This window comes from Musca autumnalis, unplaced genomic scaffold (genome assembly GCF_047663935.1).
Source record: "Musca autumnalis isolate F117 unplaced genomic scaffold, ASM4766393v1 scaffold_3, whole genome shotgun sequence".
In the NCBI taxonomy this organism is placed as follows: domain Eukaryota; kingdom Metazoa; phylum Arthropoda; class Insecta; order Diptera; family Muscidae; genus Musca; species Musca autumnalis.
The window spans coordinates 245,740,317-245,801,264 of record NW_027411866.1 but is presented as its reverse complement, the minus strand read 5'-3'; the positions used below and the strand labels follow the sequence as shown (position 1 = coordinate 245,801,264).

At 35.4% G+C, this 60,948-nt stretch overlaps 3 protein-coding genes across 10 annotated transcripts; 1 reads left to right on the top strand and 2 right to left on the bottom strand.

Moving 5' to 3' along the window:
- Positions 1-562: 562 nt before the first annotated feature.
- On the bottom strand, positions 563-16,310 carry LOC141399234 (pyrimidine-specific ribonucleoside hydrolase RihA-like). Its single transcript, XM_073977606.1, has 6 exons — positions 16,221-16,310; positions 4,930-5,208; positions 4,699-4,869; positions 4,507-4,633; positions 1,150-1,292; positions 563-1,089 (listed from the first exon to the last, which is right to left on the bottom strand). Exons 2-6 carry the CDS (start codon positions 5,179-5,181, stop codon positions 733-735), a joined length of 1,050 nt encoding a protein of 349 aa, XP_073833707.1. The 5' UTR covers positions 5,182-5,208; positions 16,221-16,310; the 3' UTR covers positions 563-732.
- LOC141399233 (nucleoside hydrolase) lies at positions 16,095-44,615 on the top strand. 8 transcript variants are annotated; one of them, XM_073977603.1, is made up of 6 exons: positions 16,095-16,191; positions 38,727-39,131; positions 39,649-39,828; positions 39,891-40,017; positions 43,584-43,726; positions 43,798-44,615. In XM_073977603.1, the coding sequence occupies exons 2-6, from the start codon at positions 38,937-38,939 to the stop codon at positions 44,236-44,238; spliced, it is 1,086 nt and encodes a 361-aa protein (XP_073833704.1). In that variant the 5' UTR covers positions 16,095-16,191; positions 38,727-38,936; the 3' UTR covers positions 44,239-44,615. The 8 variants fall into 8 exon arrangements, with proteins under 8 accessions (XP_073833704.1, XP_073833703.1, XP_073833698.1 ...); XM_073977602.1 differs by lacking the exon at positions 16,095-16,191 and adding an exon at positions 28,277-28,457; XM_073977597.1 differs by lacking the exon at positions 16,095-16,191 and adding an exon at positions 28,277-28,552.
- LOC141399235 (nucleoside hydrolase-like) lies at positions 16,590-19,925 on the bottom strand. Its single transcript, XM_073977607.1, has 5 exons — positions 19,530-19,925; positions 19,199-19,366; positions 18,852-18,978; positions 18,640-18,782; positions 16,590-18,571 (listed from the first exon to the last, which is right to left on the bottom strand). Exons 1-5 carry the CDS (start codon positions 19,767-19,769, stop codon positions 18,206-18,208), a joined length of 1,044 nt encoding a protein of 347 aa, XP_073833708.1. The 5' UTR covers positions 19,770-19,925; the 3' UTR covers positions 16,590-18,205.
- Positions 44,616-60,948: the final 16,333 nt, after the last annotated feature.

Genomic DNA, 60,948 nt, shown 5'->3' with positions numbered 1-60,948 from the left:
GTTATCAATTTCGCGCCGCTAGATCAGTAGTTTCGACCGCCGTGGGTCGGTCGCGATAGTTGTCCGCTGTATGGTATGAAATTGTACTAACAAGTACAATATTCCACATTTACCATCCCTGATTGGAAAAAGTAGCAACATATGTATGTTGCGATACAAAAGTGTTATTTCTTTATAAACATTTAAATCTGAAACATGTTGTACTTATATCTTTAAGATACAACGCAACATACATTTTGTTGCAGATACTTTCTGGGATTTATTTAATGTTGCAGATAATTAAAGTGTGCCAACAAAATAAAGAAACATTGTTTCGATTTTAATTGTGTTGCCATTTACAGCACAGTGGCATGAGTGGATTTAAAAAATGGATTTTTCATGTGTTTAGCTTTCTTTAGCTTCAGTATAAAGACTAAAGGCCAAGTACCACCAAATTCAAATGCTACCTAATTCATTTGAATTAGGTAGTACTTGGCCTTTAATCTTTTACATGAAACTGAGCGTGAAAAAAGCGGCGTATTTCATTCTGTTCACACCTTAAGATATTTAAACCTCCACTACGTTTCTTTTCAAAATAAAGTTGTGTTACAAATCATTTTTATTGCTGTTTAAAAGCATAAACTCTAAATTGTAATTAAACTTATTTATTTTTGTTTTCATATAAAAAAGCATTTCGATATATTTTATTGCATCGTCCCTTACACATGTCTAATAGCCTCTGTGTGCAACGCTTCACACTTTCATAACTTCGATAATTTCATTGTCTGTATACAGACCACCGGTCCATGAAATGATATCTTTATAATGTTGTTTGTGGATTTCTAAAATTACACAAGTATTCTCCTTATTACGACGCAAATGATCCAAAACCATTTGACCACGGGTATGAGTACCAGTCAATTCGACTGTGGCATGATACAGACGGCTACGTGTGATGGCCAATTGGGGAAAACAATAGGCTGCCACCAACACCGCATCGCATACAATCCAGCGAACAAAACCTTTGGTAACTAATATGGCTTCTTCCACCGCATTCATTAAACGAATGGCCTTGGAATCGACTTTACCCAAGACATTCAAACGCCATTCCTGTGAAAGGTAAAGGAAGGGTTTAATAATAAGAAATGTTTTTTTTATTCTAAATGTTACCATTTCTAAATTCATATCACCATCGATACAGGTTTCCCAAGGCAATAGGGATATTGGTTTATCCACTGATTCCAAAACTATGTGAGCTGCCTCCGGATCCATCATAAAATTAAATTCAGCACTTTTTGTTATGTTGCCTTTGCCTTAAACGAATGGTAAAAAATAAATATATGGGGGTAGTTAGTATTGAAGATTATGATAATAGTTATGTGTGCTATCGACACCCTAGTCAAAGAGGTACTCCTCTTTTGTCACATACAACCAAATGAGTATCGAACGTAAACACTACGCTGACAAATTAAAGCACGTCTTTCCTAATAAAATACTTATTCCACAAGTTCCACGGTGAACGAAGACATCTTTAAGAGGATATTGCCACAACTCGCCAGACTTCACCATTATGCCACCTGGTCTGATAAATGACGTTTCCTGACAATCCGTCATGTCAAGCTGTTCAAGGACGTTGATAAGTCTTCCCTTGTAAGACTTCCATCGTAGATGCCGATTTCCCTTGCGTCGCCAGTACAGAAAGTTGTATACTTATTATACTTATACTTATACTTATACTTATACTTATACTTATACTTATACTTATACTTATACTTATACTTATACTTATACTTATACTTATACTTATACTTATACTTATACTTATACTTATACTTATACTTATACTTATACTTATACTTATACTTATACTTATACTTATACTTATACTTATACTTATACTTATACTTATACTTATACTTATACTTATACTTATACTTATACTTATACTTATACTTATACTTATACTTATACTTATACTTATACTTATACTTATACTTATACTTATACTTATACTTATACTTATACTTATACTTATACTTATACTTATACTTATACTTATACTTATACTTATACTTATACTTATACTTATACTTATACTTATACTTATACTTATACTTATACTTATACTTATACTTATACTTATACTTATACTTATACTTATACTTATACTTATACTTATACTTATACTTATACTTATACTTATACTTATACTTATACTTATACTTATACTTATACTTATACTTATACTTATACTTATACTTATACTTATACTTATACTTATACTTATACTTATACTTATACTTATACTTATACTTATACTTATACTTATACTTATACTTATACTTATACTTATACTTATACTTATACTTATACTTATACTTATACTTATACTTATACTTATACTTATACTTATACTTATACTTATACTTATACTTATACTTATACTTATACTTATACTTATACTTATACTTATACTTATACTTATACTTATACTTATACTTATACTTATACTTATACTTATACTTATACTTATACTTATACTTATACTTATACTTATACTTATACTTATACTTATACTTATACTTATACTTATACTTATACTTATACTTATACTTATACTTATACTTATACTTATACTTATACTTATACTTATACTTATACTTATACTTATACTTATACTTATACTTATACTTATACTTATACTTATACTTATACTTATACTTATACTTATACTTATACTTATACTTATACTTATACTTATACTTATACTTATACTTATACTTATACTTATACTTATACTTATACTTATACTTATACTTATACTTATACTTATACTTATACTTATACTTATACTTATACTTATACTTATACTTATACTTATACTTATACTTATACTTATACTTATACTTATACTTATACTTATACTTATACTTATACTTATACTTATACTTATACTTATACTTATACTTATACTTATACTTATACTTATACTTATACTTATACTTATACTTATACTTATACTTATACTTATACTTATACTTATACTTATACTTATACTTATACTTATACTTATACTTATACTTATACTTATACTTATACTTATACTTATACTTATACTTATACTTATACTTATACTTATACTTATACTTATACTTATACTTATACTTATACTTATACTTATACTTATACTTATACTTATACTTATACTTATACTTATACTTATACTTATACTTATACTTATACTTATACTTATACTTATACTTATACTTATACTTATACTTATACTTATACTTATACTTATACTTATACTTATACTTATACTTATACTTATACTTATACTTATACTTATACTTATACTTATACTTATACTTATACTTATACTTATACTTATACTTATACTTATACTTATACTTATACTTATACTTATACTTATACTTATACTTATACTTATACTTATACTTATACTTATACTTATACTTATACTTATACTTATACTTATACTTATACTTATACTTATACTTATACTTATACTTATACTTATACCCTTACCCAGTATATGCCTTGCATGTGGACCGCACGATCGTTTTTTAATCCGGGCTCTTCCACAAAAAGTCAAACATTTCGGCTCAAGTACAGATTTTGACCAGTTACGTACCACTCACGGTTCTTATTGCAACAGTATATTTTTTTTCTTGTCATAGGCTGGTGTATATCCCTGATAACTTTTTATACCCTCATCCTTTAGGCTAAAGAGGGTAAATATACCTTGATAAGACCAAAATAGTGCCTTGTTACGGCGGTGAGTAAGATAACCCTCTAAGGAAGAAGCGATTTGGTTTAAATGTTATATATCGTATTATTTCTGTCATACTCGGATTATGTCCAATATTCACTACATAGGACCACTCTTTCGGGTTCTTCCCAAACAAAGTTTGGAAAGAGTGCAGTTTAAGGATATTATGTATGCGACCCTAGTTACGACGGTACATATTTTTTTGGAAGCAAGCCCATACTTCATGAGAAATTAACCCAAAAACTAAAAAACACAGAAGTATTGTGTTTACTTCGTTTCTTTAAGTCCGAGGCTCGGGATATGTCTCTGTGGATACATCTGACTGATACTTTCTGACTTGTTTCTGAGGCCTTACCAAAAATTGTGTCAATGTTTTGTTATAGCCCCCATAATGGTATTTGCAGGTTTCACGTATTTTAAAGGTTGACATTTGGGGTTCTATAGGGGCTCAAAATATCACAATCAAAATTATTGGTCCACATTTATTCAAAATGTCCATAATCGCCAATTAAAAGGACCCAAAAGTTTAAAAAAGCCAAATATTTGTTGGCATGTTTATACTTCCACAAAATCTCTTCAAAAATAAAGGAAAAAATGATTTCGGTGTGTAGCCGTTATTCGATCAGTCCACAGATGACTCATATGAAAACTGTGACTTCAAGGGCAATTTCTAGGCTGAGGATATATCTCTGTTGGCTGAGCTGACTGATACTTGTTTACTTGTTTTAACTTACCTCTATAATTGCCACCCATTATCCAAATATTGCCAACTTTATCCAAAAAGTCTGAACCGTACATGTTAATGCACATGGCGAAATTGGTTAGGGGGCCTACCAGCAAAAAATCCACCATTTTAGGATGCTGAAAAATCGAACATATTCTCTTAATAAATAATCTAAATTCCACATATCAAACTCGTCACTTACCTGACACACAAAAGAATACATCATATTGACAGCATGCTCCTTGTGGGCTTTTGCATTTGTTACTTCCGGTAAATCGGGTATATCACCAAAACCATCTTGACCATGAAACAGACGTTCTCGGGTCCATGTACGTGGTAAAATTGGATTTGTACAGCCTTTGTAGACTGGAATCTAAATAAAATCAATTTTTATATTATCCATTTAAAATTATATTCTCACGTTGTCACTTACATCCAATCGATCAACACTTTCCAACACCCTTAGGGCATTTTTGGCACAATTATCTACGGTGGTATTTCCCTGCACACATGTAATACCCAATATTTTGTAAGGTCTACGACTTGAAATGCCTTCAACCTGTTGCCCGGCTACGGAAAGTTTGTGAAATAGCCTTTCACCTTTGATCAGCATTAGCAGACCCCAGGCATCATCGTTGCCAATGTCACAATCATAGACCACATAGCCACCAGTTGTTGCTGACATGGTTATTTAGATGGAGTACTTAGGGTTCTGAAATGAAAATGGGGATTATTAGTTTGAAGAATTTGAAAATAGGTTCTGTTAAAACACCTAAGTATTTCACTAGCGCATCAAATATGAGCTAATTCCGCCATGGATGGGGGTGGTGGGGTGGATTCACACTTATCTATGAACTGTATGTCCAATTACATCATCGGTAATGCCATCCACGCCTCCCTGTTTGTAATTTGGATTTCTCTTAGATAATTTATCGGAAAAAAGAGACACTATTGTAGCCTATACACTAGATCGTTGCAGGGATGCTCATGGCGGTAATACAAAGCAGGTACTCGTACTGCATTGACAACACTTTGTTAATATCTTAAAATCTTCTTTTCCTTACAAACATAGCCCACTGGTATTAAGAGGAGACACCCTGTTGCAGTCCTCAGGGCGGCATTCCGGCAGGTTTAAATATTCTTCGACTTCTTAGTGCTTACATTTGCACAACATATATGAGGCAATAAGCGCCAAAACGGCCTAACCCACATGCCCAAAAAAAAAATTAAACTATTGCTTTATAAAAGACTAGCAAATGCCCGCTACTTCGTATGCGGAAAGGAAACGAAATATATATAAACAATATTTAATACCGGAATGGTGAATACTGCAGATTCTGTTGTACTAAGACCTATTTTTATTACCAATATTTTTTTCGATTGTAGTCAGATGGTCTGTTCCAGTACTGCAAGAATCTACTAATTTCTACTATTTTTTCCGATAACATAAGGGAAAAAATGCTATCGTAGTAAAAAATAGTAGCTTCTTGCAGGTTCTGGAACAGAGCATGTATTTACAAAAAAAAAAAAAAAATCTGCCGTATCGCATCCCTACACAACTACCATATTTTTTATTTCGAATTTCCAAAGCTACGTATCATATTGCAAATTTCAGATTTGACTCCTGGTTTTAACCCTTCACTAACACAGCATTCCCTTCCAGTACGAATTTCCAAACACTAAACTTTATCTCACCCTTTCGCCCAGAACCCGAATAGGTCCGTTAAATTTTCGGCATTCAAAATGGTCATAAAAATCCACGTTTTCGTATATCCCCGTATAACGGTACCTCTCGACTTAGTGTATTTTAAAAGAAGAACAATCTATATAGTCCAATTTTCTTTAAATTTGGACCTTGAATACTCAGAGGATATAAAAGTTTAATTTAAAAAATCTCCACTTCAATCCACGTTTATTAGAAGTGATATTTTGAAGATTTAGAGTATTTTTAAGATCTTCTGCACATTTTCCAACCGAAATTCGGAATTTGTGGCATGAAAAGTTAGAAAACTTCTTTACAAAAAATTGTAGTTAATGTGCACGGGTAAGTCAACCGTATATAACGGAAAATTTTTTGGAGGCATTTCAATTTAGGATTTTTTAATATCAGGGGGTAAATACCTTCTAGTTAACAAAATTGTCGCATTGGACCACGTTTTCAAATTTACATACCAAAGCGTCAGAACAAAAAACATTTTTTGAAAAGATACTTCACGTTTGACTACTTAATCTCAGTACATTATTTAGAATCTCCTTGGGGTTAACATCAAATCAATGGAACAATATTCAGTACAATTTTTCAAACTCAGAACTTTGTCTCAAATTTTGGATTGACCTTCATAACAAATATTTTTCCATTTCGTATTTTTTGTACAAATAGCGTATTTCCAAATTATATAATCCCTGCTTTGTTCCTACACCCAACACCAAATTTAGTACCTTAACTATTTAAAATGGTTTTGGTACCAACATGTTACCCAACTTTTCGTACACATAGGTAAACGTCCTTCCTACCTCTACTCTAAACACCAATTGCTACCCTAATACCGAATTTCAAAATTCCAGTTCTACCCTTTACAAAATCACAAATTGTACAAAATTCTATACCATATTGCAACTACCAAAAGGTACCAAATGTTGTACCATTTAGCACTTTTCGTACACGATTTTCCAAAATGTACTTTCATATCTCAGCTATATCCGTTCACCTAAACCCAAATTATAGCCAATGTAGTTTCATTTAGCACTTTTCCATAAGTACGAATTTCCAAAACTACGTCAATCCTACACTCCAACAATAATCTGTTCACGCAAATACAAATTTTAGCAAATTTCGTACCATTTAGTACTACTTCGTGCACATTAGTATGATTTTCCAAAGCTACCTCTATTTCTCAATTCTATATTCCAACAGTAATCTTAATTCCAAATTTCAGGATTCCAGCTCTTCAAATCCAAATCATACTAAACTCACTACCATTTAGGACTTTTCGACCTTTGGTACATCTTTCTTACTCTTCATCAGTGACCCCCATTCCAAATTTCAGGATTCCGGCCCTATTCGTTAACCCATACCCAAATTGTATTATATTTAGTACCATTTAGTATTTTTCGTATACTTTTAATTCGAATTTCCAAAAAACCTTCATTCCAAAGGTGATTTCAGGATTCCAGCTCTATTCGTTCACCCAAACCTAAATTGTACTAAATTTAGTACCATTTAGTACTTTTCGTGCACTTATAGTTCAAATTTCTAAAAACCTTTCTTTGTTACTCTCCATCAGTGACCCTCATTACAAATTTCAGGATTCCAGCTCAATCCGTTCACCCAAATCCAAATTGTTCTAAATTTAGTACCATTTAGAACTTTTCGTGCACTTATAGTTCGAATTTCCAAAAACCTTTCTTTGTTACTCTCCACCAGTGACCCTAATTTCAAATTTCAGGATTCTAGCTCCATCCGTTCACCCAAATCAAAATTGTACTAAATTTAGTACCATTTAGTACCCTTGTAATTCGAATTTCCAAAAACCTTTCTTTTTTACTCTCCATCAGTGACCTTCATTCCAAATTTCAGGATTCCAGCTCTGTTCGTTCACCCAAACCCAAATTGTACTAAATTTAGTACCATTTATTACTTTTCGTAACTTATAGTTCGAATTCCAAAAACCTTTTATTTTTACTCTTCATCAGTGATTCTCATTCCAAATTTCAAGGATTCCAGCTCTATCCGTTCACCCAAATCCAAATTGTACTAAATTTAGTACTTTTCGTGCACTTATAGTTCGAATTTCTAAAAACCTTTCTTTGTTACTCTCCATCAGTGACCCTCATTACAAATTTCAGGATTCAAGCTCAATCCGTTCACCCAAATCAAAATTGTACTAAATTTAGTACCATTTAGAACCTTTCGTGCAGTTTTAGTTCGAAATTCCAAAAACCTTTCTTTGTTACTCTTCACCAATGACCCTAATTTCAAATTTCAGGATTCCAGCTCTATCCGTTCACCCAAATCCAAATTGTACTAAATTTAGTACCATTTAGTACTGTTCGTACCCTTATAATTCGAATTTACAAAAACCTTTCATTGTTAATCTTCATCAGTGATCCTCATTCCAAATGTCTGTATTCCAGCTCAATCCCACCCAAATCAAAATTGTACTAAATTTAGTACCATTTAGTACTTTTCGTACCCTTGTAGTTCGAATTTCCATAAACCTTTCATTGTTACTCTTCATCAGTGACCCTAATTCCAAATATTTGTATTCCAGCTCTATCCGTTCATCCAAATCCAAATTGTACTGTATTTAGTACCATTTAGTACTTTTCGTATACTTTTAATTCGAATTTCCAAAAACCTTCCTTTTTTACTCTCCATCAGTGACCTTAATTCCAAATTTCATGATTCCAGCTCTATTCGTTCACCCAAACCCAAATTGTACTAAATTTAGTACCATTTATTACTTTTCGTACACTTATAGTTCGAGTTCCAAAAACCTTTCATTTTTACTCTTCATCAGTAATCCGCATTCCAAATTTCAGGATTCCATCCCTATCCGTTCACCCAAATCCAAATTGTACTAAATTTAGTACCTTTTAGTACTTTTCGTTCACTTATAGTTCGAATTTCTTAATACCTTTCTTTTTTACTCTCCATCAGTGACCCTCTTTCCAAATTTCAGGATTCCAGCCCTATCCGTTCACCCAAATCAAAATTGTACTAAATTTAGTACCATTTTGTACTTTTCGTACCCTTGTAGTTCGAATTTCCAAAAACCCTTTGGTACATCTTTCTAACTCTCCATCAGTGACCCTCATTCCAAATTTCAGAATTCTAGCTCTTACCGTTTGCATAATACAAAGGGTACCATATTTAGTACCTTTTAGTACTTTTCGTACACTTCTAGGTCGAATTTCCAAAAACCCAGCCTTATCTCACCCCTACACACCAACAGCAACCTACACCCAAAATTTCAACTTTCTAGCTTCAGCGGTTTCGTCTGGGCGTTGATGAATCAGTCAGTCAGTCAGTCACTCACCTCACTACTCTTTTATATATATAAATGTACAAGGTTTCTTTAAAGCACCCCAAGTGCTGTCTGCCAGCGACTTGAGAACCTTGTTCCATATTTTGTTCTTTTCGCAAATATGTAGCTGTGCACAAGCCACAAGGATGACTTTAACATGCTGTTCATCGCTATACCCAATATTTTGGAATGGTTAGCGGATGGAATCAGTGATGAAGAGTGTGACAGTGGATTTAGCTGCGGGTATTTCCATATTCCTAAGATGGAAGAACTGCACTATGTCAGCTAAGTAGATTGAGTACACTTGTCAAATACTCAACTCCGATTTCGTCCAATTGCTTAAGAATTACCATTGAGATTCCGTGTGGGTCCAACGGTTTGGATGTTTTTTGCACTTCTGCAACATCACTAATTATAGTGGCACCCCCTACTTTGTGTAATATCACTCTCTGAGTGCTGTATAAACTCTGGTTAAATCGATTCTTTAATTTGTAATCCTTCCTTTCCTGGATCTATTTACTTCTTCCGCTTATGCTCGTTTATCAGCCTGTTGGCTTCAAGAATAAGTTCCCTAAATTTGTGTTCGTACGACAAAGTTAATCACGCTCATTTTTTACTCCCGTTACCTTTGCTGGGAAATTTTGCTCTAATTGAGGGTATTCGAACATCAGGTATGTAGCGTGGGGATGCAATTGTGACGATGTCCCGAAAAATTATCTTATTTATCCGACGATCTGAAGGAATGTGAAGCCCTTTAAAGCTGTGATTGGTAAAATCTCTGAAGCTTTGGGCGTCAGTTTGCCCATAGTTTAGAAAAGTACGGCGGTCAGAGGTTATGAAGCCGTGTGGTTTGTTTGCAGAGACGATGATCGGAAGATGGTCTGAGCCAAGGAAAACAACGGGTTACCATGACACGTCATTTATCTGAACGGGTGACATCATTTTGGATTCTGAAACTACAATGTTCATAGATGAGAAAAACCAAAAAGAGCGCTTTTGAAATAAATCGCAATTCAAGTTGATATTTTTAGGGGTTTTTTAGGTTATCACGATTTTGCTTGGAAACTGCAAGTCCTATTGAAATGGGGCTAAAGAAAATGTTGTAGCTATGAAAATTCTCTACATGATTGACCTTAATGATAATTTCATAGGTTTTACCGTTATTGAGATATAGAAGTTCAAATTGGGACAATACAATACAACATAGTATGACTGCAATTTTCCGACTCAAAGTTATATATCTCGAAAATGGAACAACCTGGGAAAAATTACGAAAGCCAATCATGGAGGGAATTTGCACAGCTAAAAGATTCTCTCTAGTCCTTACTGTCCTTACTTACCGTTTTCAAGCAAATCGTGAAAACCTAGCAAAAAGGCTAAAAATGTGACCTGAACTTCCATATCTCAAAAATGGTAAGACCTAGGAACAAATCATAACGATCAATCCTCTAGAGAATTTTCACAGCTACAACATTTTCTTTAGCCTCATTTCGATGGGACTTGCGGTTTCCAAGCAAAATCGCGAAAACCTAAAAATGTGAATTTTGACCGCGATTTTTTAAAAATCCCTCCAGCGATTTTTTCTTGTTTTTGCATTTTTCTCACCTATGAACATTGCAGTTTTAAAATCCGCAAAAACTTCCCAGGTGTAAGCGGTTTCACTTTTACACACTTTTTTAAGGTAGCGATACAGTCAATGCATTGTCCCAATTTGAACTTCTATATCTCAATAACGGTAAAACCTATGAAATTATCATAAAAGTCAATCATGTAGAGAATTTTCATAGCTACAACATTTTCTTTAGTCCCATTTCGATAGGACTTGCGGTTTCCAAGCAATATCGTGAAAACCAGAAAACCCCTTAAAATGTCAACTTGATTCGAGATTAATTTAAAAAGTGATCCGACGATTTTTTTTGCTTTTTGATTTTTCTCATCTATGAACATTGTAGTTTCAGAATCCACAAAAACTTCCCAGGTGTAAGCACCTTCCATTTAAAGTTGCTTCAAGAGCACCGTGTAACTTTGAACGCTAATCTTATGTACTACCCAAATTAGTTGGTGCCGGTAAGCTTTTTTTCGATCTTTTGTGTCATTATATCGGAAAGTATGTATTTGCTCCGAAAAAATTGCACCTTCGTAACAGGAACTGCAAGAAAAAATATCAAAATATATCAAATGCAAAAAATATAAAAATAATCCGAGACTAGATTTTTCGTAATTTTGTGTGAGAGGTATCTTCGAATTTAAACTAAGTTTGGACAAAATATCGCGATATCCAAAATTTGAACTAAATCGGTTGATCCTTTTTCTTATGTCATTTTCATACCAGCATTTGAATCATGTTGTTCGCTCTCATAATTACGTACACGAATTAACCCGTTCATACGACATGATACACAAATCATAGCAACATGATTCATATTTTCATACTTTTTATTTGATGATTTTAAAGAAAGTTTCAGTCAAAAGACGAGTAGAATTAATTGATGTGAACTGAAGCAATATTTGTCTTTCTTTCGGATATCTATTTAATACTAAGTTATATTACTTTCATTCATGTTTTCTATTTTTCTCATAATTTTGGTGTTTTCAGTACATTTTTTTAAGTTTTATATTTTAAACATTAACGAGAGAGAGACCTGCGAAAATACCCATCAAAATAAATTGGATGTTGTTCTTTCTCGGGATGTTTTGATGCAATTCAAACGGAGTCGTGAAAAATGCATTCCATTCCTCACATTTTAACCGCATTTGGATGCAATCTAAAGAATCACATTCACATGTCACATTTTAACAACATCCAGATGCAGTTCAACGGAGTCGTGAAAAAGGCACTCCAATTCCTCACAATTTAACAGCATCCGGATGCAGCCCAAATGGAGTCGTGAAAAAGGCCTCCGTTCGCTACATTTTTAGCAGTTCCCTACAGATCCCTACAAGTACATAAATCAGTTTGTACATCTCTACAGGAAGCGGCATAAGATTTCCAAAAAAATAACATTTCCAAAATTTTGTTATAAAATAAAGTTATAAAATGAAGCAAAAACAGTTCAGCTTGGATTTAATGGAGAGCGGAGAAAACACACATGGTTGCGATTGAATTCCATGGAGAATTTTCATAATTTGTGTTAATGTAATAAAGTTCTTTATATTTTTGTTTTACACAAATAATAAATGCATTTTATTTGTTCTGGGATACTTTGCAATGGCTTGCACACATTCCGCAGAATGCCTATATCAAAACACGTGCTTTGGACTGCATCCCATTCTACCCCAAAGGTTAAAATGCAATGCCAAAGGGTCAGTTAAAATGCAGTGACAAAGGCTCTATTAAAATGCAGTGGAATGGAGTGCATCTTTCAGTAGTCACGCTCTTGTAAAAATCATGAGTGAAGATGCATAGTTTGATGCACTTCCAGATCACTTGTACATATGATTTAACTTTCTCTTTGGAGGCAAACTTTTTGCTGGGTAACTTTTTGGTATAAAGACTTTCTGGCAGGCATTTGTTTTTTGTTTCTAAATTTGTACGCGAATTTGAAACGATGGACAAGAAATGCAACTGCAATATAAGGGAAGACAAAATTTGCTATGATTTGAATGTATACTAGTCGTTAAACCGTTTAGTTTTCATTTATGTTTTGCATGTTTTTCTAAAAATGTTTGGGTTTTTAATAAATGTTTAATTTTTTATTTTTCCTGTCATAATTAATTTATTTGGATAAATTATCTTAATGCAAATTAATACCCTAGACAGACAGACGGCAGCGTTAATTTGCATTAACTGCCTTAATTCAAATTAATTCGTGCATTATCCACATTCTTAATGCACAAAATCAAACTGAATCTAATACCCTAGACAGACGGCAGAGTTAATTTGCATTAAAAATGTCCTAATTTGAATTAATTTTTCACCCTGAACGACGATAGTTTCTGCATTTATTAGTGTTGGGCAATCTCGTTCATTAAGCGGATCGATCTTTTTCATTCCGTTCACCAAAAAGATCCGGATCTTTCACTTCGTTCGTTGGCTCTTTTTCGTTCAACAATACATTTGACTGTGTTATTTTCTTTTGAAGTCGTTCGTTCTCCGCTGCATATGACTCCGTCGTTCTTTTCACCGAATCGTTCTTTTGAAAATGTTCGTTCACGAATGACACATTGTGTGCTAATGGGGGTGGTTTTGTTTTTGGATTTGATATGAAAGAACCAGATGAACGAATGATGCAAAAGAAAGATATGACCGAGATGTGTTGTTACTGAGCGAGAGTAGCTCTCTGAATCATTGTTTGTTTTGTGTGGAAATTTGTGCTGCTTGACTGCAAAACCAATGCATTCGTTTTTTTTGCTTGCTTGTGTGCTTGTGTGTATGCAAAGCTAATGGTGGTGGTTTTGTAAGCAGCAATGACTCGGTCATCGGGGATCTAAATGAACGATATAAAAGAATGAGCTGGATACGGATCCGTTCGTTCTTTTCACGGAATCGTTCCTTTGAACCGGTTCGTTCATGAACGACACAACTCTAGCATTTATGAAACAGCTGTTTGCGTTGTTTGTTTGTACCCAGCAGACCATTTCATAAAGCTTTACAAAAGTTCGCCAAAATATGCGATACAAATACACTTTCTACCATTGACCTTTTCACCACGATGTAGCAAAAATAAATTTAATTTATTCGCGATATTTTTGAGTCTTTTTAATATTATTTTTGACATTTTTTGTGAAAATAAAAATTATAAAAAGAGTTTTGTTAGAAGGCGTGAAAAACGATTAGCTGTTATTCTACTCGCGAAAGACCACTAATTATTGTGAAGAAACGCGAAAATTGCTGATTTGCTTTCCCTTTTTATTTTCTTAAACATGGAAGTTTGACAAAAGACGATTGATTTTCAACAGCATTGCCATATTGAAATTGCTAAATTCAGTTTAAATTTCCTTTGATTTTGTGCATTAAGAATGTGGATAATGTACGAATTAATTTGAATTAAGGCAGTTAATGCAAATTAACGCTGCCGTCTGTCTAGGGTATTACCAGAATAAATATTTTAAATATTTTTAGTTATTGCCATTTTAAACATTGATTGCATATCCAACTGACCATGGCACAATTACGCAGGTAGTGGCATCGTACAATTTTGAATATGTTATGTCAAAACTTTCTTTATGTTTTTGGGAAAATTACAATTACATTTATAAAGGGATTTGACTTTTCATATTCGATCAGCTGGTGTGATACCACTACCTGGTAGTTCTGCCATGCAACTGACTCAATTCACACTCAGTGAGAGAATTTAGGTGAGAGGATTTCTTTGTCTATACTTTTATTCACTGTTGGGTAAATGCTCGGCCTCATACACAAAAGTGAGTCTCTCGCAATTTGCCCTCCATTGCTTTTATTAGTCTATGCTATTTCAACTTGCTTGCAGGCTTGTTCTTTCTGGTAACGCTGTACCTTTCTTTCTACGTTATAAAGATACCTCCTGACTTGGTGATTTGCCAGGGATGAAAAATTCAGTACAATAGTCCTTTTTTCACTAGCATTTCACTACAAAAAGTACGGAAGTACCCCCGCGAGCAATTCAGTACCATTTCACATACTCTAGTCCCACATGTTGACAAATTTTACACTTTGCTTCCAAGATTGACATTTTTAAAAATCTGGATGTATGTATGTACCTTCATATTGGGAATTTACCGAATATGAACCTACATTGCTCATTTTTTCTTCGTGGATCCGAATCCAACCCCTGATATGCACCCAGTACCGACATATATTGCGTCGCACCGAAGTTTGAGTGTGGTGGATGCTGATGTGCAAACTCAGCGAAAATAAATTGGTCCTGGATTTTACTCAGTCCCGGCACGGACCAACAGAATTCGGAGTAGGCATTCGGGGATAAGCTGCCCCCAACACAGAAAGACTATAGAAATACAAACATGTGCACACTGAGGTGGCAGACGCTGGCCGGATGTTGTTTGTTAACGGGTCAATCCGGTACGAAAGAACCCGCTGCCGTTGGATTACTAATATGCACGTCGACCAGACTGGAAGGCTTGTTGGTCTAAAATCGTTAGCATTTTGTGACTATGTTTTCAAGCTTTGGGTACGAAGAACATTTACATGGCTTTAACTCACTGATACTTATATGCTGTTTATATTAGAGCTTTTTGCAGGGTTAACCTTCTTTATAAGGATTTGTTTGAAATATAAGCAATGGAATTGACATTTAAAACCCAGTCGGTTTGTTAAATCCGGTTATATATAAACGGGGTATTAGTTAAGGGATAGGCATCTACTATAGAAGTGAACTTTAAGTATATTTCTAAGTAAATTCAATTTATATTTTATCACTCTCTGTATGCAACACCCTTTTGCTTTGACAGACGTCACATTTCAACGTCACTTCTCCTACTTATGGTTGCCTCTCAACGACAATAACAAATGAAAACTTGAAGATACTTTTTCCACATTGTAAACATTCACACATTTGCGTGTTGAATAATGACTCTATTTTTTGCACTCTTATTAAATTAAATTTTATTTTCTGATAACTTCTACTATCAGTGTTTTATTAGATACAGACATTAGAGGTTTATGTTAACTTGTTATCAATTTCGAAACGTGTTTTAAATATTTACACTTATCTGAATAAATTACTATGGAGGTATGTAAATTGTGTTGCGGAATGAATACCTTCAAAACAGTTTCAACAATTCAATGTTTGGTATTCGCCAAGTAAATAAAACTATCTCTATACCCGGAGACTGACTAGGCGACACTAACTCTTGTTGTGCCGGTCGGCTGTTCAGTATATGCATGGTAACTTTGTCGGTGTGTGTTATTTCGATTATTTGCATTTTTGCCCTTTTTGTTGGAATTTTTACACAGAGAAAGAGCATAAATTTTGTGTCTATCTCTTTGGTGTTTCAATTTTACTATGTGCTGTTTTTTAACCCTAATGCTAACATTTATTAAAAATAGGGATAGGTCAGAAAACTACTTGACACGTACAGTATGCAAAGTTCATATTCGTACACCCATAAAAAAATAATAAAATCGTTATTAATTCCATATTTTATGTGCAAATATGAAATAATTGATAGGAATTACCATAACGAAGAAAGATTTTATAATAACAAAACAAATTTTTAATTTATTCCGTCATTTAGGTATAGATGGCGCCTGTGTGGGTGGCAAAGTTCGTATTCGTACACCTATAAGCACTATATATTTGGAGTTTTTAAGGATTTTCAAAGCAAAATTTCGCAATTTTTTGTTCTTTTCTTCTTTTGGAATGCCTCTGCTATAGAAATATGTAAAAATAACGGTAATTTTATTAAAAATGTTGCATGAATAAAAAGTCGGACGAATATTTGGAATACTTAAGAAAAATATGCTAGATATGATTAACTATTGCAATTTATTCCCAAATTTTGGATGAAAATAGCTAAAAGCAGTCCTTCTGTAACAATATTCGAGGTCTAATATGAAAATAAATGCTGTCAGCGTTTGGAAATGCAAAGAAATGCAATCCGTGCTTAGGTAAAGTAAACACATTTTTGGTTTTTACTTGGTAAAAATCGCAAGTTTCGTTTTATATTTGACATAAAATGTATTGAAGTTTTAGAATACGGATTCGGAAATCATTTTATGTCGAAAACTGTGAGAAATTATGAAGAAAATTTAAACTGTAGAAGTTGTCATACTGTCTGCGTACGACTAAAATTATACGCTTACTATGAACGAGGGTTATGGCTGCCAAAATTGCGAAAATAATGGTTTTTACTTCTTGAAAATTATATTTCTTTACCGGAGGATCCAAAATGAGTACAAAAATGTCAAAAGAATGAAGTAAATTGTCCAGGAAAGAACGTGGGGTAACCTTTTGAAAAAACGCATTATTTTCGGGGAAATTTTCTTCCTTAAAAATTTATTATTCATCGTAATTTCCGATATCTCTTGACATAAAATGATTTTCGAAACCCTATTCTAAAACTTCAATACATTTAATGTCAAATATAAAACGAAACTTGCGATTTTCACCAATAAAAACCCAAAAGTGTGTTTACTTTACCTAAGCCCGGATTACGTTTCTTTGCATTTCCAAACGCTGACAACATTTATTTTCATATTAGACCTCGAATATTGTTACAGAAAGACGGCTATTAGCTATTTTCGTCCAAAATTCTAGAATAAATTGCAATAGTTACTCATATCTAGCACATTTTTCTTAAGTATTTCAAATATTCGTCCGACTTTTTATTCATGCAACATTTTTAATAAAATTACCGTTATTTGTACATATTTCTATAGCAGAGGTATTCCAAAAGAAGAAAAGAACAAAAAATTGCGGAATTTTGCTTTGAAAATCCTTAAAAACTCCAAATATATAGTGCTTATAGGTGTACGAATACGAACTTTGCCACCCACACAGGCGCCATCTATACCTAAATGACGGAATAAATTAAAAATTTGTTTTGTTATTCTCAAATCTTTCTTCGTTATGGCAATTCCTATCAATTATTTCATATTGGCACATAAAATATGGAATTAATAACGATTTTATTCATTTTTAAGGTGTGTACGAATATGAACTTTGCATACTGTATGTATAAATTTTTTATTTTTTTTTTAATCTGTGAATTCCTTTTAAACGTATTTAATTACATACGTAATTTTTATTCTTTATTCTCACACAACACCTTTTCAATGTCATCATCTGCCAATAGACCTCCGGTCCAGGCTACAATTTTTTGATATCTTTCCTTATGCAATGACATAACAATTCTACTATTGCCCTCATCTTTGCGCTTGTGATCGAGTATCATTTGACCTCGGCTATGTTGTCCTGCTAGCTCCACAGTAGCATGGTAAAGGCGACTTTTAGTTATTAATACTTCAGGAAATAAAAACGCTGCCACCAAGATGGCATCACAAATAATCCATTTCACATAACCCAAAGGACGAAGAAAGGAAGTTTCCACAGTATTCATTAGTTGCATGACTTTCGAATCTACTTTGGACAAAACTTCAAAACGCCAATTCTGAAGAATAACAACAATGTAAATTATTTTTATAATTGGCTTTCAAATGCAATGAAAGTTTTCCCTACCGCATCATAATTCATTTCACCATCGATACAGGTCTCCCATGGCACCACCAGCATTGGCTTTGTAACACTTTCAAATACTATATGGGCCGCTTCAGGATCTAAGCGAATATTAAATTCAGCACTTTTGGTCACATTGCCTTTCCCTAGAAAATACAAAACGAAAATCGAATTTTTCTTTACAATATTCTATAGAATTAACTTCGAAATCTTACCTCTATAATTGCCACCCATTATATAAATATCCCGAACTTTATCCAAAAACTCTCGACCATACATATTAATACACACGGCAAAATTTGTTAGAGGTCCGACCAAGATGAAGTCTATCTTATTTGGATACTGTTCAAAAAGTAGGAAAATTAATCATTATTTAAGATTGCCTTGGATTCCAACTAAAGGCCTAAAGGCCTGATATTCCTGCTTAAGTCGTTTCTGGAAAAATAATAAAAAAGACTGAGCCAAATTCGAACGTGGGTGACCATTGCCTTTTAGTTTTTTCACCGGAAATGGATTAAGCAAGAAAGCCAGCAGTTTATGTCCTGACACCTTAAGCTCTTACCTTACAAACACTAGAATACATCCAATTGACAGCATGTTCAGTTTGCGCCTTTACTTTTGTTACATGAGGCAAATCTGGCACGTCTCCGAAACCATCCTTGCCATGAAAGTGCCGGTGTTCAAAGTTGGGTGGTATTATTGAGTTTTCACATCCTCGATAGACAGGTATCTGAAAAGAGGAAACACATATAAACAAAAATAAGTAAATATTTTCTTCGGCCTTGCGGGGAAACAAAGATGAGTGCGGATAGTTTAATTCCCAGTAGATATATTACATAGCAGTGAAATAAACAACCGCGGAATCAATATAATAAATGTATCTATCAACTTACATCTAATCGATCAACACTATCCAAAACACGTAGAGCATTTTTCACCCCGTTATCAACATCTGTATTTCCGCGAACACAAGTAACACCAAGAATTTTAAAAGGTTTCGCTATTCCTTTTACATTTTTTCCATTGTCAGCTAATTTTTGTAGAAACTTTTCTGCTTTGATTAACATAATCAGAGCCCAGGCATCATCATTGCCAATATCACAATCAAAAATCACATAATTTTCTTCTTCCATATTAATAATATTATTATTTACATACGCGTATTTAACAAAAACGTCCTCCAAGTTCAACTAATCGACAATCGACAACTGAAAGACCTAAATATTCTATCTAAATTTCAACTAAAGTTGCTGGCTGGTAGGCGCTGGAGGCTTGACTGACATTGTTTATGATTTTAAATAAAATCATGTGTAACAGAATGAGATGATAATGGTGTTTTATTATTCCAATTGTCGCGTAATATAAACGCTAGAACATTATCTTCAGGTACAGTGTTGCACAAGTTAAAAAGTGGAAATATTTAAAAATTATTAATACATAAAAATAATTACTACAAATATTATAAAGTCCATAGCGTAATTATGAAGGTAACATTGTGCAATACGTACCATATTTATGCAGAGATAAGTACACCCACAACCAAGGCAAATATAGAAGGTAGCCGATTCGGCGAATTGCTACAACAAAGCAACTTTTGCCGTAACATAATACGTCAAAATTTGTAAAGAGAATCAATTCGCCTTGGCGCTTAAATTTGCAGCGATTTAGCTTCGGCCAATCAGAACAAGATGTTTGTTTACATTTCACAATTACAACAATTTTATTTGACATTTCATGTTCAATCAGCTGATACGAGTCGGCTACCTTCTTTAATGTGCCTTGCCCACAACTAATTTGAAAACCACGCACTCACGCAATAGCACAATAACGTGACCTCCTAAAAGTATGCTTTTGCCGATACCACATCTAATTCTAAATCATGTAAATGTTATAAAGAAAAAGCAAATTTTAGTTTATTATTACTAAAACAAGTGGGTACAGGCTATATTCGAAACGGGACAGACTATGTGATGATACCCTACACCACTACCCTGTGCATAAGCTTTTCACTGGTAAACAATTCTTTTAGGGAGATACTGGGGAAAATACCAAATGACTTAAGGCGAATTGAACTAAAATAATTAATTATTAATTTTATATTTGACTACTGTCGAAAATCAAATTGATACTCATTTAAAGCCTTGCTGGTCTTCTTGATTAGCATTTTACATGTCATTAATACGCCAAGCACAAGCAGAGGTATTTGTCATGTAAATAAAAATTTCAAAATTTGATAGCTTAGCGCCTTTTCTGAGAGGGAAACCTCTTTAGATTTTTTCCCATGACTATATTTTGGTAATAATTGCTGTAAATTGTATATATTTTATACCACGGAGCTCAAAATAATCGTAAACCACAAAAAACTAAACAATTACATTAAAAAATCCAGTTATTTACAACATAAATAAAGAATTGCCACCTGTTCGATCATGAATTTTGCTTGCCATATTTTATATAAAAACGCCATCTAGCTGTTGCTGTCGGAATAACTTAATAAATGGATTTGTTTCTTTCATTTATTTCCTGATTCCGTGTTTATACGTTCAAACTGGAATGGCAAATTTTCTTCTCAATTTCCTTTAAAATTTTCTTACAGTTTAGACACGCAAATAATGTTTTTGTCAACTTCCTGATTCTTCTTCACACTCATTTTCTCATTTGATCATTCAAAGGCAATACTAAGTCGATATTTCTTATAGAAATTAAATTAAATTTTATTAAAAATTTGATAAATACATATGTATATGTTTACTATTCATTTTTACTGACAATTTTTAGTTCAAATTATTGTTCATCACAAAAGTTTTTTAATTAAAATGTATGAGCTGTTTTTTATTTGCCGGCGGAGAAAATAAAATGAAAGAAAATGCAGAAAAAACTGGGAAGAATAAAGAAACAAAACAGAATTTGCGAGTACAGGGGTGTGTGTACCCCTTCTTATTCCTCTTTACTCCCTCTCCCATAAACTCAATTTTCTTTCCCATTAACTTTGAACGTCTAAACACCGACTACAGACATTCAATCTAACCAAAATATTAGATATTTGTACATAATCCACTAAAATTTTAACACATGTATAAATTTTTTGGGTGGTGTTCGAATATGAGTTTTGCATACGGTAAGTTTTTTGCCCATTCCGACACCTAGTATTATCCGACCATCACTACTGTTTCTTCCTTTCATGACGATCCGATCAAAATTACGACCTGTAGCGTGATTACAAAAAAATGAATAAAAAAAATGTGATACTTTACCGACTTTTGCGATATCTCGCTTATTTGGCCACCTTTTCTTCTTCCATTGACGAGCCTTCCTTTTGAAATACCTCACTAGAACCGGAGATATTTGCACAAGAATAAATCGTTGAATTTTCTTTACATAAATTTGTATTCCCTTCCTGACCCCTGAGTATTATCCGGGCATCACCAAAATCAATAGGCTTCTTTCTCTGTGTGACTCCCATCATTCCACAAAATTTTGTGATTATCCAACCTTTAGCGTGATTACAAAAAATGGGATGCATTGCCGACATTAGCAATATCTCCGTTATTGGGCCACTTGCGCTCACCTACTTTGCATCAATGTAAATGTGGGATTTTCTAATTTAGTACTCAAGATTTGCTTTTGGGAAGGTCCGCAAACAAAGTTGTGATATTCGGCATTTCAATTAAATCGCAAAAATGAAAAGTGGGTTGGATTGGCAACTATTGCGATATGTCCCAATTTACATTAGGCGAGTTTACTTGCGGCAATTGTTAGTTTGATGGAGAGAGAGGTGAGGTATATGGTAACCCTTTGCCTCTCAACACCCTCTCTCACCCACAAACTGACAATTGCCGCAAGTAAACTCGCCTAATGTAAATTGGGACTATCTCGATGTAAAGGTAATATATTCTACTTTCATTTGCTTTTGGTATGCCCTTTTATAGAAGAGGAAATATTCGATTTGCAATAAAACGTTGACCTTTTTTCAAAATAAGTTTTTTGACCATCCGACCCCTGAATATTATGCGACCATCACCAAAAACAATAGGCATCTTTCCATCCGAGACCCTATCAACGCCCATTGATAACGATCCGATTGAAATTGCGCACTGTAGTGTGATTACAATGTTTAGATTAGGGGTTGAGAAAACGTCCTCTTAGTTTTTTGTGAACCATAAACAATTAAAAGTTTATGACATTTTTTATTTATATTTTTTAATAATTTGCATTGTGGACGATTTTAGACAACATTAATGTTTAAAAAATGTTGAAAAAAGTAATTAAACGTCAAGAAAAATTAAATATTAATTCTCCCTTAAATTTGCCTCTCTCTCGATTTTGCTCAGCTCTGGTTTAGATGGATGGACAGGACTGAGGTCCTATCTTCCTTCTTCCCAAGATTCGAGAGTGACTTAACCGTTGTCCACAAATAATGTCACAACTCTTTATATGACCTAGCCACGAATTGCTCTTGGTCTCCCCGACCAACCTGTTAATTTCTAGTGTAAGCTCTCTGTCCCTGAGTCATTGGGCTTGACTCGACAAAGCACATCATACTTATTTTCTAATCCCGCCGGCTCTGCTGGGAAGTTTAATCTCACTTTGGTTATTCGACCGGCAGGTATATGACGAGCCACTGCAGCAGAGATGCTGTCTCGGAACGTTCTTTCTGCTACCCGAAGCGGTGATAAGTGAACTCACTGAAACTCTGTAAAAAAACTGTCTCCTGATTGATGAAAGTGCGGCAATCAGAAGTGATAAAATCGGGCGGTCTGCTGATGGATACAATTGTGGGGAGATGGTCTGACCCAAGGGAAACGACGGGTTGTCAAGTAACGTAATCTATCCGACCAGATGATACGATGGTTATGTCTGACGAACTGTGACACTCTCCATTAACACTCTCCGTACTATCAATCTGATCAACCAGCGTTATACCCTCTGTTCGTTTCCGAGGACCGAATGCCACACCTCATGATGAACATTAAAGTCCCCAAGACCAGACGATTATGACCTTCCAAAAACGGGCTAATTTTGGGCCTAAAATCTGGAGTACAGTTATTTATCGGCGGTATGTGTACGTTAAGCAACTGTAACCATCGTATTATCGATAGTTCCACACCAGAGCTACCCTCGTGTATTCCATGCATGGGTCATAAAACCATGCACCAGCAAAATTTGTGCAAATATGTTTCCGTTTTTGGCGGTATTCAGAAAAGTTCTTTCGTTATGGTGTCCAGTCCAATCTTGAATGATTTTGAGCCATGATGTTTCCCGTCCCTCTCGGTCTTCTCCCATCGATTTTTGTTTGGATAATTGTTTGCAGAAGCTTATATTGTTCATGCCTCATAATGTGACCAAGATATGCGGTTTTTTGTGTTTTTATATTTTTTATTAATTGGCGTTCGACATTCATGCGTTCTAACTCTTCGTCGTTTGTAATGTGCTCGGTCCATGTGATCTTTAAAATTCGACTTCAACGATTCAAACGAGTTCAGTATTTTTTCATCTACAGCAGAGTACAATAAAACGGACCATATGTAACATTTTACAAATCGTATTTTTGTGGTAAGACTTATGTCGTGGCTAAGTAAAACTTTGTTGTGTCTGAAAAAATTGTTTCTTGCCATTTCTATTCGGCATTTAATTTCTTTTGATATGTCCCATTTATCGTTGATTTGAATTCCGAGGTATTTGTAAGTTGTCACTCGCTCTATTTCAGCGTTATTTCTCTTCAGTGGCGTATTATTGTCGGCATGATTTATGCTTACTACCATATATTTTATCTTCTTAACATTGATTGTTAATCCGTATATTTCGCTATTTTGTGTTACTGCGTCTATTACTTTTTGTAGTCCAGCTATACTGCATGCTACTAATACGGTGTCGTCGGCATAGCGTATATTATTTATTAAGGCGTTGTTTAGTTGGATACCAGTATTCTTTCCACGTATAGATTCTTCGAATATTTTCCTGGAATATACGTATGTATGTTAAATAAAAGTGGGGAAATATGCAGCCTTGTCTTACACCTCTTGAAATTGGAACATCGTCAGTTAATTCATTATCTACTTGAATGATTGCTATCTGTTTCCCCAATATAGGTTTTTAATGCAGCTTATATCACTGTCTTCCAATCCGATTGAAAGTAGGATCTCTATCAATTTATCATGATTTACTTAGAAATATTGTGGTGTTTTTATTGGGATAGCATTTGCAATTTTGTTTTTTTCAAAATAGTGTGACCTAATCCCATTGTTGTTGTTTTAATATTTTAAAACAACTAGTTTATTAGTGGAAAACATTTGGCATTGCTCGCCAAGGGGTAAGGCAGGGAATACTATAGTTTCGATTCTCGCCACAGAATTTCATCAGTTCCCTTGTTTTTTGTTTGTGGATATTCTCCACCGAAGTTATTTTTAATGATTTACCGTATCGAACGCTTTTTCGTAGTCTACGAAACATAAAATACATATTTTTGTACCTCTCGACAATTTTGTATTAATACTTGTACAGCTAGTAATGCTTCTCGTGTCCCCATGCCTTTCTTGAATCCAAATTGTGTTTGTCCCATGTGTGCTTCGCAGATCGGATAGATTCGTCTATGTATTATTTTTAAAAATATTTTAAGAGCGTGTCTCATTAGACTTATTAATCTATAGTCGCTGCAGGTCTTTGCATTGTTTTTCTTGGGTATTGTGATAAATGTTGATTTGAGCCAATCTTGGATATATGTAGGTACATATTAAAACATATTGCACCCATGGTATAAGTAAAGAGGTAGATTTAAATGAAAAAATCTATAGAACCCTTGTTTTTCCTGAATTCCTAAAACTTCAAAATTAAGCAACAAGTGGGTTTGTTTACAATGCATTTTTTGAGCATTTTATAAAAAACGCGAAAAATGAATGAAATGCTAAGTTTTCTCCACATAATCGAGTTGTGAATATGATAAAATGATTGTTTCAATGCAAATCTGACGAATTTCTTCCATACAAATGGTCTAAAAACAATATTCAAAATCATTGAATTCCATTGTTTTTAAAATTGTTTGGCATATGTATTATTCAAACACCACACACACATACAGAGTTTGTTTATATCCCAGTTGTTCGGGTAACTAGGGAATAACTAGCAATTTTGCTGCCTACTGGTAAACACCCCTAGTTACCACCCAATCTACTCGCAATGTTATAGACTGGTGAATTTAACATGGGGATGTCATAGGAAGGGGTCTATTGTCCCCTCACTGCATTACCAGTAACCACCCAATTCGATAGTCATGTGAAAGACAATTGTCCCCTCACTGCATTACCAGTAACCAGTCAAATCGATAGTCTTGAGAAACCCAATTGTCCCTTCACTGCATTACCAGTAACCAGTCAATTCGGTAGTCAGAAATGATAGGCACAAATTCTAGTAACTTGAAGTCAGATATTTTATTACATGGAGTGCAAATATTTTACAAAGGACGATATAATCTTGTATACATATAGATCTTGATCCTTGATACTGGAACTAGTGTATGACTACTTGATACAGCGACTTATGTTTATTTGGTCCTCGGAATGTTTTTGTCGTGGGTCCTTCAGATCATTCAAACGTTCCTGGAATAAAATGTATAGAAGTTTAATGAAATGGTGCGATAATGAATTGTGTCAAGATATGTGTCAATACTTACCACAACATATATTATAAAAATTCTTCTTAAATTATTCATCCTATCTATGTTTAGCTCGTAAAACGTTCTTTTTTGTATCTTCAACTTTTTCACAACAAAGGCATCTATAAGTTTTTTTTTTTTAATTATGAATAAACAAAATGACAGAATATTTTTTCTATTTTGTTTAAGAAAGAAATAATGTTGAAAATAGATTACAAGAGAGAAACATTGTCGATTACACTATCCATCGGTAGTCTATAAAATAGTCAATATATTACACGCCGCATTACCTGTAACTAGTGAATTGACATGATAGGCAGGGAAGCCCATTTCTAATGACAAAAGCAGTCTATAGGCTATTTTGTGTGCCTTTTTTGGGTGTAAAGTAACTAGGATCAATGAGTAACTAGTTACATAACTATGTCAAAATAGACAATTGCTATTTCTTGAACAACTGGGTATTGTTGTGAAGTTTTAGGAATACTCGAATGAAAAAATTTAAATTGACATAAAGCTTTGGCTACCCTTTCTTATTAAACCATGATTGCACCATTTTGGAAATGTTAAAGTGCGAGCTATAATCTGGCATATTTTAAGCGTGCACTTATAATGGGTTCATTTTCGACTATTTGAGGGTGCTATGGAAAAATTCGATTTTTAGGCTATATCACCTGAACACCTGAAAATAACCTCATCGTATGACCACTTGTTGGATAGACATTTCCATCATGTTAGAACAAATACAAGGTAAAGTTAATACTACAACAAATACAACTCGAACAACAACCACAAAGGAATTTGTTTTTGTTTGTAAACCTTAGTGTCAACGTAAATGTAAACAAAACAAGGAAATGTCTATAAATTATTGGAATTTAAAAAACTAATATTTTTTCACATTTGATTGAATATTTTGGAAAACATGAATGAAAACTCGTTAGATTTTCAATTTGAATGTTTCCATATCATTCCACTAAATGCATAATTTCCCGCAGAAAGTAGAATACTTGCAAAAATGTTTCGGGTCGCTGGTAATTCATTGAAAAAAGAGAAGATGTTTCAATCATTTGCTTTTGAAAACAAAAAAGCACATGTTTATTAGGGCTTTATTCTTTTCAAGTTTAACAAAATACCACACATATTAACAAATATTGTACCGCCTCTATAAGCGATGTTTTAGTGTGCGGCATGTCGTTCGGACCTGGAGGAGGTTACATGTCAATGATATGAAGCCGTCTTTATGGGAAATAGTTTTTTTTTTCTGATGAATAAATTTGTTCTTCAAAAATATATATCCCTAATATACATCGAACATAGAAATAAATACATAAAATGTCGAATGGAATTTGACACTAACCCCCAGTTATTGTAACTTATTTTTGTTCGTTCGTCTATATTCGTAATAATTTAGGCATTCATAGCTTAGCCCCCAGATGACATACACATCTAATTTTTAGTATACCCGTTCCATATATCGTTAAGGATTCCTCATTTAAAAATCAGCGCTCTACATTTGCGCTAAAGCGAGTAAATCGATCTACAAAATTTGACAATTCGTGTGAGAAGAATAAATTTTTTTACAAAAACTGGGGTAACACTACATCCCAGTTCAGTCAGCTGGGTATTGCTGCTACCTTTTCTTGTTCTACCATGCATTTCCATTAGCTTTCTAATGATAGTTCAGTAGAGCCGGATCTAACTCGGGTTTTGTACCCGGACTTTTGGGTCAAATAACCGGGTCCGTCCCCCAAGAAAATTATATATTCCAGTGGTTAATGCAGACGGAATGCCAGATTTCAAACTCAATTTTCTAGTGCGCTGTTGTATTTGTGTTGCCATTTAAGGGTTAACAACAGCTGAATATACGCCGCGAACGAAGAGAAATTTACTACTCTCTTGACATCACACAGCCTTAAAATTTGTATTTCTTTTGCGGAGGAAAACAAACAAAAAAGAAAATAAACAGACAGAATCTCGTAGTTTGCCGGTACAAACAAAACATACCCACACATCCCAACAAACTTATCACAGATAGTATGTCTGTCCGTAGAAAAACAAAACATTCGATTAGCTGGTTTGGTTTCGTCGGTTTAGTTCTGTTTAACCATTCGCACGTTTTGTTTTGAATCTTCTTGTTCTGCGCGCGTTTGCTTCCTACGAAAATAGCAGCTGATGGGTTAGTCTGTATTGGACAATAAACAAAAGAAATTCAAAAGAAAAAAGAAGTTCAGTTGTCGTTCTTCCTCTGTCCAGTTGTTGTCGTCATCATCGGTCGGTGAATAAACTTTGTGTTGTGTATAGAAAATAAATATTATTTTTGTAAATGCAAATTTTGGGTGAAGAAGGTGCAAAATTTTAGAATTGGAAAAGAAAAAGGAAGAATTTTGTGTGCCAAAATACGAGGCGCAAAAAGTGATGAGCAATCATAAAAACGTGCTTTAGTTTATTTTGAATGCCGGGTTTTTTTTTGTTAGCGTCTTCGAATAAGTTTCATGCCCACAAATCACCTCAATTTATTTTGGATTATCACCTTTAACAATGTTATCGACGATGGAATTGGGTATATTTTGTAGTCAAATCTATAACAGGGATTCCAAACTATAGTTTGTATACTTAAGATAACTGTGGGAATTTTAATACATGGGTGAATATTGCGAAAAGACTGGTTTCTGTGTCCCGAGGCATTTAGCGTTAAAAATATTGGAAAAAAATTAAATTTTTAGAAACGGAATAAGTAAAACGAAATGTCCTTTAACGAGGTCCGAAAAACAAAATAAAATATTTGACAAAAAAAAAATATTTGCAAAAAATTGGTCGCAATGTGCAAAAAGTCATTACCGTGCCGTGTCCCCAATCGTTTTGTGTTCTGATATTCACTTATCAAAATACAGTAAGCGTCAAAATAAAGTTTCCACCTCTCAAAATTTTTTTGATTGCACCGACATAGAGATATTATACTTATAACATATAAAGGTAACTTTTTTAAGTATGCATTTAGTGGTGAATTAAAATCCAGAAAATATTATTAACAAAATGATGGGGTTTTTTGGCTTTTGAATTTATTTTTATTATATTCGAGCCTCCAAACAATAAATCAAGGAGTGTTTTAGTGTAATCCGGTGATATATCCCCCCCGTGGTACCGCTTTCGAGTAATTTTAGCATAAAATAGGCCTCTATTTAACTTTCTGTCGAATTTTTACGGCAAGTATTCAATGGATTTGAAGTCTAGAGACTTCAAAGAGTGATCCGATATATATAGTAGTCAAATATAGCAGCATGTTATTCATAAATATGGGCGAATGCTTCAGATCCCTGCCCATACGTTACGTAAACCTTTTGTATTAGCCCCATTCCTCCTTAATATCGTGTTAATAAAAGTGGAAGATATTGTTCTCATATCCCATAAAAGCCATTTATCCGCACTCCGTTACTGTAATGGACCCCCTGAACATACAGGGGACTTCACAATTTTTGATTGTGTATAGGTATGTTCATTTTTTTAGTATGTATTAAATTATATTAAATTTTATAAAAAAAATAGGATTTAAATTGGTCCATACATATGACCAAAACAGGCTGCCAATGAAAGCAATGAAGACAACTTTAACCTGTTTTGGTCATATGGACCAATTAAGGTATGTCATAGGGCAAATACCGCCTTGGACCCTAAACACACAATTTCAACAGTAAAGCACAGAGGAGACTCTGTTGTGGTATGGCGTTGTTTGAGTGCTTCCGGTGTAGGAAATCGTGTCTTTATCGATTTGGGACAACATTCCAATTTTATCAATATATGAGCCCGAGCACAAATCATATATTTTTCCAAAATGGATGCAATGTAACTGTCCAAAAGTGATTCAAACACGTCCCCGATACCGGATTTGAATCCTATAGATAATTTATGGAGTATTTTGGAGATAAATATAAAAAATCGTAACATCTAAAGTATAGGAACCCTGAAATATGCCTTGCAAGAAGAATGGGGAAAAATTCCGATATCTTGCCCCGAAAACTTAGTTAAATCTTTGCCAAAAAGGCTAAAAGCTGTAAAGAATAACAAGGGATGTCATATAAAGGCCGAAACCCCTAAAAAATCCTTTTTGTTTCATGAAACTTTTAGAGTGCATACTTTTTGCTGTGAGGTAGAAATCGATGTTTTTTAACCATTTTTATTTTTTTTTATCTAAATTTACCTGAATTTTGTTAATTTTATTTTATTATATTTAAGTTAAGACACTAATGTAAAAAATATAAAAAGGAATGAAATCGATATCATTAACCAATTCTTAGCAATCGCAGTTTTAATGAAAGAAACTGAAGTGGATACTTTTGACTGTGATTCACTGTAGGTCCACGTTTTGGTAGAGTCCCCATACAACGCCCCATATATAGTACGCGTCACTTTAAGATATTTTGAATGTATTATTCCCATTTCACCACAGAATTTTGAAGGTTTTAGCCTCATTATCGCAGAGAAATGGCTGAAACTTTGTATTTAGTCTTCGTTGGGGGTATAAAACTTTCCCCCGGAAATTTGTAGGTATAGCTCCACGCCTTCATATAGTCCCCATTGGACGGTACCTCCAGATTTTCGGTATTTTGAAGGTCGTGGCCTTAATATTCCACCGAAATGGCTGAAATTTGGTGGTTAGTCTTCATTTGGGGTATAAAACATTCCATATGAAATTTGTCGGTATACGTCACACGCCCTCATATAGCCTCCATAGGACGATATCTCCCAATTTTCGGTATTTTTGAAGGTTTTAGCTACACTATACTACCAAAATGCCTAAAATTTGATATTTCGTCCTTTTTTGGGATGCAAAACTTTCTCCCAGAAATTTACCTGTATCGGTCCAGTCTTTAATGTACATCCCATGGAAAGGTACATCCCAATTTTCGGTGTTTTGAAGGGTTTAGCCTCATTATAACACCGAAATGGCTAAAATTTGGTACATAGTCTTCGTTGTGGGTATAAAACGTTCCACCTGAAATTAGTCGGTATAGGTCAACGTCTTTATATAGCTCCCATAGAACGGCACCGCCCGATTTTCGGTATTTTGAAGTTTTTCGCCTCATTATTTCACCGAAGTAGCTGTAATTTGGTATTTAGTCTTTTTCTGGGCTACAAAAATTTCCCTCAGAAATTTGTCGGTATACGTGCATGTTTTGGTGGGTACCCCCATAGAACGGTATCAAATTTTCGGTACATTGAAGGTTTTAGCCTCATTATAACACGGAAATGGCTGTAAGATGGTACTTAATCTTCGTTGAGGGTATAAAACTTTCCAACTGAAATTTGTCGGTATAGGTCCATCTCTTCATATAGCCCCCATAGAACGGTACCTACCGATTTTCTACCTATAGCTCGTTCTCCAAAATAGCTCATATTCGGTATTAAGTTTTTGATATAGGTATGAAACATTCCAGCCGAAATGTGCCGGTATAGGTCGACGTCCTTAAATACCCCCATAGGACAGTACCTTCCGATTTACGGTATTTTGAAAGTTGTGGCCTCAATATACAACCGATATGACTGAAATATAGTATTTATATTACCATGGGTGTATACAATATTGCAGAAGAGAATTATCAGTACAAACCCTTTTCTTCAAATAACCCCATAGAAGTGTACTTTCCGATTTTCGGGATGTTAAGGTTGTGTCATCAATATCCTATCGAAACGGATGAAATTTAATATTTAATCTCCGTTGGTGGTATAAAACCAAAAGTTTCCACCTGAAAATGACCCTTATCCCTCCCAATTTTCGGTATTTTGAAAGTTTTAGCCACAATATTCAATGCGAATAACTGAAATTTGGTATTTAGTCTTCGCTGGAGTTACGAAACTTTCCTTCAGAAATTAATCGGTACAGGTTAACGTTTTATACAGCCACCATAGAACGGCGTTCCCGATGTTGTTAACTGTCCAAATCCAGAATATCGAGGTTTAGGTCTAGTCGGTTTTGCCCAATTTTATGTATTTCGCTCAATTCGGAAAATTGTAAATATTGGTCCATGTTTTGGAAAGAACAAAAATGTCGCCCCATATTAACTGTTTTGAAGGGTGTATTTTCAGTTGAGATATATGTACTACTCCTGCAATAAAAGGTAAACAGTACGTGGTGGAGGGTATAAAAAGTTCGGCCCGGCCGAACTTAACGCTTTTCTTACTTGTTAATTTTGTTTTTGTGGTCCCGACAAACCTTTTAGCAAGTACTGGTGACATCCCCGTTACATTTTATCTCATGAACCATGTTCGAAAATTATGCACTTTTGTGAGGGAGTTGTCCCATGTATACATACTTTCTTGGAACTTTCGTTTGGGAGATATTTTACAGTCATCATAAGTGGTTCGGAGACAGGGTTTGTGTACTCAGTCCATTACATTTCTTTATATATTTAACGATCTACCACATGTTCTCCCAGTCGGAGTTACCGCTGGAAAAATATCATTGCCAGAAGTAGCTCCCCAAATGACACCACAAATTTCTGAATACGAAATCTCTAAAAGAAAGCATTACTTTGCTAATCAAGGGATATTTAATAACAAACTGATACAAACAGAAAAATTCGCTAAGGTGCTAAAATTTATTGCCACATATAAGTTATACAAATTGATATCAATTAACTCGCGTGTTGACAATCTACATTCATTTATCTACCAAATTTGATTTTATAACATTAATACAATTTTAACGCAGACATACATATGTACATACTTAGCAGCGATATACTAATTTATCGGATATTATTACCTAATTGATAACGAAATGCATATAAAAATAAATTGGAGTAGTATAGCCAAGTTTAATATTTTTGTATGTGGGAGACGATTAGAATCTTTATTCTCTCACAATTCATAGAATAATCGCAATTTCTTTACGAAATAGAATTAATTTTACGCCAGAGAATTATTCACTTCCAGAGAGGAAATAGAGTACATGTCATAATATTTACATTGCTCATACATTTCCTCGGGAAGTAAAAGATGTTTTGAAATTGAAATACTTTTTATTACTCTTATTACGCGATTATGTTTGGATTTCAAGGTTGTATCATTTGTCAAGTACCGGCGCGCCACACACAAAGTTATCCCATTAGTTCATTTATTGTGCGACTAGATTTTGTTTATTTATTCTAAATAATGCACAAGTAGGTATATAATAAATACGAAAATCACACAGTCGGTTGGAGTAGATTGAATAAGCTCACGTATTTACACAGCTGTATACATAAATATCGGAAGAAAAGCATTTAAATGAAATACATAAATGTAAGCAGCAGGCAGGATTTCGAGCAAATAAATCATGCGTTGATCACATAAATACACTCCGAATCATAATGGAGCAGATAAATGAATGGCAAACCCACATATATCTAGCCTTCATTGATTATACTACTGCTTTCGACAGTGTTTACCGTCAAAAAATTTGGAGTATTCTTAGCTCGCAATACAAAGACTTTAAATGCAGTGTTCTACACAATGGTCGCCTCTCTGAACCGTTCACTCCTATGTCGAGTGTAAGACAAGGCTGCTTACTTTCACCCATCGACAAAGTCCTTACTGACACAATTAATCATAAAAATCGAGGAATTCAGTGGACTTTAACGGATAACCTAGTGGACCTGGACTATGCAGATGACATATGTCTTTTGTCCACAAAACACAGCGATATGCAGTCAAAAATTAACGACTTAGTAACAGAGTCAGCTAAAGCAGGACTTCAGACCAATATAAGTAAAACAAAAGTAATAAACACGAAATCCATTAACCCAACCCCCTTTTTTATTGGAGACGAAGCGATTGAATTCGTGGAGAAATTCTGTTATCTCGGAAGTATAATTGCAATCGAAGGCGGAGCGGAAGCCGACATCGCAAGTAGAATTGGCAAAGCTAACGGAGCTTTCAATCAATTACGATGTATCTGGAACTCCTCAGTTATATCTACGAATACCAGAATAACTATATTCAAGTCGAACGTTCTATCAGTATGCATGTAATGCAACAATAGCATTAAGTTCGAAGCTACAGTCATTTACAAATCGAGGCCTTCGATACATATTAAAAATTTGGTGGCCAAATGTCATAGCCAATTCGGATCTCTACCAAAGGTGCAGTATCGATCCATTAACAACCATCATACAAAGGAGAAAATGGAAGTGGATAGGGCACACGTTGAGGAAAAATAACGAAGAACTATGCCGGCAAGCCCTAGATTGGAATCCCCCAAGGGAGCAGAAAAAAGGAAGACCTAAAAAAAGAAGTCTTATGAAGGAGTTAGAAAGCAGCGGAAAATCATGCAGCGAAATAAAAGCACTAGCAAATGACAGAACATCCTGGAGGTTGTTTGTAGAGGCCCTATGCTCCTCAAGGAGTTAAACGGAAAAGAAGAGACATAAATGCATATGTGAGGAGTGATCCAATTTTTTTCATTTTAGATTTTCGTTTTTAGATTCACCGATTTTCAATTCCGAGTTTAGAAATTCGATAGTCATCGGTTCCAGCAGCCATTTAAAGCTGGGTACACATTGTCAGTGACGTAGGGGATGGAAGATACCAAGCAACGGCCCTGACCGGTTTTAACATGGCAAAGCCCAGGATTTATCTTGGTCCCTCTTTCATCTCAAGTGGACACTGACCTCTCCGTGGTGTCACCTGGGGAATTGCCTTTAACACCCGTTAAAGGTAGTGAGCTAACATGTGCCGCGCGTTCTCCCATAAGAACGTTAAAAACTTGGGTTTGGTCGTCGGGTTAGTAACCCTCCTCTAGAAAAAACAGCATACTATGAAAAAACGAAAGAAAAGAAAAACAACCCCCTCTGAAGTTGACGAACCCCGCAAACGTTTTAAGGACCATGATCTGCGAATCTTCACCTGGAATGTTCGCACTCTTTATAGAGAAGGTGCAGTTTACGCATTTGCAGATGTAATTGAAAAGTACAAGGCCGACATTACTGCCATACAGGAAATACGATGGAACGGGAAAGGCGTCACAACAACACCTAAAGGTGACGCACTGTATTATAGCTGCCATGACGTAAAGCATGAGTTTGGTTGCGGATTTGTAGTTAGTCGGAGACTAAAAAATCTGGTATCTAGCTTCACTCCAGTGAATGAAAGACTTGCTGCAATTCGAATAAAAGCTAAATTCTTCAACAGCAGCTTTATTTGCGCGCATGCTCCCACTGAAGAAAAGGACGAACAGACCAAAGATATATTTTACGAGCGCTTAGAAGAAACATATGACCGTTGCCCTGCCCATGACATTAAAATTATTCTAGGCGATTTTAATGCCAAAATTGGAAAGGAGAATATCTTTGGCCCAACAGTCGGGAAATTCAGCCTCCACAGTGAAACATCTGACAATGGTATGAGGCTGATAGACTTTGCAGCTGCAAAAAACATGGTAGTTAGCAGTACCAGATTTAATCATCTCGATATTCATAAGGGCACCTGGCTGTCTCTAGATCAGAAAACAAGAAATCAAATTGATCATGTTGTGATAGATGGAAGACATTCATCGAGCGTGTTGGATGTACGATCGTTCCGAGGCGCAAACATTGATTCGGACCACAACCTTGTTGCAGCAAAGGTACGCACCCGCTTAAACGTAGCAAACAAAGTACGAACAGACACAACACGAAAGTTAGACATCGGTAAGCTGCAATCACAACAGATAGCCACAGCATATTCCACTCAACTAGCCCAATTGCTTAATCAAAGCACTCCTCATCCCGATAACATATCAGCGCAATGGCAAAACATTGCCCACTCCATGCAAACAGCCGCAAAATCCATACTTGGATACCAGAGGCCTCCACCAAGGAATCCATGGTATGATCAGGAGTGTCGTGCTGCCACCGAAGAGAAAAATGCGGCATATAGGGCTACTTTACAATCCGTAGCAACGCGTAGCGCACGAGAGAGATACAGGGAGAAAAGGAGAGAGGAGAAACGTCTTTTCCGCAGGAGTGTGAAAAAATCGAGATGTACAGGAGCCAGAATGAAGTCCGAAAATTCTACCAAAGAGTCAAGCATCAAACTGATGGCTTTGGTACAGGCGCATCCTCCTGTAGAGACCAGCAAGGTAATTTGGTAACTGATACATATAGTGTACTCAGGATATGGAAAGAACATTTTTCAAAACTTTTGGTATCCAATAGCAGCGAAGACGACGAAGATACCACAGTCCCAATCTCAGAAGATGAATGTATACCGCCCAGCCAAGATGAGGTAAAAACAGCAATCAACCGGCTGAAGAATAATAAAGCAGTAGGAGCCGATGGCTTACCAGCCGAGCTGTTAAAACCGGAGACGACGCGCTGATAATGTGTATGCATCAGCTAGTTAGCACCATCTGGCAGGAAGAACGCGTACCCGACGATTGGAACCTGAGTATAATGTGCCCCGTTCACAAGAAAGGAGATAAGACTGTATGCTCTAACTATAGGGGCATAAGTCTACTCCCTATTGCCTACAAGATCGTGTCAGGTATATTGTGCGAACGACTAAAGCCTATGGTCAACGAGATAATTGGACCATACCAATGCGGCTTTAGACCTGGCAAGTCCACCATTGACCAGATATTTACCCTGCGGCAAATCCTGGAGAAGACCCAAGAGATGCAGATCGACACCTACCACCTTTTTGTCGATTATAAAGCAGCCTTCGACAGCCCGCTGCGTTCAAAGGTATTCCAAGCCATGTCTGAATTTGGTATCCCCGCAAAGCTCATCCGACTTTGCAAAATGACTTTAACTGACACGCGGTCCTCAGTTAAAATAGGAAAGAACCTCTCCGAAGAGTTTGGTACCAAAAGAGGTTTCAGACAGGGAGACAGCCTTTCGTGTGATCTCTTTAACATCCTGCTGGAAAAGGTTATACGAGAGGCAAACGTCAAAAGAAGTGGCACAATCTACACCAATAGCCACAAAATATTTTGTGGTTGCTGGACGGTTGGACAGTTATCGATAATTTCAAAAAATCGACATTCATAACTGACCATGTGTACTGTACTTTAGATCTTTTGCACCAGGTTACAAAGACTACTTGCCCACGAAAAAAATGTATCACTGTAAACAGGACCACAAAGAGAACCATCTGTAAAAATTGCAAAAATAACAAGTAAAAAAGGCTTTGCCGACAGAGATATACCCTCAGCATGTGTGGAGTGAAACACTTTTGGGCGTATGAACCGACAACAAAAAATGGAGTGGATTAAAGATCAAAAATTTGCGGAAATATCGACAGATAGGAATTTTGTACCAAACTTGCCTAAAAAACATAACCTTCGGTAACAATTTCCACAGAATCCTCGAACAGACTCTTAACCCATCTCAGACTCTTTGCCCCTGAAAAAGCTTATACTATCTTATTTTGGGGCAGCAAATGCATGTTGCTTCAACAAAAAACTAATTGATTCGGGAGCAGGTCTCAAAAAGAATTTATCCGAAATGTTGTGTGGGAGTTACCCGAAGGAGTGGACAAATATAGTCCATATTCGAACCTGATCTATGTCTGGAAGATATATTATGATGTACAAAGTATGGACCAAATCGGTCACTCCCTTCATGAGTTATCGTGCGCACAATTTTTCCGAACATTTTTCAACTTTTGTGGGGGAGGTACCAGAAGTAGTGGACCGATATGGCTTTTCTTCGAACTTAAACTAAGTTTAAACAAAATATTACGTAGGCCAAATTTTGGATCAAATCGGCAGATCCGTTCGAGAATTATCTTGCGCTGCAACCAGTACACACGCTGTCGTAGAGGTTTAATGCACCTTTCAGGCTATTTTCTCCGAAAGTATGGGCTTGCCCCTGATGAAACTTGTACCGTCGTTTAAAGGGGAGTGAATACAAGTTGTTACAACAAAAATCAAAGCGATCCGAGAGCAGCTCGTAATCTGAACTTTTCCGAAATTTTGTGTGGGAGGTACCCGAAGGAGTCCATATTGTAACCTTATCTAAGTCTGGTGGAAATTTCACGATGTGCAAAATTTATATAAATATTACGAAGGCCAAATTTTGGACCGAATCGGTTAATCCGTTCGAGAGTTATCGTACGCTCCAGCCAGCAGGACAGACAGACGGACGGATATGGCTAGATCGACTCCAAATTGTCTGAAACACATTTCGTCCAAACATACTTGGGGTCTACAACCATTATTTCGATGAGGCACATGTTCATCGTATCAAAGTGTATATACCCTCTTTAGCCTATAGGCTGAGGGTATAAAAATGAACATTTCAAACTTCTGGGAGGTTGGTACTCGAAGAAGAATTTCCAATCTAACTTGATACAAGATTTACACAAAATATTCTGAAGGGCAAAGTATTGTACGGAGTATATGGTTTCACGAGAAAATATTACACATAATTGTTTATAAACCAGATTTATAAATACATAATCTTTAATGCGTTTCTGTTTTCTTTTTTAGAAATTTCCATGACGCTGATAACAGCAACAAATTATTCCATGACAAAACCAACTATCTGTTGATTGCATTGAAAACTATTCTCCTACCCACCTGTAAAAATAATCCCTCATACCGTTCATATTTGAAAAAAAATCCCACAAATCTGACGTCAACTATCTACCCAAGAGAATATCAAATTTCTTTAGAACAAAAACAACTCAACTCAAAATCATGACAACAAATTATGTGATATTTGACTGTGATGGTGGCAGTGATGACGCCTGGGCCTTGTTGTTGTTGCTGAAAGCTGAAGCCGAGAAACAGCTGGTATTGCTTGGAATAACAGTAAGCGGTAGTGGTAATACAACACTACATAATGCCGCCTACAATATGCTAAGGATACTGAAGGCATGCGGAAGGGATGAGGTGAGTAGTTCAGTTCATTTGTAGGTATTACCTATTTAATCCAAATTTACAAATAGACCAATTTTCCTTGATGCAATTTTAGGGTGTTGATTGTTAAATGATTTCCATGGAAAATTGTCTAATGTAAATCTGGACTTACATTCCGCAATTTTACTTGCTTCAATTGTCTGTTTGTATGAGAGAGATGTGAGATTAAACGAAACTATTTACCTCACAACACCATACCTTACCAACAAACTGAGAATTGTCGTATGTAAACTTGCCCGATCTAAATTGGAACTACAGTCGAAATTGTTCAAAACGACATATCGGTTATAACGACGAAATGCAAAAGTCCCAAATTTCTGCGGCCTTTTATAGCCAACACAAAACGTATAAAGCTTGTAACGAAATATCGGTCAACATATCAACATAACCGGTCCCTTGACCGTATTTATAAGTGATTTCGATTGTAACTCAATTTGTTTTTTTATTAAGACAGAACTGAATTCTTTAATTTTGCTTTTTCCCTATGCAGATTCCCATCTTTTTGGGAGCTTCTGAAGCCTTACTACCACCTTTCGATAAAGAAGTCCGTACCATGTTCCATGGTAAAGATGGTTTCGGTGATGTCTTACCCCAAGATGATGATCTCGATGTTCACGAAATGGTTGAAGGCGAGCATGCAGTGGCTGCCATTCATCAGTTTTGTATAGAGGTGGGTTTTACGTCTTAATATCATTTAAATTTAATGATAACGAATTTTTATTTCATTTTTAGAATCCCAAACAAGTAACGGTAATAGCAGTGGGACCCCTTACAAACATTGCCTTGTGTTACTCCATGTATGGCAGAGATTTTTCGGAAAATATCAAGGAATTGTATATTATGGGTGGTAACCATCAAGGTGGGTAAAGAACGATATGAACATCATACTGAGATTTAGGAGTAAGGATAAGAGTCTTGTTCCTGGAGATTTCTATGATAATCAAGAGATATGGCTTTTCAAACATCGAGAGATCCAATTCAATGAGAGCTTCATCTCCTCAGTCCATGTGATGAACAATGTGAATTGACTTTATGGCTAATACTTACATATTCGAGTGTAAGAATTCAACAATATCAATGAGATATGCATTTAAGCCTGGCATAAATGTTGTCAACAGTGGAATCTGAAGCTATGAACGTACAATTATCCGCGTATGTAATTATGTCAATGCAGAATTCCATGGACGGCTGACCGCCACATATATAGTTGGTGACCAGACGTTTCAAACAAGGGCGGAAGATGGTACTTTTCAGCCTTCTGGGACCCGTGGATAACACGTTGTTTTTGCTACTTCTTCTCTTCGGCCGGTCGTTATCGGGGTGCTCTATAAATTGTCTGTTAAAATATCAATGAGTGCACGCCGATTCATATTGGCTCAATGATATGGGACCTACTTTTTATTGTCGAGTCCGAACGGCGTGTCTTACGACACCACTTGTATAGAAGTTTTTCATGGCTTGAATACTCAAGAAATGTCGCCAGCATTACTGAGGGAGAATTTTGCCACCGTTGAAAATTTGATGTTGCCTGGCCTAGGATTCGAACCCACGACCTTCAGTGTGCAAGGCGGGTGTGCATACCATTGCACCACGGTGGCACCGTACAAGCGTGGATAAATTATTATAAATTATCCACAATCGTGGGTAAATTATTATAAATTATCCACAAGCGTGGATAAATTATTATAAATTATCCACAAGCGTGGATAAATTATTATTAATTTCCCACAAGCGTGGATAAATTATTATAAATTATCCACAAGCGTGGATAAATTAATAGAAATTATCCACAAGCGTGGATAAATTATTATCAATTATCCACATGCGTGGATAAATTATTATGAATTATCCACAAGCGTGGATAAATAATTATAAATTATCCACAAGCGTGGATAAATTATTAGAAATTATCCACAAGCGTGGATAAATTAATAGAAATTATCCACAAGCGTGGATAAATTAATAGAAATTATCCACAAGCGTGAATAAATTATTATGAATTATCCACAAGCGGAGTGGACGTGCTAACCATTGCACAACGGTGGCCCCCCGACAATTAACTGCAACCGGTTCCAATATTGCAGCTCTTCAGATGATCCAGCCACTTGATCGGTTTGTGTTCACGGACAAACTTCTTGCCTTCCAATGTAAGGTCTCTGGCGCCGACAGGGTTCGTACGACGAAGCTCACCGCGCTCAAAGTGTTGCCAAGTCGTGTCATTCGTTAGACCAGGTGACATATCCATTGTGAGTTAGTCCCCTCTCATCATCGGGGGAGCGTCCTTTCAGCTCAGCCAGTGCTATCACTCTCTAGTTATTCTCCAAGATTGAATGTCATAGCTTTTGATGCGCATTTAAATCGCCTACAAGCAGCCAGTTACCGCCTTTCAACAGTGCCCACATGACAGGTGAATAACGCCGGACACAGCTGTTAATATCTCGACCTTTCCACACATGAGCCCTACCCGTTTCCTCCTCCACAACCTCTTCTACCAAGGCGTCTTGCCTGGACAGTAAAGACTTGTCGGATCCGACCGACGCTTTATACCACTTTAAACCCTCGACTGCAAGGTTTGAGCTCCCTACGGTAACTGAGGAAGATGCTTCCTTGGACGGTTGAGATGGGATAATTGTAATATCCACCTCATCGCCAGTCAAAGGGAAGTCTTCCTACTCACACGGAGGGTGACTCCGCTGGCTCAATCTGGGGGACTCAATTTCTTTCAGGAGATCGAGCAATTCCCTGCTCTGTACTTATATGGCGTATCCAATATGCTCCACTGTCGCGGTCGTCATGCTGTGTCGTCCCCGCCCGGGAATAGAATTGTTATTGCACTAGGTACAACGGAGGTCAATGCCGAGGATGTCCCAGAGTTTGGGATTTGTTGTTGTTGTGTTTTTAGTTTAATATCATCCATAGAAAATGAGAGAAGTGAGGGAACTGACGACAATCATGGCATAGCCCTCCTCTACCATGTTTAGGCTCTAATACTCGTTGAAGCGCCCAGGTATCACACGAAGCTCCGTTGTTACATTAACCGTAAACCTTTCGAACACCGATGGGCTCGATGTCGCGTCCCGGTGACCGCGGTGTTACGGGATCTCTTTTTTAGGTAGGAGACCAATAAACTGGAATAACCTTTAGTCGAGCCTAACTCCGCATCCACATCGCTTCAAGATTGTTATCCTCCGGTAGGGGATCATCTTATTCCTTTTTTAACTCCATCCGCACCCAATGATCATGAAGGTCACGAAGATAAGTTTTATCAACGCTGCTAAAGAAAATTGTCGACGACGATCAAGAGGTCAGTAGTGCGATTCTGTAACTCATTTTTTGAGTTACCGACAAATGTCGGTAAAATTAAAATGTTTATAATTTCGGTAATTAACGATATTTTTCGCAAAGTTAGCGACGAATAAAAAGTAGTCGTAAAGTTATACCGATAGCAAGAGTGTTGTCAACTTTGATTTGAACTTTTCATTCATAATTTTACGTTTTAATTTCACCGACTTTTGTCGGTAACTCAAAAAATGAGTTAGAGAATCCCACTACAGGCCTAGTTCTAGGAGGAGGAGCACCAACACTTATGGGAATGACAAACTTTTTTCTCCACTTTTGGTTGGTTTTAATCGGATTTGATTTGACATTAAATTATGGAACTGACGACAATCATGGCATAGCCCTCCTCTACCATGTTTAGGCTCTAATACTCGTTGAAGCGCCCAGGTATCACACGAAGCTCCGTTGTTACATTAACCGTAAACCTTTCGAACACCGATGGGCTCGATGTCCTCTTATCAGTGAGCGAGTGGCAAACCTGCTTATACAGGAAATCCTTCTATGTGACTCCGCTATCCGCCTGGGATCTTAATGTGTAAACAGACAATATTTTAGTCCAATCCACACTGTAATGTCTGGAATTGAGACAGCGGTTAGAGGACCTTATCAAGGAGTTTTAGAGTCTTCAACCCGGTTTAGTAGTCAAACAAAATGACGTACCCTAGACCAACCTCAACCCGTACCTAATAATATTCTCATCATCATCCATCTATAACGCGCATCCTAAAAATGAAATATGTTGAGACTAGACCAGCCATGCACAGATATTTTAGTTAAATTAAGGGGACGATTATGGATAGCAACTCAACTGTAGTAAGAATTTCAATGTAATTGGTTTTTTATCATTAAATTTACTATCGGCAACGCAAATGGAGTTGGGTTGCTATCCATAACCGACCCCTAAGTCTCACCATACACGAGCTGTTACTGTGTATACTCTCTCTGTATTCACCTCTGGACTAGACTCCTTTTAAGCGTTGAATGCTTTGGTTATGAAATGTTGCCCCATTTCTTCTGTAAACCGAAGATTTTTTATTATGAGATGCTTTTTTCTGAAACGAATCTAACCGAGTTTTCTGATTCCAGGTGTTGGTAATTATACACGAGCTGCAGAATTTAATTTTTATTCCGATCCGGAGGCTGCCCACATTGTCTTGACAAGAAGTAAATGTCCCATAACGATACTACCATGGGAACCCTGCATGGATGATAAGTTCTTTATTTGTATTGTAAGTTCAAATCTAAATCGGCCCATACCTTTTAAAAAATTTAATTAATTCTCAAAAATTTTCTTTTCCAGAAATGGCGTTTGGAACATTTTGGCTCCTTGGCTGCCCGAGAAAATCCTGCGGTTGAACTATTAAACTCAATTGAAGCTGCCCAATATCTGAAGCCGGGGTTCAAAGGTTGGAATCCATGTGATGCCATACTCGTTGCTGCATTCCTCTTCAACTCACGTTTTGTACGTAAACAAAGTCTCTGGCACTGCATTGTGGATTTGAGTGGTCACACACGTGGACAAATGGTACTCGATCATTTGCAAGAAGTCGATAAGAATCCTAAAAATGTACGAATTATAGAATTGGTTGAAGCGGAATTCTTTAAAAGTGCCGTAGAATGGGGTACCGGCTTGAGAGAATTTAAATTGAGTTCATTTATGGATGCAGCAGGTGAGGACGAGGAGGCACAGCAGGCGAAGAAAGATGGCGAAATTAAAGTTGAAAATGGCAATGGCAGTTGAGTAGGGTAAACGTTTATATGATTGCATGATATTGACTTCCAAAGCAAGGACAAATGCAGGTCGACCTAATCGACTTGTTACTAATATTGAGTTACAATTGTAAATAATTTAAATGTGTTTGTATTATGTTTTGTTTAATTGTGAAGCATTTAAGATTTACATTAACTGTTAGTTTTAGTTATAATATACACAAATTAAAGTATTATTGAAATGAAAGAAACAATTGAAGAAGTCTTCGAAAATGAGAACGCCAAAAAAGTTCGCATACTATGGAGGTATTTTTGCGATCAATTAAAATATTATGACAACTTTTAAAATTAGCTGTATACAATATTTATACGTATAAATAAACGAACATGACGAAGCATGACAAGCAATACAAATGTGTTATAAATAGAAGCAGAGAGAGGTAAGGAATATCGAAACCTTTATTCCTCTTACCGACAAACTGATGGTCCATGAAAAATATTCTTTAAAAAATCCACGTTTTGTGGTCTGTTGGTGGGTGAAAAATATTCTTTAAAAAATCCACGTTTTGTGGTCTGTTGGTGGGTGAAAAATATTCTTTAAAAAATCCACGTTTTGTGGTCTGTTGGTGGGTGAAAAATATTCTTTAAAAAATCCACGTTTTGTGGTCTGTTGGTGGGTGAAAAATATTCTTTAAAAAATCCACGTTTTGTGGTCTGTTGGTGGGTGAAAAATATTCTTTAAAAAATCCACGTTTTGTGGTCTGTTGGTGGGTGAAAAATATTCTTTAAAAAATCCACGTTTTGTGGTCTGTTGGTGGGTGAAAAATATTCTTTAAAAAATCCACGTTTTGTGGTCTGTTGGTGGGTGAAAAATATTCTTTAAAAAATCCACGTTTTGTGGTCTGTTGGTGGGTGAAAAATATTCTTTAAAAAATCCACGTTTTGTGGTCTGTTGGTGGGTGAAAAATATTCTTTAAAAAATCCACGTTTTGTGGTCTGTTGGTGGGTGAAAAATATTCTTTAAAAAATCCACGTTTTGTGGTCTGTTGGTGGGTGAAAAATATTCTTTAAAAAATCCACGTTTTGTGGTCTGTTGGTGGGTGAAAAATATTCTTTAAAAAATCCACGTTTTGTGGTCTGTTGGTGGGTGAAAAATATTCTTTAAAAAATCCACGTTTTGTGGTCTGTTGGTGGGTGAAAAATATTCTTTAAAAAATCCACGTTTTGTGGTCTGTTGGTGGGTGAAAAATATTCTTTAAAAAATCCACGTTTTGTGGTCTGTTGGTGGGTGAAAAATATTCTTTAAAAAATCCACGTTTTGTGGTCTGTTGGTGGGTGAAAAATATTCTTTAAAAAATCCACGTTTTGTGGTCTGTTGGTGGGTGAAAAATATTCTTTAAAAAATCCACGTTTTGTGGTCTGTTGGTGGGTGAAAAATATTCTTAAAAAAATCCACGTTTTGTGGTCTGTTGGTGGGTGAAAAATATTCTTAAAAAAATCCACGTTTTGTGGTCTGTTGGTGGGTGAAAAATATTCTTTAAAAAATCCACGTTTTGTGGTCTGTTGGTGGGTGAAAAATATTCTTTAAAAAATCCACGTTTTGTGGTCTGTTGGTGGGTGAAAAATATTCTTTAAAAAATCCACGTTTTGTGGTCTGTTGGTGGGTGAAAAATATTCTTTAAAAAATCCACGTTTTGTGGTCTGTTGGTGGGTGAAAAATATTCTTTAAAAAATCCACGTTTTGTGGTCTGTTGGTGGGTGAAAAATATTCTTTAAAAAATCCACGTTTTGTGGTCTGTTGGTGGGTGAAAAATATTCTTTAAAAAATCCACGTTTTGTGGTCTGTTGGTGGGTGAAAAATATTCTTTAAAAAATCCACGTTTTGTGGTCTGTTGGTGGGTGAAAAATATTCTTTAAAAATTCAACGTTTTGTGGTCTGTTGGTGGGTGAAAAATATTCTTTAAAAATTCAACGTTTTGTGGTCTGTTGGTGGGTGAAAAATATTCTTTAAAAAATCCACGTTTTGTGGTCTGTTGGTGGGTGAAAAATATTTTTTAAAAAATCCACGTTTTGTGGTCTGTTGGTGGGTGAAAAATATTCTTAAAAAAATCCACGTTTTGTGGTCTGTTGGTGGGTAAAAAATATTCTTTAAAAATCCACGTTTTGTGGTCTGTTGGTGGGTGAAAAATATTCTTTAAAAAATCCACGTTTTGTGGTCTGTTGGTGGGTGAAAAATATTTTTTAAAAAATCCACGTTTTGTGGTCTGTTGGTGGGTGAAAAATATTCTTAAAAAAATCCACGTTTTTTGGTCTGTTGGTGGGTGAAAAATATTCTTTAAAAAATCCACGTTTTGTGGTCTGTTGGTGGGTGAAAAATATTCTTTAAAAAATCCACGTTTTGTGGTCTGTTGGTGGGTAAAAAATATTCTTTAAAAAATCCACGTTTTGTGGTCTGTTGGTGGGTGAAAAATATTCTTTAAAAATTCAACGTTTTGTGGTCTGTTGGTGGGTGAAAAATATTCTTTAAAAAATCCACGTTTTGTGGTCTGTTGGTGGGTGAAAAATATTCTTTAAAAAATCCACGTTTTGTGGTCTGTTGGTGGGTGAAAAATATTCTTTAAAAAATCCACGTTTTGTGGTCTGTTGGTGGGTGAAAAATATTCTTTAAAAAATCCACGTTTTGTGGTCTGTTGGTGGGTGAAAAATATTCTTTAAAAAATCCACGTTTTGTGGTCTGTTGGTGGGTGAAAAATATTCTTTAAAAAATCCACGTTTTGTGGTCTGTTGGTGGGTGAAAAATATTCTTTAAAAAATCCACGTTTTGTGGTCTGTTGGTGGGTGAAAAATATTCTTTAAAAAATCCACGTTTTGTGGTCTGTTGGTGGGTGAAAAATATTCTTTAAAAAATCCACGTTTTGTGGTCTGTTGGTGGGTGAAAAATATTCTTTAAAAAATCCACGTTTTGTGGTCTGTTGGTGGGTGAAAAATATTCTTTAAAAAATCCACGTTTTGTGGTCTGTTGGTGGGTGAAAAATATTCTTTAAAAAATCCACGTTTTGTGGTCTGTTGGTGGGTGAAAAATATTCTTTAAAAAATCCACGTTTTGTGGTCTGTTGGTGGGTGAAAAATATTCTTTAAAAATTCAACGTTTTGTGGTCTGTTGGTGGGTGAAAAATATTCTTTAAAAATTCAACGTTTTGTGGTCTGTTGGTGGGTGAAAAATATTCTTTAAAAATTCAACGTTTTGTGGTCTGTTGGTGGGTGAAAAATATTCTTTAAAAATTCAACGTTTTGTGGTCTGTTGGTGGGTGAAAAATATTCTTTAAAAAATCCACGTTTTGTGGTCTGTTGGTGGGTGAAAAATATTCTTTAAAAAATCCACGTTTTGTGGTCTGTTGGTGGGTGAAAAATATTCTTTAAAAAATCCACGTTTTGTGGTCTGTTGGTGGGTGAAAAATATTCTTTTAAAAATCCACGTTTTGTGGTCTGTTGGTGGGTGAAAAATATTCTTTAAAAAATCCACGTTTTGTGGTCTGTTGGTGGGTGAAAAATATTCTTTAAAAAATCCACGTTTTGTGGTCTGTTGGTGGGTGAAAAATATTCTTTAAAAAATCCACGTTTTGTGGTCTGTTGGTGGGTGAAAAATATTCTTTAAAAATTCAACGTTTTGTGGTCTGTTGGTGGGTGAAAAATATTCTTTAAAAATTCAACGTTTTGTGGTCTGTTGGTGGGTGAAAAATATTCTTTAAAAATTCAACGTTTTGTGGTCTGTTGGTGGGTGAAAAATATTCTTTAAAAAATCCACGTTTTGTGGTCTGTTGGTGGGTGAAAAATATTTTTTAAAAAATCCACGTTTTGTGGTCTGTTGGTGGGTGAAAAATATTCTTAAAAAAATCCACGTTTTTTGGTCTGTTGGTGGGTGAAAAATATTCTTTAAAAAATCCACGTTTTGTGGTCTGTTGGTGGGTGAAAAATATTCTTTAAAAAATCCACGTTTTGTGGTCTGTTGGTGAGTGAAAAATATTCTTTAAAAAATCCACGTTTTGTGGTCTGTTGGTGGGTGAAAAATATTCTTAAAAAAATCCACGTTTTGTGGTCTGTTGGTGGGTGAAAAATATTCTTTAAAAAATCCACGTTTTGTGGTCTGTTGGTGGGTGAAAAATATTCTTTAAAAAATCCACGTTTTGTGGTCTGTTGGTGGGTGAAAAATATTCTTTAAAAAATCCACGTTTTGTGGTCTGTTGGTGGGTGAAAAATATTCTTTAAAAAATCCACGTTTTGTGGTCTGTTGGTGGGTGAAAAATATTCTTTAAAAAATCCACGTTTTGTGGTCTGTTGGTGGGTGAAAAATATTCTTAAAAAAATCCACGTTTTGTGGTCTGTTGGTGGGTGAAAAATATTCTTTAAAAAATCCACGTTTTGTGGTCTGTTGGTGGGTGAAACATATTCTTTAAAAAATCCACGTTTTGTGGTCTGTTGGTGGGTGAAAAATATTCTTTAAAAAATCCACGTTTTGTGGTCTGTTGGTGGGTGAAAAATATTCTTTAAAAAATCCACGTTTTGTGGTCTGTTGGTGGGTGAAAAATATTCTTTAAAAAATCCACGTTTTGTGGTCTGTTGGTGGGTGAAAAATATTCTTTAAAAAATCCACGTTTTGTGGTCTGTTGGTGGGTGAAAAATATTCTTTAAAAATTCAACGTTTTGTGGTCTGTTGGTGGGTGAAAAATATTCTTTAAAAATTCAACGTTTTGTGGTCTGTTGGTGGGTGAAAAATATTCTTTAAAAAATCCACGTTTTGTGGTCTGTTGGTGGGTGAAAAATATTTTTTAAAAAATCCACGTTTTGTGGTCTGTCGGTGGGTGAAAAATATTCTTAAAAAAATCCACGTTTTTTGGTCTGTTGGTGGGTGAAAAATATTCTTAAAAAAATCCACGTTTTGTGGTCTGTTGGTGGGTGAAAAATATTCTTTAAAAAATCCACGTTTTGTGGTCTGTTGGTGGGTGAAAAATATTCTTTAAAAAATCCACGTTTTGTGGTCTGTTGGTGGGTGAAAAATATTCTTTAAAAAATCCACGTTTTGTGGTCTGTTGGTGGGTGAAAAATATTCTTTAAAAAATCCACGTTTTGTGGTCTGTTGGTGGGTGAAAAATATTCTTTAAAAATTCAACGTTTTGTGGTCTGTTGGTGGGTGAAAAATATTCTTTAAAAAATCCACGTTTTGTGGTCTGTTGGTGGGTGAAAAATATTTTTTAAAAAATCCACGTTTTGTGGTCTGTTGGTGGGTGAAAAATATTCTTAAAAAAATCCACGTTTTTTGGTCTGTTGGTGGGTGAAAAATATTCTTTAAAAAATCCACGTTTTGTGGTCTGTTGGTGGGTGAAAAATATTCTTTAAAAAATCCACGTTTTGTGGTCTGTTGGTGGGTGAAAAATATTCTTTAAAAAATCCACGTTTTGTGGTCTGTTGGTGGGTGAAAAATATTCTTAAAAAAATCCACGTTTTGTGGTCTGTTGGTGGGTGAAAAATATTCTTTAAAAAATCCACGTTTTGTGGTCTGTTGGTGGGTGAAAAATATTCTTTAAAAAATCCACGTTTTGTGGTCTGTTGGTGGGTGAAAAATATTCTTTAAAAAATCCACGTTTTGTGGTCTGTTGGTGGGTGAAAAATATTCTTTAAAAAATCCACGTTTTGTGGTCTGTTGGTGGGTGAAAAATATTCTTTAAAAATTCAACGTTTTGTGGTCTGTTGGTGGGTGAAAAATATTCTTTAAAAAATCCACGTTTTGTGGTCTGTTGGTGGGTGAAAAATATTCTTTAAAAAATCCACGTTTTGTGGTCTGTTGGTGGGTGAAAAATATTCTTTAAAAAATCCACGTTTTGTGGTCTATTGGTGGGTGAAAAATATTCTTAAAAAAATCCACGTTTTGTGGTCTGTTGGTGGGTGAAAAATATTCTTTAAAAAATCCACGTTTTGTGGTCTGTTGGTGGGTGAAAAATATTCTTTAAAAAATCCACGTTTTGTGGTCTGTTGGTGGGTGAAAAATATTCTTTAAAAAATCCACGTTTTGTGGTCTGTTGGTGGGTGAAAAATATTCTTTAAAAATTCAACGTTTTGTGGTCTGTTGGTGGGTGAAAAATATTCTTTGAAAATTCAACGTTTTGTGGTCTGTTGGTGGGTGAAAAATATTCTTTAAAAAATCCACGTTTTGTGGTCTGTTGGTGGGTGAAAAATATTCTTTAAAAAATCCACGTTTTGTGGTCTGTTGGTGGGTGAAAAATATTCTTTAAAAAATCCACGTTTTGTGGTCTGTTGGTGGGTGAAAAATATTCTTTAAAAATTCAACGTTTTGTGGTCTGTTGGTGGGTGAAAAATATTCTTTAAAAAATCCACGTTTTGTGGTCTGTTGGTGGGTGAAAAATATTCTTTAAAAAATCCACGTTTTGTGGTCTGTTGGTGGGTGAAAAATATTCTTTAAAAAATCCACGTTTTGTGGTCTATTGGTGGGTGAAAAATATTCTTAAAAAAATCCACGTTTTGTGGTCTGTTGGTGGGTGAAAAATATTCTTTAAAAAATCCACGTTTTGTGGTCTGTTGGTGGGTGAAAAATATTCTTTAAAAAATCCACGTTTTGTGGTCTGTTGGTGGGTGAAAAATATTCTTTAAAAAATCCACGTTTTGTGGTCTGTTGGTGGGTGAAAAATATTCTTTAAAAATTCAACGTTTTGTGGTCTGTTGGTGGGTGAAAAATATTCTTTGAAAATTCAACGTTTTGTGGTCTGTTGGTGGGTGAAAAATATTCTTTAAAAAATCCACGTTTTGTGGTCTGTTGGTGGGTGAAAAATATTCTTTAAAAAATCCACGTTTTGTGGTCTGTTGGTGGGTGAAAAATATTCTTTAAAAAATCCACGTTTTGTGGTCTGTTGGTGGGTGAAAAATATTCTTTAAAAAATCCACGTTTTGTGGTCTGTTGGTGGGTGAAAAATATTCTTTAAAAAATCCACGTTTTATGGTCTGTTGGTGGGTGAAAAATATTCTTTAAAAAATCCACGTTTTGTGGTCTGTTGGTGGGTGAAAAATATTCTTTAAAAAATCCACGTTTTGTGGTCTGTTGGTGGGTGAAAAATATTCTTTAAAAATTCAACGTTTTGTGGTCTGTTGGTGGGTGAAAAATATTCTTTAAAAAATCCACGTTTTGTGGTCTGTTGGTGGGTGAAAAATATTCTTTAAAAATTCAACGTTTTGTGGTCTGTTGGTGGGTGAAAAATATTCTTTAAAAAATCCACGTTTTGTGGTCTGTTGGTGGGTGAAAAATATTCTTTAAAAAATCCACGTTTTGTGGTCTGTTGGTGGGTGAAAAATATTCTTTAAAAAATCCACGTTTTGTGGTCTATTGGTGGGTGAAAAATATTCTTAAAAAAATCCACGTTTTGTGGTCTGTTGGTGGGTGAAAAATATTCTTTAAAAAATCCACGTTTTGTGGTCTGTTGGTGGGTGAAAAATATTCTTTAAAAAATCCACGTTTTGTGGTCTGTTGGTGGGTGAAAAATATTCTTTAAAAAATCCACGTTTTGTGGTCTGTTGGTGGGTGAAAAATATTCTTTAAAAATTCAACGTTTTGTGGTCTGTTGGTGGGTGAAAAATATTCTTTAAAAAATCCACGTTTTGTGGTCTGTTGGTGGGTGAAAAATATTCTTTAAAAAATCCACGTTTTGTGGTCTGTTGGTGGGTGAAAAATATTCTTTAAAAATTCAACGTTTTGTGGTCTGTTGGTGGGTGAAAAATATTCTTAAAAAAATCCACGTTTTGTGGTCTGTTGGTGGGTGAAAAATATTCTTTAAAAAATCCACGTTTTGTGGTCTGTTGGTGGGTGAAAAATATTCTTTAAAAAATCCACGTTTTGTGGTCTGTTGGTGGGTGAAAAATATTCTTTAAAAAATCCACGTTTTGTGGTCTGTTGGTGGGTGAAAAATATTCTTTAAAAAATCCACGTTTTGTGGTCTGTTGGTGGGTGAAAAATATTCTTTAAAAAATCCACGTTTTGTGGTCTGTTGGTGGGTGAAAAATATTCTTTAAAAAATCCACGTTTTGTGGTCTGTTGGTGGGTGAAAAATATTCTTTAAAAAATCCACGTTTTGTGGTCTGTTGGTGGGTGAAAAATATTCTTTAAAAAATCCACGTTTTGTGGTCTGTTGGTGGGTGAAAAATATTCTTTAAAAAATCCACGTTTTGTGGTCTGTTGGTGGGTGAAAAATATTCTTTAAAAAATCCACGTTTTGTGGTCTGTTGGTGGGTGAAAAATATTCTTTAAAAAATCCACGTTCTGTGGTCTGTTGGTGGGTGAAAAATATTCTTTTAAAAAATCCACGTTCTGTGGTCTGTTGGTGGGTGAAAAATATTCTTTAAAAAATCCACGCTCTGTGGTCTGTTGGTGGGTGAAAAATATTCTTTTAAAAAATCCACGTTCTGTGGTCTGTTGGTGGGTGAAAAATATTCTTTACAAAAATCCACGTTTTGTGGTCTGTTGGTGGGTGAAAAATATTCTTTAAAAAAATCCACGTTTTGTGGTCTGTTGGTGGGTGAAAAATATTCTTTAAAAAATCCACGTTTTGTGGTCTGTTGGTGGGTGAAAAATATTCTTTAAAAAATCCACGTTTTGTGGTCTGTTGGTGGGTGAAAAATATTCTTTAAAAAATCCACGTTTTGTGATCAGTTGGTGGGTGAAAAATATTCTTTAAAAAATCCACGTTTTGTGATCAGTTGGTGGGTGAAAAATATTCTTTAAAAAATCCACGTTTTGTGATCAGTTGGTGGGTGAAAAATATTCTTTAAAAAATCCAGGTTTTGTGGTCTGTTGGTGGGTGAAAAATATTCTTTAAAAAATCCAGGTTTTGTGGTCTGTTGGTGGGTGAAAATATTCTTTAAAAAATCTCGGTTCCTAGATTTGAATTGTTTTTTGATTGTAACACGCCGTACACATTAGAGCCTTTTTGCCGGGTTAACCTTCTTTGTGAAGATTTATTTGACATATAACCAATGGAATTGACATTTAAAACCCAGTGGGTTTGTTAAATCCGGTTATATACATAAACGTACTATAAGTTTTCTTTCTTTTCGGAACAAAAAATTCTAAAATTCCACTACCAATTCGGCTGAAAAATTTGAATAAGATTTAAAAAGAAATTAAATGAGGGTTATACCGAAACGTGCACCTACGCTGTCTGAGTTTTTGTAAGGGGTTTGTGTACCTGTAAAAATGTGTTGTACCTCTAGCGAAGACTAAATACCAAATTTCACTTATTTCCGGTGTACCGTTCTATAGGGGCAATATGAAGGTAGGTTTATACCGACAAATTTCTGGTGTACAATTTTATACCTCCAACTAAGACCAAATACCAAATTTCAGCCATTTCCGCGGGTTGTTGGTGCCAAAATCTTCAAAATGAAGAAAATTGGGAGGGGCCATTCGGAGGCCGTATGAAGACATGAAGGAATAACGGAACATTTAAGGTGGACAATAATAAATACCAAATAATACCAAATAATAAATACCAAATTTTAGCTATTTCGGATGGAATTGAAGCCTACAACCTTTAAATATCGAACATCGGAAGGTACCATTATATGGGCCCTAGGACGTGGATCTATATCGACAAATTTCAGGAGGAAAGTTTTATACCCCCAACGAAGACTTCAAAATACCGAAAATTGGGAAGTTCCGTTAATGGGTGCTATATAAAGGCATGGACCTATACCGACAACTTTCAGGTGGAAAGTTTTTTACCCCTAACGAAGACTCAATACCAAATTTCAGCCATTTCGGTGTGATAATGAGGGTAAAAATCCCCAAATTGGGAGGTACCGTTCTATGGGGGCTATATGAAGGCGTGGACCTATACCATCAAATTTCAGGTAGAAAGTTGTATACCGCTAACGAGACTAAATTCCAAATATCAGCCACTTCGGTGTGATAATGAGGCTAAAATTTTCAAAATACCGGGAGGTACCGTGGACCGATATAGCCCATTTTCAATACCAAACATCCTAGGAGCAATAGAAATTTCTATACCGAATTACAAAGCTCTATCTTAAAAATTGCGAGCTGTATCTTGATTTCAACAGACGGACGGACGGAAATGGTTACATCGACATCCCAATAAAAAGAAGTTTTAAAATTGCTGGCATCAATCCAGAAAAAGGAGTTTCCCTAACTCAACACATTGTGGTCTGCCGTTGTTGCAAAGGAAAAGCCTACAAAACAACAACAACCTGTCATCAACATCAAAAGGAATTCATCATTGTTGTCCAATAACCAAAACGAAGAAATTCATCCCAAACAAAAAAATCTGAAGTCGGAGAGTCAGTCTGGTTGCTGAGAATATTTCAATGACAGAGAGAAGTGGGAGAATAGCCATTTAAAACAGGTACAAAAAGGAGGAAATTCAGTTATGTACAATGAAAACTTGTGTTGTCAATATCAATAGATTTGATCCTTTGGTACTATCGGCAAATTGAATTTTCTCCAAATATGTACATCGAAAAAAAGTTTTAAATACCTCGGGGTTCTAATTAATGACCAATGGGATCCCTCAAAGGAAATAAGATGTCGTATAGAAATGGCAAGAGATGCATTCTTTAAATATAAAAAAGTTTTGACCAACCATGATATAAACATTGAGACAAAAGTACGATTTATTAAATTTTATTATGGTCAGTCTTATTATACGCTGCAGAAGTCTGGACCATTAAAGCTGCTGACATAAAAAGACTAGAAGCTTTCGAAATTTGGATTTATCGAAGAGTATTAAAAATACCTTGAACTGCACACGTCACATATCTCGAAGTACTGACAAAAATTAACCAACGGAGAGAACTTGTATCTGTCATCAAAAAACGAAAAACGGCATACTTAGGACACATCATGCGACATGGAAAGTATAAGCTCCTGCAGGCAATACTTAAAATGACCATTGAAGGACGCCGTACCGGAGGCAGAAAAAAAATGACTTGGATAAAAAACATAGAAGACTGGACAAATATCAACAACACGGCTAATCTTCTCAGTTTATAAAGAAATAGGAGCAGTTTTGAAAGAATTGTCAATAATTTATAAATATCATGAAAAATATCACATTTGTAATCTATGTAATTGAAATTGAATATTCGAATACCGAATTTGCAAATAAAGAAGAAGATGTATGTACGTCGAAAAAATAATCACCTCAAAAAGCCGAACAAAAAGTAGTAAAACCATTAATTAGAACTACGATAATCGTCAAAAACCGTTTAAAATAATTAAAAATCATTTAAATAGCCTTATTTATTCATAAAAATAATTAAAACATCAATATTCCATCATTTTAAAATTAAAAATATTGCTAATATCGATAGTCACCGATTTGCCAAAACTGGCATACGATATGAAAAGTGCCACCACTGATATATGAAAGTGCCAACACTGGTGAAAGAGAGAAACGAAAACATAAACAATTGTCAAACAGCAGTGCGGACGGACATTAACGCGGGAAAAAATTACTAAATACAGTTAGGCAAGAAATGTATTGCAAAAACCAAAATTTCAGAAAATTTAATATTAATTGTTCGTTTATGGCGACAAATTATGTAAAAACTATACGGGTTTTTGTGCAAATATCTTGCTATAGGTCCTTACAACAATATTCCGTCAAAATATGCAAAGGTTATTTGCGATTTATAACAAATACGGTCAAAACTAAGAATTAACTGCTATTTGGGGGTGACAATAAAAGTATTGCAAAAATTATCAAATCGATGGTTTCTTCGAGAATTGCCAAAGGTGTGTTCCTTGATGAGTTGTCTATCCACTTTGGACATTCATTAGAGCATTAATGAGCTTAGTTAAACCAAAAATTAAGGCTCGGTATGTTCCACTCTAATGATACTGGTTCCCCAATTTTTAGTAAATCTTGATCCTTCGTTGGAGGATGTATTTGGAGTTTTTTGTTAAATTGGACCCAAAAATTTTATGATGGTTGATATCAGGATGTTGGCCCGATGTATTTAAGAGTTTTGTGTTGTTATATTACATCGGCAATTTACACAAATAAGATTAACATGTCATTATCTGGTCTTTGGAATGGTAGTAGTTGACTTTGTTTGAGCTTTCGGGATCGATTTTTCTGACTTTCAGACTAATGCTTATACAAATTTCTTAATGATGTCAGTGGGGATGTCTTCCCAATCATTATTATATCCGTGAACCCAATTTCGCATACTATTTTCCATGGTAAAGAATATAGTACCCAAATATTCGGAATTCAAGCTTCTCCAGTAGCGGTTTAATTTTCATATTTGATGGGTTTTATTGAATTTTGCGCAATTTTTTGGATTTATTATGATAGCAGAAGATAATATCTATCCACTTAGTAAAAATTAAATCATATCAATACCATTTAGAGACGAAATAGTGCTCTGTCGTAGGTCGTTTCAAAATACTACACTGGTGTCAATTTTTTCCATATACTTTCCAAAGGTATTTCGATGTTCTCAAAGCCAAAATCAGACTGTTTTGCATTGTTCCATTATCCTACAATACATATTGAGTCAAATATTCATCCTTGACATACTTGCCTGTGGCCGATTCGTCATTGTTTATTGTTAATATGGTCCCATGCGTTTTTTACCTGCCTGAAGACCCTCCATGACCGCATTTTTTATCACTGAACTTTATTACATTCAATACTGTTAGTCTATTATTAGCCGCAAAAGTCATAAAAATGCATAATGACCGCAAAAATTTTGTAGTTTTATAGTACTGATTTTCCCGTTGCAATACTTTTATTGTCACCCCCAAGTAGTAGTTAATTCTTATTTTTGACCGTATTTGTTATAAATCGCAAATAACATTTGCATATTTTGATGGAATATTGTTGTAAGGACCTATACCAAGAGATTTTCACAAAAAAACCGTATAGTTTTTACATAATTTTTTGCCATAAAAGAACAATTAATATGAAATTTTCTACCATTTTGGTTTTTGCAATACTTTTCTTGCCTAACTGTAAATCGTTTGCGGAATTAATAAAACGAGTAAATAAAATTATAAGGAATACATATATTACGGAAATATTGTAGAAAAATTAAAAGTTTGTTTGAAAAAAAAAACATAAAACTCCAAATGCCGGGATCAAGCAATCCACCTGATTGGTACAACAACAAGCCGGCATAAACCAAATCTGCCTGATTGCCGTACAACAACAAGCTTGAAATAAATAAGGTGAGTTATTTTTCTGCAAATTCCATATACTTTTTGGACAAAATCTTCGTGACCTACGTTAACATTGTCTTGCATAATATAAAATGGTGTTTTTGCAAGAGTGACAGATTTTTGGTTTCGAATAAAATAAAAATTAATGAGAAATAAATAAAATCGCGTCGTGCAAAAACAATAAAACAATACAAAAACATTGACCATTGATTGTGGAAAATAATTGTTGTTGTCAAATACATTTTAGTGGCATAATTTGTTCAAGGCCAGAAGGAAGAAGGAGAAAAAATCTTATTTTGGATTTTTTTTGAGGTTTTTGCAGTAAATGGATAACAATTTGCGAGTACATACAGTGAGTGTCAAAAATATTCGGTTTTCAATTCCACCAATAATAACACCTCAGTATTTTAGGAGCCCGTACCCAATATCCAAAAAACCGAATACTTAAAAAAGGTTGGTCTTGTGGCAATTAAAAAATGTATGTAACATGGGTCCATGGCAACCCTATATGCGAGAATAATAAAGAAATCGTTGCTAACTCTGTTTTCTATGCGTCAAAAATATTCGGTTTTTGTACATTTTTTTAAATAGTTAGCCAAAAAACATGTCTTTATCGAACTTTTTTCGCAATATTAGCATACATTTTAATAATTGCGAACAGAATCTTTGTTGCTGTGTGCAATAATATTATCAGAGCAATCAGGAATATTTCCCTCGGAATTTTCCGCATGGAAAATAATTTTAAAAAGTGAAATTCTTTTAAAATTGTTATTTTAAAACGTAGAAAACTACCCGAATCACTTAATTATGGAATTCTCTCCCCGAATTAACAATATTTCCTTTTTGGACATAAATATGGAAATTAAAAGTTGTGAAATTTGGGAAAAGGAAAGAATTCGGCACGGCACTGTATATTTTACAGCAAATTATTAAAATGTAGCGCTAAGGAAAAACAGTATCCTAGAAAAGAGAAAACTGGTTATATTTCATTACAAAAACAGCAGAAATAAAAGGAAACTTTGCTTATTTTTTAATATTTAGTCGAATTTTTTTGATATAATGTGCAAAAAATCACGAAAATATAGAAATAATAGATTTCGTAAAACACATAAGCCAGCTAAAACCAAGGACAGGGAGGGAAGGTAGAGGAATCTCCTGAATAATTGCGGCAATTTTCTGTTTAGGGGCAAAGACATTTTCCAACGAGTTACATCTTTCAATAGAACTATCAGAGCAATAGTGCAAATCATTCGGCTTTTTCAACGACGTCGATGCCTGGTAAATACCTTACTACCGAAGATCCTTTTACGACTGCAGAAATTAGAGACGCTAAACGAAGAATTATGGTGTCGGCTCAAAAGACATTTTATCGTCTTGATTATGAACAGCTATTTAAAAAGAAACCACTTAACAAAAAGAGCGCAATAATGAGCTTGAACCCCTTCTTAGATGAAGAAGGACTCATTCAGGTAGGAGGAAGATTAAATAAATCTGGATTGAATTATAATGAGAGACATCCTGTTCTTTTGCCCACAAAGTGCGGCCTAACGAAACTTTTAATCCAATATACTCCCGAAACCTTGCTTAACGTAGAACACAACATTATGCTCAGAGCCATAACGCAGGCATATTATATTCCGAGGCTTCGAAATGACATAAGAAAGTGAATAAGAGAATGTACGAGCAGAAGTTCCAGAATCAGGGAGCTCTTCCGCGAAAGCGAGTCACATTCTCCCTCACTTCCACTTATACGGGAGTGGACTTCGCTGGCCCTTTCAGCATTAAGTCCCCCCCCCCCCCCCCCCTCAAGAACGCAAAATTTTTGAAATGATACGCTGGAGTTTTCGTGTGTTTTTGTACGCGAGCCGTCAATCTTGAGTCTTGCTCCGACCTCTCCACAGATGCCTTCCTGGCTACTTTCTCTAGATTTGTTTGAGGGCGCGGTATGCCGAAGACGCTCTTCTCGGATAATGGGCGTGACTTTGACGATGCTCACAGAAAAACTCCTCGAAGAACATGCAGCATTTTTGAAATCTCTTGGAGAGACATTCGGTGAAAAATTCATCGAGCAAGGATTTACTTGGACCTTCATTCCCCCCTATGCACTGGGTGGCCTATGGGAGGAGGGCGTGAAGAGTATGAAGTCTCACTTAAAAAAGGTCACTGTAAACTGGAATTTTACGCATTGAAGCTGTACTCAACTCAAGACCATTGTGCTCAGTATCGGAAGACCCAAATGAATTGGTCGCCCTGACCCCTGGTTAGGGATACGTAAAAACGATTTCAGTTAATCGATTATTAGCCGCAAAATTTCTAAAGTCGTAGTCGACTATTGATTGTGCGAAGACCGGTTAATCGATTATTCTTAATCGACTTTCGAAATACGGAGTTAACTATTATTCGTAGTCGAAGTCTATTATTATTCGTAGTCGACTATTAATAATCGGTTTTCGGCGGTTAACGAATAATCGAAAGTCGACTTTTATTACATTCTCAAATAATCGACTAACCGAAAATCAAGTTTTAAGTTTTTCACTCTCATACATTAAGAGAAGGCAGCGGTTAAAACACTTCATATCATATTTAGTCAGAGATGGAAAGCAGAATACGTCACTGAATTGCATAGGGGATACAAATGGAAAACTTGCAGAAATAATCTGAAGGAAGGTGATTTGGTCATCGTTAAAGACGACTTGCTACCCCCAACTGAGTGGTGTCTTGGACGAATCACCCAAACTTTCACCGAAAAAGATAATAACGTTCGAGTAGTGGAGATAAAAGCGAAAAACGGTCTCATTCTTCGCCCAATCGTTAAGGTGTGCCTGCTTTCCACTACTGCTCCTCAATCTGTTCCAGATCTTAAAGCTGACGAAGAAATGTCCAAAAATTACTAAACCAATGATCAAATTAAAAATGCAAGTTTCTCATTGTATATGTTTGTCTTTTCCTGTCTTTTCATTCGCAGATACAACATGGCTGACAGCAACCCAGAACCACGCTGCTTCATTTGTGCCCGTAACCATCCGTTAAAATACTGCCTAACAGTTTCAAGTGCCGAACACTTGAAGGGCAAAACATTTGCCTTAACTGTCTCGGCCATGGACACCACCGGCCAGTCTGTCAATCTCCATATCGATGTGAACGGTGTAAAGCGAAGCATCACTCCATGATCCACCATGACATAAATCTCCATGACTCTAGTCTTTAAAACGTGGTCGAACACAGTAGCCACGGAGCAGATGTCCCCCTGAAAGGCGAAGTGGTACCCTTCTATAAGCTATCCACCACATATGAAGGAGCCATATCAGTTGATTACGTACCACCAAAAAGAGCCCACTAACCATACGACACCGAGATACAGTCGGTGATCCAGTGCGAATTGTCCACAAGCGGCATGAAGAAGGTGGTAACATTGGCGCGGTTCCCTCAAGTGCAAAAGACATGGGTTTTGTACGACACCGTGAGAGAAATGGTTCAGCGAAAATCGAACACTGGCGT

Coding starts and splice junctions, on each gene's coding strand:
- LOC141399233 (XM_073977603.1), top strand. CDS start 38,937: ATGACAACAAATTATGTGATATTTGACTGTGATGGTGGCAGTGATGAC. Junction 39,829..39,890: donor TTCATCAGTTTTGTATAGAG/GTGGGTTTTACG, acceptor TTTCATTTTTAG/AATCCCAAACAAGTAACGGT. Junction 40,018..43,583: donor TATGGGTGGTAACCATCAAG/GTGGGTAAAGAA, acceptor TTCTGATTCCAG/GTGTTGGTAATTATACACGA.
- LOC141399234 (XM_073977606.1), bottom strand. CDS start 5,181: ATGTCAGCAACAACTGGTGGCTATGTGGTCTATGATTGTGACATTGGC. Junction 4,870..4,929: donor AAAGTGTTGATCGATTGGAT/GTAAGTGACAAC, acceptor GATTTTATTTAG/ATTCCAGTCTACAAAGGCTG. Junction 1,293..4,506: donor AATGGGTGGCAATTATAGAG/GTAAGTTAAAAC, acceptor CATTCGTTTAAG/GCAAAGGCAACATAACAAAA.
- LOC141399235 (XM_073977607.1), bottom strand. CDS start 19,769: ATGGAAGAAGAAAATTATGTGATTTTTGATTGTGATATTGGCAATGAT. Junction 19,367..19,529: donor ATAGTGTTGATCGATTAGAT/GTAAGTTGATAG, acceptor TCCTCTTTTCAG/ATACCTGTCTATCGAGGATG. Junction 18,979..19,198: donor TGTATTCTAGTGTTTGTAAG/GTAAGAGCTTAA, acceptor CTTTTTGAACAG/TATCCAAATAAGATAGACTT.